The sequence below is a fragment of the Oryx dammah genome, unplaced genomic scaffold (assembly GCF_014754425.2).
Source record: "Oryx dammah isolate SB20612 unplaced genomic scaffold, SCBI_Odam_1.1 HiC_scaffold_3, whole genome shotgun sequence".
Lineage (NCBI taxonomy): Eukaryota > Metazoa > Chordata > Mammalia > Artiodactyla > Bovidae > Oryx > Oryx dammah.
This window is the reverse complement of record NW_024070187.1, coordinates 62,786,740-62,858,828: the sequence shown is the minus strand read 5'-3', so window position 1 is coordinate 62,858,828 and position 72,089 is coordinate 62,786,740. Positions and strand designations below refer to the sequence as shown.

General features: G+C 35.3%; 2 protein-coding genes across 12 annotated transcripts; one reads left to right on the top strand and one right to left on the bottom strand.

The window, feature by feature from the left end:
* The first annotated feature begins 13,115 nt into the window (after positions 1–13,115).
* On the top strand, positions 13,116–41,905 carry GNPDA2 (glucosamine-6-phosphate deaminase 2). Of its 4 annotated transcripts, XM_040238129.1 has the most exons (7): positions 13,116–13,271; positions 16,284–16,442; positions 20,732–20,833; positions 22,353–22,535; positions 28,552–28,736; positions 34,205–34,379; positions 40,200–41,905. In XM_040238129.1, exons 2-7 carry the CDS (start codon positions 16,319–16,321, stop codon positions 40,259–40,261), a joined length of 831 nt encoding a protein of 276 aa, XP_040094063.1. In that variant the 5' UTR covers positions 13,116–13,271; positions 16,284–16,318; the 3' UTR covers positions 40,262–41,905. The 4 variants fall into 4 exon arrangements, with proteins under 4 accessions (XP_040094063.1, XP_040094064.1, XP_040094065.1 ...); XM_040238130.1 differs by lacking the exon at positions 20,732–20,833 and having other exon boundaries at positions 13,127–13,271; XM_040238131.1 differs by lacking the exon at positions 16,284–16,442 and having other exon boundaries at positions 13,144–13,271.
* Positions 41,906–42,534: 629 nt separating this feature from the next.
* GUF1 (GTP binding elongation factor GUF1) lies at positions 42,535–67,077 on the bottom strand. 8 transcript variants are annotated; one of them, XR_005720691.1, is made up of 17 exons: positions 66,673–67,052; positions 64,661–64,772; positions 64,344–64,492; positions 63,977–64,057; positions 62,988–63,065; positions 61,224–61,307; positions 56,304–56,368; positions 55,387–55,590; positions 53,782–53,921; positions 52,539–52,662; positions 52,052–52,184; positions 51,116–51,259; positions 50,068–50,201; positions 47,581–47,682; positions 46,477–46,969; positions 45,469–45,505; positions 42,535–44,670 (listed from the first exon to the last, which is right to left on the bottom strand). XR_005720691.1 is itself a non-coding variant. In XM_040238122.1 (17 exons), the coding sequence occupies exons 1-17, from the start codon at positions 66,835–66,837 to the stop codon at positions 44,533–44,535; spliced, it is 2,010 nt and encodes a 669-aa protein (XP_040094056.1). In that variant the 5' UTR covers positions 66,838–67,077; the 3' UTR covers positions 44,495–44,532. The 8 variants fall into 8 exon arrangements, 6 of the variants coding, with proteins under 6 accessions (XP_040094056.1, XP_040094057.1, XP_040094058.1 ...); XM_040238122.1 differs by having other exon boundaries at positions 44,495–44,670; positions 46,477–46,596; positions 66,673–67,077; XM_040238123.1 differs by having other exon boundaries at positions 44,495–44,670; positions 45,437–45,505; positions 46,477–46,596; positions 66,673–67,050.
* Between the last annotated feature and the right edge of the window lie 5,012 nt (positions 67,078–72,089).

The following is a 72,089-nucleotide window of genomic DNA, read 5'->3' as shown; positions in this document are numbered from 1 at the left end:
ATGCAAATAAGCAGAAAAATATGAACCATAATAAGGAGAAAAATCAATCAATTGAAAGACAGCCAGAAATAACACAAATTAGAGGCTTAGTAGACAAGAACATTAAAAAGTTATCTATATTCTATATGCTCAAGATGTTAAAGGAAAGAATGAAGGTGTTAAGTAAAAACATATAACCAAAAAACGCCAATCAAATTTTTGGAGGTGAAAACTATAGTGTTGGAGATGGAATATATCCTGTATTTTTATTAGGTCACAAAATATATTTTAACAAATTTAAGAGGACTAAAATCACATCAAATATCATTTCTGACTGCATGGAATGAAACTAGAAGTTATAGCAGAAGGAAATTCACAAATACATAAAAATCAAACAATACTCCTAGATCAAAATTAGGTCAAACAATAAATAAAAAGGGAAATTATGAAATATATTGAAGCAAATATAAATGAAAATACAACATAACAAAGTTTAAAGGTTGGAAAAAAATCAGCTTTAAGAAGGAAGTTTATAATGATAAACGCTCTCATTATAAAAAGAAAAGAGCTCAAATAAACAACCTAACTTTACATCTCAAAGAACTAGACAAAGAAGAATAAACCAAGCCCAAAGTCAGCAGAAGAAAGAAATAATAAATATTAGAGTGCAAATAAACATAAGAGAAAACGAAAAAGTCCAGGTCAATATTCCTGATGAACTACATACAAGAAAAACCTCAACAAAATACTATTAAACTGAATTCAACAGCATATTAAAAATCATGTCATGACCAAGTGAATTTATCCTTGAGATTCAAGGATGGTGCAGCATATGCCAATTAATTAACATAATACACTATAGTAACAGAATAAAGGATAATAATCACATGATTATCATCGCAGATATAGAAAATACATTTAAGAAAATTCAACACCTTTTCATGATAAAAAATTCTGAACAAAAAAGGTATAGAAAGAATTTACCTGCTGAGTCATCAGAAAGCCAGAAATAATCTACCTCAATATAATAAAGACCATATATAACAAAACCCAAAGCTAATATACTAAATGGTGAAAAACTGATAGCTTTTTTCCTAAAATCATAAACAAAGCAAGGATGTCTACTCTCACCACTTCTAAACATAATATTAGAAGTTCCAGTGAGAGTAATTAGGTAAGAAAAATAAATAAAGATGCACTGAGAATATCAACAAAAAAGTAAATTACTGTTATTTGCTGATAATCTAGTCCTATATGCAATCTAAAGACTCTACAAACTGTTAGAATAAATGAATTCATTGCAATTGCAAGACATAAAATCAACATATAAAATTAAATCAAATCAACATACAAAAATCAGTTGCATTTCACTACACTAACAAAGACCTATCCTTATAGGGAAATTAAGAAAACAATCCCATTCACAATAGTACCAAAAAGGATAAAATACTGAAGAATAAACTTAACCAAGTAGATGAAAGATATAAACATTGAAAGCTACAAAACACAGATGAAAGAAATTAAAGAACATGCAAATAAATCCCATGTTAATGGATTGGAAACTTGTTAAAGCATCTATACTGCCCAAAACAATCTACAGATTTAATGTGATCCCCATCAAAATCTCAATGGTATTTTTAATAATATATAGAAAAAACAATCCTAAAATTCATATTAAGCCAGAGAGACCCCAAATAGCAAAAGCAATCTGGAGGAAAAACAACAAAGCTTGAGGCATCATACTTCTCAATTTCAAAATATAATGTGAAAACATAATAATTAAAACAGTATGGAACTGGCATAGACATACAGGCCAATGGAACAGAATAGACAGCCCAGAAATAAACCCAAGCCCAAGTAGTCAACTGATCTTTGACAAGGGAGTCAAGAGTACACAATGGAGAAAGAACTGTCTTTTCAATAAATGGTGTTAAGAAAGCCAATTTCCACATGTAAAATGATGAAATTGGACCCCAAAATCAATTCAAAATAGATTGAAGACTTGAACAAAGTACCTGAAATTGTAAAACTACTAGAAGAAACATATAGGAGAAGATTCTTGACGTTGCTTTAGCCATGATATCTTGAAGATAACACCAAAAGCAATCACAGGCAAAGGCAAAACAACAACAACAACAAAAATAAAAATAAGCAATTTGACATTAAAAGCAAGCTACAGAACGGGGGAAAATATTTGCAGACCATATACCTTTTAAGGGACTAATACCCAAAATATAATAAGAATACCTACAACTCAATACCAAAGTAACAAATAATGTAAGTAAATAACTGGTAAAGGACTTGAATAGATATTTATCCAAAGAAGAGATAAAAATGACCAAAATAAAAAGGTGCTCAACATCACTAATCAAGCATGCATGCTCAGTTGCTCAGTTGTGTCAGACTCTTTGTGACTCCATTGACTCTAAGTAGCCCACCAGGCTCCTCTGTCCATGGAATTCTCAAGGCAAGAATACTGGAGTGGGTTGCCATTTCCCTCTCCACTAAGCAAGAGGGAAATGCATAACAAAACCACAATGGATATTTGGTTGCACCAGTTAGGATGGCTATTATCCCCTTCAATTCCCCTCTAAAAGATAACAAATACTGGTAAGAATGTGGAGAAACTGGAAACCTTGGACATTGCTTGTATGAATATAAAATGGTGTAACCACTATGTAAAACAGTATCAAAAGTCCTCAAAAAATTAAAATATAACTACTGTATGAGCCAGCAATCTCTCACCTGGGTATATATCCAAAAGAACTGACAGGAGATCTCTAAGAAAAACCTGCACTCCCTTGTTCACTGAACCACTATTCACGATATCCAACATATGGAAACAATCCAAATGTTTATCAACAGATGAATGGATTTAAAAAATGTGCTATACACATACAGTAAAATATCACTGAACCTTAAAATAAAGGAAATGCTGCCAAATGAAACAACATGAATGAACCAGGAGCACATTATGCTAACTTGGATTAAGTCAGTCATAGAAGGACAAATAATGCATGATTCTACATATATGAGGCATCTAAAATTGCTGTCTAGTTGCTAAACCTTGTCCAACTCTTTGCAACCCCAGAGGCTATAGCCCACCAGGCTTCTCTGTCCATGAGATCTCCCAGGCAAGAATGCTGGAGTGGGTTGCCATTTCCTTTTCCAGGGGATCTTCCCGACCCCAGGGACTGAACCCACGACTCCTGCACTGGCAGGCAGAATCCCCTGAGCCACCAGGGAAGCCCAACGTATCTAAAATAGTCAAACTCATAGAAGCAGATAATAGACTGCTGGTTGCCAGAGGCAAGGGGCAGGGAAAAATGGGGATTTGCTATCAATGTATATGAAGTTAAGTTCCAGAGATTTACTATGTAACATGGTGCCTATTATATTAACAATACTGTACGTGCACTCAAAGTTTTTGTTAAGAGAATAGATCTCATGCTAACTAAAGGCAGGGGTAACATAGGGAAACTTTTGGAGGTGATAGGTATTTTTATTTCCTGGATTGTGATGATGGTTTCATAGGTGTATGCATATGCCCTAATTCATCAACTTGTACACATTAAATATATGCAATTTTTGTATATCAATCATGCACCAATAGATCTGCTTTCAAAAACAAAAACAACTTTAAGCATAAAAAACATGAATAAACTAAGAGGAAAATAATAGAAAATTATTCCATTTAAATGCAAATCAAAAATGTTCTAATGGTGATATCAATATCAAAGAAGACTGCAGAACAATGAATATTACTAAGGATAAAGAAGATCCTTTCATAATTATAAAATGATTAATTCATCATGAGTAGGAAACAAACCTAAATGTTTATGTACGTAATAGAGCACCAGAAGACATCAACCAAATATTGATAAAATGACAACAAAAATGCACAAAGCCACAATAATTGCCTAATTTCAACACTACTATCTCATTAATTTATAAAATAATTAACATAAAATCAGTAAAGATATGAGACTTGAATACCATCAACTAACTTTATCTAATAGACAATCTAGGCCAAAATAGAAATTCCATTTTTTTCAAGTGCACATAAATATATACCATATTTTGGGCCACAAACAAGTCTTAACATATTTAAAAAGAATCAAGTCATACAAAGGAAGGATGTTCTTTGATCTAAAAGGAAGTAAAATGGAAATAAAAAACAGAAAGCTTCTGAAAAATATGCAAATAAGAATATACTTATAAATAACCTATAGGCCAAAAAGAAACCAAAAAAAATTAGAAAGAATTTTCTGCTGAATTAAAATGAAAAAAGATATAAAAAATTGTGGGATGCCACTAAAGCAGTTTTAAGAAAGGAAATACATAGAACTACAAGTTTATATAAGAAAGTAACAAAGATTGCAAAACAGTGATCTCAGCTTCCACCTAAAGAAACTAGGGGGAAAAAGGTGGGGTGGGGGAGGGATTCAATCCTGAGTGAGTAGGCCTAGGGAAATTATAGAGATTAGATGGAAATAATAAAGATTAGAATAGAAATCAGTGATACAGAAACAAGAAAGCAATGCAAAACCCAATTAACCCGAAATTTGGTTCTTTGAAAAGATCAATTAAACTAATAAACATCTAACCACAGTGATTAGAAAGAAAAACAAATGAAGGTATAATTTACAGTATCAGATATGAGGGAGCTGAAATCACTATGGAATGCAGCGATAACAAGGTAATATTACAATCAATGCTATGCCAATAATTTTGGCAACATAAAATTTAAAATTCCTTGTAAGAGAAACTAACAGTGCTCACTCAAAAAGAAATCAACTGAGGATATCAGCAAAAATAGCAGGATAAATATATCGAAAACTCTGCTCCTCCATATAAGCAAAAAGAAAACTGACAAACCATCAAAACCAACTTTCTGAGAACTTTGGAAACTAGTGACAGACTTTCAGTAACATGGGGAGGGCTTTTTTTTATGAAAGGTAGCTGACTATCAGGAAGAACTGTCAGTTTTGCATGTTTTAATTTACCCTCATCCCATTCCCTGCTCTCAGATCAGTGACAGCCTTTGGAAAAACAAAAACAAAATCCTACATTCCCATTACTATATGGAGCAAAAATTGGACTGAACCACTTTTACATCTCATTCCCAAGGAACAGCCATTATTATTTAATCTATTTAAGGAAGGACTTCCCTGGTGGCTCAGAAGGTAAAGAATCTGCCTGCAATGCAGAAGACCTGAGTTCTATCCCTGAAACAAGATCCCCTGGAGAAGGTCATGGCAACCCATTCCAGTATTCTTGCCTGGAGAAGTCCATTGAAAGAGGAGACTGGAGGGCTACAGTCCATGGGATCCCAAAGAGTTGCACATGACTGAGAGACAAATGCTTTCACTTTCTGTTTAAGGTAGACGAACCTTGGAAGAAGCCTCTAAAAGCCTTGTTTTATTTTGTCCAACTCAGAGTTTTTACCTAGTGCTAAAGCCACCACAGGTCATGGTGGAGAGTTCAGCCCAAACGTGGTCCACTGGAGAAGGGAATGGCAAACCATTCAGTATTCTTGCCTTGAAAACCCCATGAACAGGGAGGTTCATGAAACCCCCTGGGTATGAACAGGGGGTATGAAAAGGCAAAAAGATAGGACACTGAAAGATGAACTCCCCAGGTTGGTAGGTGCCCAATATGCTACTGGAGATGAGTGGAGAAATAACTCCAGAAAGAATTAAGAGACAGAGTCAAAGCAACAACACCACCCAGTTGTAGATGTGACTGGTGACGGAAGTAAAGTCCAATGCTATAAAGAGCAATGTTGCATAGGAACCTGGAATGTCAGGTCCATGAATCAAGGCAAATTGGAAGTGGTCAAACAGGACATGGCAGAAGTGAACACTGATATTTTAGAAATCAGCAAACTAAAATGGACTAGAATGGGTGAATTTAACTCAGATGACCATTATATCTAATACTGTGGGCAAGAATCCCTTAGAAGAAATGGAGTAGCCATCACAGTCACCAAAAGAGTCCAAAATGCAGTGCTTGGATGCAATCTTAAAAACAATGGAATGATCTTTGTTTGTTTCCAAGGCAAACCATTCAATACCACAGTAATCCAAGTCTATGCCCCGACTAGTAATGCTGAAGAAGCTGAAGTTGAACAATTCAGTGAAGACCTACAAGACCTTCTTTAACTAACACCCAAAAAAGATATCCTTTTCATTATATAGGACTGGAAGGCAAAAGTAGGAAGTCAAGAAATACCTGGAGTAACAGGCAAATTTGGCCTTGGAGCACAGAATGAAGCAGGGCAAAGGCTAATAGAGGTTTGCTAAGAGAACGCACTGGTCATAGCAAACCTCCTCTTCCAACAACACAAGAGAAGACTCTACACATGAACATCACCAGATGGTCAATACCAAAATCAGATTGACTATATTCTTTGTAGCCAAAGATGGAGAAGCTCTATACAGTCAGCAAAAACAAGTCCAAGAGCTGACATGCTCAGATCATAAAATCCTTATTGCCAAATTCAGACTTAAATTGAAGAAGTAGGGAAAAAACCTCTAAGACATTCAGGTATGACCTAAATCAAATCCCTTATGATTATACAGTGGAAGTGACAAATAGATTCAAGGGATTAGATCTGATAGACAGAGTGCCTAAAGAACTATGGATGGAGGTTCGGGACATTTACAGGAGGCAGGAATCAAGACCATCCTCCAGAAAAACAAAGACAAAAGGCAAAATGATTATCTTAGGAGGCCTTACAAATTGCTGTGAAAAGAAGAGAAGCAAAAGGCAAAGAACAGGAAGGATATACCCATCTGAATGCAGAGTTCCAAAGAACAGCAAGAAGAGATAAGAAAGCCTTCCTCAGTGATCACTGCAAAGAAATAGAGGAAAACAATAGAATGGGAAAGACTGGAGATCTCTTCAAGAAAATTAGAGATACCAAGGAAACATTTTATGCAAAGATGGGCTCGATAAAGGACAGAAATGTTATGGACCTAACAGAAGTAGAAGATATTAAGAAGAGGTGGCAAGAATACACAGAAGAACTATGCAAAAAAGATCTTCACGATCACAATGGTGTGATTGCTCACCTATAGCCAGACATCTTGGAATGCAAACTCAAGTGGGCCGTAGAAAGCATCACTATGAACAAAGCTAGTGGAGGTGATGGAATTCCAGTTGAGCTATTTCAAATCCTAAAAGATGCTACTGTGAAACTGCTGCACTCAATATGCCAGCAAATCTGGAAAACTCAGCAGTGGCCACAGGACTGGAAAAGGTCAGTTTTCATTCCAATCCCAAAGAAAGGTGAAAAAATGCTCAAACTACTGCATAACTGCACTCATCTCACATGCTAGAAAAGTAATGCTCAAAATTCTCCAAGCCAGACAAACACATGAAAAGATGCTCAACATCACTCATTATTAGAGAAATGCAAATCAAGACCACAATGAGGTACCACTTCACACCAGTCAGAATGGCTGCGATCCAAAAGTCTGCAAGCAATAAATGCTGGAGAGGGTGTGGAGAAAAGGGAACCCTCTTGCACTGTTGGTGGGAATGCAAACTAGTACAGCCACTATGGAGAACAGTGTGGAGATTCCTTAAAAAATTGCAAATAGAACTGTCTTATGACCCAGCAATCCCACTGCTGGGCATACACACCGAGGAAACCAGAATTGAAAGAGACACATGTACCCCAATGTTCATCACAGCACTGTTTATAATAGCCAGGACATGGAAACAACCTAGATGTCCATCAGCAGATGAATGGATAAGAAAGCTGTGGTACATATACACAATGGAATATTACTCAGCCATTAAAAAGAATACATTTGAATCAGTTCTAATGAGATGGATGAAACTGGAGCCGATTATACAGAGTGAAGTAAGCCAGAAAGAAAAACACCAATACAGTATACTAACACATATATATGGAATTTAGAAAGATGGTAATGATGACCCTGTATGCGAGACAGCAAAAGAGACACAGATGGGTAGAGTGGACTTTTGGACTCTGAGGGAGAGGGAGAGGGTGGGATGATTTGGGAGAATGGCATTGAAACATGTATATTATCATGTAAGAAACGAATCGCAAGTCTATGTTCGATGCAGGATACAGGATGCTTGGGGCTGGTGCATGGGGATGATCCAGAGAGATGAAATGGGGTGGGAGGTGGGAGGGGGGTTCATGTTTGGGAACTCATGTACACCAATGGTGGATTCATGTCAATGTATGGCAAAACCAATACAGTATTGTAAAGTAAAATAAAGTAAAAATAAAAATTAAAAAAAATTAAAAAATAAAAATAAATGATACTGATGAACCTAATTATAAAATAGAAACAGACTCATAGACACAGAAAACGAACTCGTGATTGCTGCAGGGAAGGGATAGTTAAGGACTTTGGGAAGGTCGGGTACACACCGCTATATTTAAAACAGATAGCCAACAAAAACGTATTGTATAGAACATGTAACTCTGCTCAATGTTATGTGCTAGCTTGGATGGGAGGCGGGTTTGGGGGAGAATGGATACATGTATGTGTATGACTGAATCGGTTCGCTGTTCACCTAAAACTATCACAACATTGTTAATCAGCTATACCCCCAAAAAATGCATTTGATGTTAAAATTTTTTAATTAAACTTAAAAAATAAAAGAGGTTTGGAGCAAAAAAAAAAAAAATTCTGCAAGCCAGGCTTCAACAGAATGTGAACCATGAACTTCCAGATGTTCAAGCTGAATTTAGAAAACGCAGAGGAACCAAAGATCAAATTGTTGACATCACTGGATCACTGAAAAAGCAAGAGAGTTCCAGAAAAACATCTACTTCATCTTTATTGACTATGCCAAAGCCTTTGACTGTGTGGATCACAATAAACTGTGGAGAATTCTTCAAGAGATGGGAATACGAGACCACCTGACCTGCCTCTTGAGAAATCTGTATGCAGGTCAAGAAGCAACAGTTAGAACTAGACATCAAACAACAGACTAGTTCCAAATCAGGAAAGGAGTACGTCAGGGTTGCATACTGTCACCCTGCTTCTTTAACTTATATGCAGAGTACATCATGCAAAATGCAGGGCTGGATGAAGCACAAGCTGAAATCAAGATTGCTGGGAGAAATACCAATAACCTCAGATATGCAGATGACACCACCCTTATCACAGAAAGAGAAGAAGAACTAAAGAGCCTCTTGATGAAAGTGAAAGAGGAGAGTGGAAAAGGCTTAAAACTAAGAAAACTAAGATCATGGTATCTGGGCCCATCACTTCATGGCAAATAGATGGGGAAACAATGGAAACAGGGTCAGACTTTATTTTTCTGGGCTCCAAAATCATGGCAGATGAGACTGCATGAAATTAAAGATGCTTGCTCCTTGGAAGAAAAGTTATGACCAACCTAGATAGCATATTAAAAAGCAGAGACATTACTTTGCCAACAAAGGTGCGTCTAGTCAAAGCTATGGTTTTTCCAGTAGTCATGTTTGGATGTGAGAGTTGGACTATAATGAAAGCTGAGCCCCGAAGAATTGGTGCTTTTGAACTGTGGTGTTGGAGAAGACTCTTGAGAGTCCCTTGGACTGCAAGGAGTTCCAACTAGTCCATCCTAAAGGAAGTCCTGAATATTCATTGGAAGGACTGACGCTGAAGCTGAAACTCCAATACTTTGGCCACCTGATGCAAAGAACTGACTCATTTGAAAAGACCCTGATGCTGAGAAAAATTGAAGGCAGGAGGAGAAGGGGATTACAGAGGATAAGATGGTTGGATGGCATCGACTTAATGGACATGAGTTTGAGTAAACCCCAGGAGTTGATGTGGTCTGGTGTACTAAAGTCTATGGGGTCTCACAGAGTCAGACAGGACTGAGCAACTGACCTTTCGTAGGGAAAGAAGCATTTGTTAAAACAATCTTTACAGCTAAAAATTTAGTTGCTTCCATAACCATGACCAAGAAAAACCATGCCTGGTCAAGTTTATCTCAGCAATGCATAGTATATTTAACATTAAAAAAATCAATCACCATAATTCACTAGCCGAGTAAACTGGTAAACCAAACTGTCATTTTAATAGATTCAGGTAGTGTTTGGCAAGTATTATATTCTTGATAAAATAGCAAAACAAACTAAAACTAAAAATTATCGGTCATTAGTGAAATGCCTAGTACCAGTGCTGGGGCAAAGAAAATACAAAATGAGCCTAGAGTCTTTTTTGTATCTGGATTTTTATGACTAAAATAGAATCCCCACCCATTCTACTTCCTTCTTCCTAACACACAATATTCTAGTCTCCTGTTACATTTCATAAAGCTTAAGTTGTTCTCCACTGCTTACAATACGAAGTCCAATTTCCATGCATAGCCTACAGGGTACTTCATTTGTCCTCCATCTCTCTTTCCGGATTCATTTTTCTCTCATGTTTGAAATACATCCTACTCTCAGCTACATAGAAGTTATTCAGAATTCCATATGCATGCCTTTTACTTTCCTGCCTGAAGACCTTTGTACAAATTATTTTCTGAGATTATAGGGTCCTTTTCTGTATGCTTCCTGGAAAAATCCAGATTTCGCTGATCTATTTCTGACCCAACTTCAATCTGTTCTTTACAGGCATACAGGGTGACTGCTGTTTTACATACAAATCTGATCAGGGTACACATTGCTAAAACATTCCTTAGAATATAAAAAATTTCATAGGCCATAAATTCCAATGTGCCATTTCTTATTTTTCTGTGATATATCTATATAATATACAGTTTCAAAGTGTTAAATAACTTTTACCTTAAACTTTCCCTCAGTCCCATTCTCATGAGACCAGGCAACTTAAAAGTTATTTTCAGGTTCATTTAATTGTTTTAGTGTTTCCTTGTTTAGATATTTTAAGTGTAAATTCTATCACTTTGGAATATCCATCTTCCCCACCTTTGACTCAAGATGACATCTAAGGTGGGGAGACTCCTGGTGTCTACGTCCATAAATGCATCTGTTCTGGGGCTATTTTCTCTTCTCTGACACCAACTGCAATGGATAGGCATCTCTTCCTGTGTGTTTTTGTCTAAAGTATATATCCCAATTGGTGTCTGCCAAAACAGCTTTTGTCCATTGCCCTCCATTGGTACATGTTGAATCCCTATTTCAGGTCCATGTCAGCTACTCACGACCACAAGATGACTGCTGTCTGATGCGTCTTTCTGTAACCTGGAGTAGACCAGGGCTGTCATCAGGCATTTTTTCCTGTCACCCACATAGTCACCTTTATAGTCTGCTCCTATGCCACTGTTAAGTCTGTCACTTTTGCTGAGTGACAACCTGTGAGAACTTTCCTACCAAACTTTTCATCCTAAACCTTGGTTCAGGGTACCTTTCTATTGTCATTGTCTGGGGCTTTATTTGGAGGACAAGGCACAGGTCCTTTCTGTGACCAAGTTGTCCCCAAACACAAAGGAACGTCTCCATTAAAGTCCCATGGCTACTCAGTACTCTCAGACTAGTTTCCCTTATTAGGATTTGCTGGGTGATGTCTGTATCCCCACAAGGCTCTTAGTTCACAAAAAGCAAGGACTGTATGTCTGTCTCTCATGCTGGTGTCTGGCACAAAACCACATAATCAGTAAATATTTATTGAATGGACAAATGTTCCTGTCTTTGCCAAAACAATTTCTCTGTTTAGTTTTACATATTTTGCTTTTAATGGCAGTAACATTGTTTTAATCTTATACAATAAAATCGCATATGCCTTGCAAGAGGTGAGAAACACGTACTTGAAAAGGAAGACAGGATATGATTGTGCAATCAAAGCAGAAGTAATGATTGTCAAGCACTAATAGCAGAGACAGAACTTTTTTCTAGTGTTAGAAAGCATGAAGAAGTAAAACCACTGAGAAAGAATAAATTTCACAATTACTCGTTTATGCTCCAATAATATTTTCTGCAAGACTCTTTTTATTATTTGCAGGTCTTTTTTTTTTTTTTTTTTACTACACTGGCTACAAATTGATTTTTGTTAGATGATAAATTATAATATTGGGGAGGTGTTAACAACAGCTTTTGTAAGCTAACTCAAGACTATAGTGCTAAAAATCCTTGTCCCTTAGTATATGTTTGTGAGGAATTTTGCTATTTGAAGTTATATCTGAGAACAGAACAATCTACTCTTTGCCCTGGTGGCTCAGTAGGGAAACAATCCACCTGCAATGGAGGAGACCCAAGTTCAATCCCTGAGAGAAGATCCCCTGAAGCAGTAAATCACAACCTGCTCCAGCATTCGTGTCTGGAAAAATTGCTTGGACAGAGGAGCCTGGCAGGCAACAGTCCATGGAATCGCAGAGAGCTGGACAGGACTTAGAGACTAAACCACCACCACCACTCTTGCCTTAAAAATGTGAGCCAGAGGGATTCATTTGACCCAGAGGTGCAGGTTGGATTCACAGCTCAGGTGCAGAAGTTCAGAAAAGGAATCTGGGAACATTTGTCTTAACTTTGCAGCGTTCAAGGAAACTTGAGTCTGCCTGTCACCCCATGCTGATAATGGTAATCAGATTTTAGTTCCTAACACAACTCTAAGCACTGTTTCCAATGGGTCCTAGTGAAGCCACAGGACCTTTCTTTTGAGTGTTGCTTTCTTAACAATAACTTTCCCAGCCCCGCTTCCTTCCATTCCCCTTATGAACAAAGATCTACGATAATGAGCTCAAATCAGATTCTGCTTCCTCTACCCCTTTACTAGAAACTTAACACAAGTTTGTACTTCATCAGTCTCCTTTGGAAGTTTAGGCGTACTGAGCCGCTCCAAGGCTTGCCTTTCTGCAGCATATCCAATTTAACTTTGATGAGCTTATTGATAACAAGCGCTTAGATGTCACTGTGCTTGTAGAGTACACACTCAATAGCCTGGGGTAAGAGAGACATGAATTCATACTGCTATTTACTATAAATGCTTATGCATGAGCACTGCAGTCCTATGTGCTAAATCTCATAAACCCAAAGAACCTACTGCCAGTCAACCCTTGAAAGGTGAAATAAATGAGCACCGTCTAAGCGATGCTGCAGGAACTGGAGACTCACGTAAGCAAAGGCTTCCTGTCTGGCGCAACTCACAAGGACCTCTATTCGGCACATCCCTAGCAAGCCTGAGGCGCGCGCATGCGCAGGATTCGCGGGACGCGCCGCGGTCTCCTGTGCGCTTGGGTTTACATCCGGGTCCTGAGGCTCCGCGCTACACGCGCCGGCTGGGGTCGCTCCGGGTTGCTGGGTGTTGGTTGTTCTAGCTGTTCCAGCGTCGGAAGAGCCAGTGGGTCAGCAGGTGAAACCACGGGGAAGGACCAAGAAGGGAGTCGGGCGGGGACCTGCCTGGTCGTTGCCTCCACCGGTGGGCTGTATGCGGAGACGGGGACGCCGGGCGGATGGGGTTCCCGGGAGCCTCGAGGCGAGGGCCGTAGTGTTCCTTAGCCTTGTCTCCCTCTAACTTATGGTTGTCCTCTTCGGAACTGAGCCTCCGGGAGGGGGCCTCCCTGGGGGCCTTCTCCTGACACTTGTTACAATTGCGCGATAGTCATCCTCATTTGCATTCATTATGGTTTGCGGAGTGATGGGCCCAGCAGCCGGGCAGGTGAGGTTGGGTTTACAGCCTTCGCCTTCCGGGGCGGAGACCACAGCCTTCGCTGCTTTTTCTGGCCCCTCGTCGGGACTGGACCCCCCGATCCCAGAGGGCCTCCTTCCAAGCCGGGCGGGCTTCAGAGGTTCTCTGAGGTCAGGTGTAGTGTGTGGTAGAGGAAAAACGCATAGCAGGGATTCTGGAAGCTTAGATTCCAGATTCTAGTATAGATACTAATAAAATAGCTGTGTAACCCAAGTTGTGCAGGAGTTCCCACCCAGTATTAAAGTTCTGAGGTTTGTGTTTGTCAGCTCTTTGTCGAAGGGATGCACACCCAAAGTGAATCAGCACCTGAGAAAGATGAGGACAGAGGGGGTGCTGTGTCATTTTCTGAGTGCTGTAGAGTCAAGATGCTAGAGGATGGTCGAGGACCGCATCCGTTTGGATCTCTGAGGATTGGCGAAAACTGGGGAAAGACACATTTAAAAATCTGAACACATGTGGCAAAAACATTCAACTTTTCTCAGGTGATTCATTTGGGACTTTTGGAAGTGAACTTTGGGCACACGGAAGAGTTTAAGGAAACAATGTACTTGGTCTGAAGGGCTTACTTGAACCTCTGTACAATGAAGTCATCGTGTATGATGTTCTTTTCCAAATTTATCCTGATTGTGAGAATCACCTGTGATATTTGTGTAAGTGCAGATTCCCTGGATCCCGTTCCAGATCTTTTGCAACACTATGTCCAGGGAAAGGTCCTGGGAATCTTTCTAACAGGGATCCTAAGTGATTCTTCCTTATAAGACACTTGCAGAGCACGTGTCTTTCAGTCGGATAGACCCTCCACCACTTAATAGCTTTATAACTTCAGTAATAAACTTCTGAGTTGCAGTTTTCTATATCTGAAGAATGAGAATGATAAGTTCTTATAATACACCAGAGACTATTAAGTGAGTCTAAGCCCTTTGATAGTAGGATCTTTATCTTAGTCATTTATGTGTCTACAGAGCTTAGTGCTTAGTATTTAATAGGCCCTCCCTCACAAGTGTGTTGAACTGAGAAAAGAAATAGAATGCCCCCAAAACTCTCATGACGTTTCCTCCTCCTCACCTTATAGGTTGTTTTTTTCTCTTTTTATCAGTAGTCATTTTGCTGAATATTCTTCCTAGAAATAATTTTATTTCTTGATGGTGAAAACAGCTTGGAAATGTTTCTGATTCCTTGGTGTAACTTTGAAGTAGTTTCTGCCACTAGGTTATTAATGAGTTTAAATAGAGGCCAAGTCCATTTCCTGGACTGAATTAAGTCCATTTGTTGGACTTACTGTGTGAATTATTGTTTGTAAATGTTGTTTATCTCGTTACTGTGCCAGAATTCTAGATCATGGCGATCGTAAGTTTTTGTTATGCCAGATTTCTCAATCCTATGTTCCTAAGGACATATTTAGATTCAGTGTATTCATTATTATAAGACCTCCTATTCCCATCAATGTAAAGAATTTGATTTACTACTGTATATAAAGTTTGAATTCAGAATTCAGGACTGCTGAAGCAGTTTGTGAAAGAATTGGTGTAACATCCATTTAAATACAAAACTAAGACTTAAAATCTGGATATTATGGTTGTAAAGCACAGTGTAAATGTTATAAGTCTAGACAATATAAAAATAACCCATCTTACAGAAATCAGGGGGTGGGCAGAAGTAGAAGAAAGCAATTTTCACGTATTTCATGGTAGCAGGTCAAGCTATGTTGTCCAAAATGGAATCATACAGTTTTAAAGTGACTCCTCTCTCTTAATATTTGTATAATATTTTTTCTTAACCTTATAATATTCTTTTAGGAACTGAAATTGCTTTTTGTGAAGAATTATTTTGCCTGGAGATCTGCAGTTTTTTTAGTTCACTTTATTTTGTTTTGCTTTTGTTGAAGGCAGAAAATTAAGTGCTTTTTGTTAAAAATAGAATGTCTAGTATGATACCATGGTTAGAAATTTCTATACATTCCATTTGTATATGTGCATTATATAGATGTATGGAATGATGTATACCTAATAGTAATGAACTTTATTTCGACATGGCAGGATTTGGGTCTTTTTTTTTTTTTTTTTGTCAAATTCTTTGTACCTTTCTATATTGATTGAAATATTTTAAAGTGCAGGTGTTACTTTTATAAAAACATTATTTACCAGAAGAGAGGTTTGGTTATTACATCATTCATAGGGAGAGTTCTGGATTTTAGTAAGTAACGCATAAGGTGCCGAGTAATCATTACTGCCATTAACTTGCAATCAATAAATGAGTGCTGCTTTGTTTGCCTTTAGATTTGTTTTATGTTGCTTTATATAGTATCCCTCTGGAGACAATGCAGTGTGATGTCTTTATAGTAAATTTGCCTTGATAAAAATTTTGACTTTGTCACGTAACAAGTATGTGAACTTAAATTGTGTCAGTCCCTTTACTCATCTGAAACTGGACATTGTATTTACCTTAGAAGCTTGTCGTAAGGATTAATATTTGTACTTAATTGACTTAGCCCACTGCCCAGCACCTGAAGTCTGTTCAGTAGAGAGCAGCTATTACTGCTGTTTTAAAAGTACAGATTGTATTTGTATACATGCATGTCTTTCTTAAGTAATATCCTTTTTAGAGCCATCAGTGTATTATGCTTCTGTTTGACTATCTGCTAATTACTTAAAGTGCTCTACAATGAAATTTTCTCAGGTTTGAACTTGTCCTGGAAGCTGTGCGTCACCATAATGAGGCTTGTAATTCTTGATAACTATGACTTGGCTAGTGAATGGGCAGCCAAATACATCTGTAATCGGATCATTCAGTTCAGACCTGGACAAGACAGATATTTTACACTGGGTTTGCCAACAGGTAATATACCATTTTTTCCATGTTAGATACTCAAGGTTCTGAGATTGAAGGATTTTCCTTGGTTTCCTTTTTATTTCTTGTCATATCACTGATTTAACATATTAGCATATAAAGTCAAATATATAGATATAGATTCTCCATATCTAGTATCTAAATTCCATTACTATTTTCTTGGTTAAAATTCTGACTCATCTACCACTCCAGAATGCAAAAGGAAATACAGAAATATAGCTCAAGTAAGGGTCATGATATTTTTTTGTCCCTTTTTCCTAGTAGTTGTTTGTTTGTATTTAGAGGGGTTGCTTTCACAATTCGGGAAATTTCTTGGGAGATTAGCTTTCTCATTGATCATTAAGGGGTACCTAAAGTATGTACTGTTGCCTCTTAATTTTACCTCGTATCATCTTATTGTGTATGTGTGTGTGTTAGTTGCTTAATCTGTCCGTTGCAACCCCATAGACTGTAGCCCACCAGGCCCCTCTGTTCATGGGATTCTCCAGGCAGGGACACTGGAGTGGGTTGCCATTTCCTTCTCCAAAAGGGAACTATGGAAGAAAGAAAGTGAAGTCCCTCAGTCGTGTCCGACTCTTTGCGACCCCGTGGACTGTAGCCTACCAGGCTCCCCCATCCATGGAATTTTCCAGGCAGGAGTACTGGAGTGGATTGCCATTTCCTTCTCCATATCATCTTATTAGCTCTTTGCTATTTCTGTGATTCTTTTCTTTTTTTTTTAATAAAAATATAAGTGAAAAATTGAAGACTGATGTGTGTCTTCATGACAGAAGGAACATAAGCATTAATTATATATTTTGCTGGATTTAGTTTTCTGTTAAGGTTTTTTCTTTAAAAATAACCAAGTAGTGTCACTGATACCATGGTACTTTTATTTGATGTTTTGACTTCCATAGAAAAGAGTATTGGTTCTGGGATGAGAGCTGTTATTGTTTTGATGACTGCAGGGCATTTATTCTACACCCTAATTTTTGTTTTCCTTACCTAACGAAAGTAAGGAAATTAATAGCTTACAGTGTTGTTTTTCAGCTCATATGAGAGCAAGTCCTTTATATACTGTAAACACTATATAACTTTAAGATTTTCTTAAATGTGTTTTATTTAAACAGTATTTTCTCCTTTTTCTCCTTCCCCCATACATATCAACCCATAAAAGCTACAATCATAATTTTTTTCACTTGCATAATTTCCATGAAAGGTACTCTGACTCACCAAGTTGTTATTTTTGTTTGTTATTTTGTTTTTTGGTCCATGGAAGTAGTTCTTGGTGAAAATGGCAAAGAGCGATTTTTTTGTGTGTGTACGCTGGAAGTGGGCCCTTTAACACCCACAGTTTTGATATGTGAGCTGCAGTGAACAAGACCTCTGTATCAGTTTGCCTTGTATGTACCTAGGCCATGCTCAGACTAGCTGCCTTAATCACTCTGTGTTAATTGTGAAGCAATAAACAGTAATTTGAGTGTGGGGACAGAAAGACTTCAGAGTCATAAACACTAGCAATGCTAAACATTTTTTGTGTGTATTTAAATATACAACCCTTTTGCTTTATTTTGGAGAGGGTAACTGCTTAGTAATATACCTGCCAAGGGTTGATCTCTGAAAAACTTCTGTTGACATTTTTCTCTTTTCTCCTTCATTGACCATTGACGGTGTTAATCATGCCCCATCCTCACTCCTGTGCTTTTGAAATGTGAACATACATTTCTGTAATTGTAAATAACATGCTATATTATAATTATGCTGCACCAAGCACAATTCTGGGGCTTCCCAGGTGGCACAGGGGTAAAGAATCTCTGTCTGCCAATGCAAGAGACACAGAAGACTCGGATTTGATTCCTTGGTGGAGAAGATCCCCTGGAGTAGGAAATGGCAGCCCACTCCAGTATTCTTGCCTGGAAAATGCCATGGACAGAGCAGCCTGGCAGCCTACAACCCATGGGGTCACAGAGTCGGGCACAACTGTGCATGCACACCCATACAAGTACAGTCAAGCACAGTTCTGGGGACTATCTCTTCAATACGTATTTATTGAAGTGATGTTGACGAGCATGACATTTAAGGGCCTGCATGCTGTGGGTCTGAGCTGCCTCCCAGATTTAACTCCCACCATTCCCTTACACTGAATCATGGCAGGCAAGTTAGACTGCTTGTAGTTGCAAGAACAGGCCTGTCTTGCTGGCTTTCCTTTCACTAGTGTTGCTAATGTGCTGTGTAATAAAAACTTTGTGAGCTCCAGAACCAGGCAGAATCTCTTAAATCTCTGACTTCACTACCATGTGTGTGATATTTCACACATTCCTTCATTTTTTTGACTCAGTTCTTTCACTTTCAAAATGGGAAGCATGATGCCAGTTTCCCAGACTTGTGAGACTTACATTAGCTCACATGTGAAACACCAGCATAGCATCTAGCACATGGTAGGCATACAGATGTCATCTCTGAACCTTCTCCCCCAGCTTTTTTCTGTTTTCAGTCAAGACTTACCCTGTTCTTTGTGGGAATTTCACCTCTTCTTCAAAGACTCCGTTGAAATGCCGTTTTTGATCCTCCTTTCAACAACCAAGACTGTAGTCTTTCCTCCTTTGATTTGTTATGCTTCTCCAGATCTCTTATAGTTTATTTTATAATATTTTTCCTTCTGTTATGGTTATTTAGTACTTGTCTATCCATATCTTGTGAGTTCTTCTATGGTAGAAAGAGTCCTAATCTTTGTTTTATCTGAAACATAGTAAACACTTACTGAAATAATTATGTTAGTAAATGAGTATTGCAAAGCAAATATATTAAAATCAAGTTTATTTTGCCAGTTTACCCTGTATCATATCTTTCATTGTTTTTTTCTATTCAGCCACTTTGATTAAAAAGTAGAAAATGAATGTATTTTTGTCATCACTATTGTGACAACTTCTTACATTTTTCTTCATATGCTCTTAAATTATGGAGGGAGTCCTATAACTCTTCTCTTGACATCAAAAGATAGACACAGAAAATTTGTTATATTCCTAGAAAGGAAGAAAGAGAAGTATACTTGTCCATCTTTTATCCTGGTCTCATGTTAGTGGGCTGTAGTCCTTTGATAAGGAATTAGAAAGTTGACAACATAAATTTTAAATCATTAATGACAATTTAAAACAATTTGTTGTTTTAACTTTAAGAAAACCTATTAGTCTTCTGTTCTCTGAACCTGTCTGTGTGATATTTAGCTACTTCTATTATCCTATCATCTTAAGTGAGAGGCAGTTTTTTTTACTACTCCAGATTTCTTCTGTATTTGTGGTGGTGGTTGTTGTTTTTTGGTTGTTTGTTTTGTTTTGCCAGATGCTGTTCAGTTCTGCCATACTTCTCCCTGCTTCTTGAATAGAAACTTTATGTGTCTGTGTTTTATTTTGTGATGGTAGGTAGCTTAAAAATCCAGTACTCTGACCAGGATTGTGTGGGCCAGGTTGTTTGTTGTAAGAATGTTATAAGAATGCAGTCAATTTAGTCTTCGAATTTGTAGTTTAAAAAAATGAAGCAATTTTGAAAAACATGCGCAAGGTGCTGAATTCACTTATCTTTATTGTGTCATTTCATGGAGCTCTTGTCAATCAGATCTTAATTTTGTAAAACATAAGAAAGAATCACATTTATAAAACAATAACATTAAGAGCTCAGATGAAGTATCCAAAGCCAAGATCCCATTTCCTAGAAACCATTTTACTTTATACATTTTAGCTGATATTTGTTGACAGTAACACAAAATGAGAAGCAGGAATTCTAGTTAAAAAAGGATAAGGTTCCTCACTCAATCCTTGCCACTTTCTATTTTGAAAGTAGAGGCAATATTTAAACTCAGCTCTGTTTTCCCCTTTGATTTCATTAAATGGTCAACACTTGACCTATTTACATATCATTTGTGCTATAAATCCCTCCCTAGATAAAGATTTTTTCTCTATCAGTGGGATGTTTATTTTTCTTTTAATTCAAATGTGTGCTTTCTAGAAGTTTCTAGTCTTGAAATATACACCATTAATTCCAGATAGCCAACAATATAAGAATTTTCCAAGCTGTAATTTAAGCTGACAGGTTCTCAGCTTTATTCAGCAAATTCTGATTTCCTAAAATTTTAGGGTATCTTGTAAAGAGACTAGTTCAACATATATTCATTAATTGAATATGTATTTAAATTAATAATCATTTGCCTAATATGTATAAAATACCATTAAGATGAGAATAAAGTTAATATACACTTTTTTAAAAATTAGACTGTTAGAAAATGGAATCTTTATCTGTTTTAGGGAGTACACCTTTAGGATGTTATAAAAAACTTATAGAATATCACAAGAATGGAGACCTTTCTTTTAAATATGTGAAGACCTTTAACATGGATGAATATGTAGGTAAGCTATATTGTTTGAATATATTGTTTGGACATGTTGTATTTTAAATTGAATATATTTTGAGAATATTAACATATTATTTAAAATTGTTTTGAATGAATATATTTCTAGAGTGTAATGTATCACCTTGTAGTGGGGTTGGAAGCTTATGTAAAAATGTCTATATTTATGTAATGACAGCATGACACAGTTGAAGGACTGTGGGACTGGAAATTAGAAGCTCTTCCCTCATCTTCAGCTGCTACTTACCAGTCCTGGCTCCATCAACTTTGAGCCGATTCATTGACGTTTCTCATTCTTTTTCTTTTTCCCTCAAAACAAAGTTAAAACCAGTGTGGGGATAAAGTAATTAATATATATGTAAAGTAATTAGTAAAATTTTTTCAAATATAAGGCTATTTATATTTGTAGCCTTGAAGCTTTTATAATTTATTGATTGCTAACTTGCTTGTGCTTCCTTGATGGCTCAGCAGGTAAAGAATCTGCCAACAGTGCAGGAGACACAGGAGATGATGGTTTGATCCCTGGGTTGGGAAGATCCCCTGGAGAAGGAAATAGCAACCCACTCCAGTATTCTTGCCTGAAGAATCCCATAGAGAAGGAGCCTGGCAGGCTACAGTTCATGGGGTCACAAAAAGTCGGACATGACTGAGCAACTAAGCACAACTTGCTGAACTGGAAACATATGAACTCTGTGTTAACATTTACATTTTATAGGTGTTTATTTTTAACAGTAGCATGATTGCCAAAGAACCGTCGTAGTTAAGTATACCTTGCAGGCAAATAGAAATAACAGAAGAGAAAATGGACAAAGATTTCAGTTGTGTAGCCACTTAATTTGGAGAAGGAAATGGCAAGTCACTCCAGTATTCTTCCCTGGGGAATCCTGTGGACGTAGGAGCCTGGTGGGCTGCTGTCCGTAGTGTCACATAGAGTCGGACATGACTGAAGCAACTTAGCATGCATGTATGCATTGGAGAAGGAAATGGCAACCCACTCCAGCATTCTTGCCTGGAGAATCCCAGAGACGGAGGAACCTAACGGACTGCCGTCTAAGGGATCGCAGAGTCGGACAGGACCGCAGCGACTTAACAGCAGCAGCTACTTAATTTATATTGAATTTAAGACATAAATCAGTCTTACTAGTTAAATTTTATATTTGAGAAGTGGAATATAGTGATTAAATGCACACGAACTAGACTTCTATGTTCCAGCCCCTCCATGAGCTCCCTCACCCTGGGAGAGTGACTTAGCTTTTCAGTGTTTCTGTTCATCTATAAAGTGAGATTGATAGTAGTATTTCCACAGATGTTGTAAACATTGATTGAGTTAATACATACATTTACAGTGGTTAAAATAATGCCTGACATAATATGCATTTATTCCATATAAAAATGCTTTTAAATTGAATATGGCATAGAAAGATTATATAAATAGCATTTGTGGCTTAATCAGAAAAGTCAACTTTAGATTTATTTCTGAAAATAGTTATATTTTTATTCATTAACTTTGTGTTTAGGACTTCCCAGAAATCATCCTGAAAGCTACCATTCTTATATGTGGAATAACTTTTTTAAGCATATTGATATAGATCCTAATAATGCTCATATCCTTGATGGGAATGCTACAGATTTGCAAGCAGAATGTGATGCATTTGAAAAGAAAATAAAAGAAGCTGGAGGAATTGATCTTTTTGTTGGAGGTACGTAAAACATTTTGTCATTAGTCATTTGTTAGAACTTGGATTAGGTGGTTTAAATTAAAAAAAAAACTTAACCTTGTGTAATGTAAAGAACATCTGTGGCTGCCTGTAATACCCATTTGTTTAGCTATTGATTTCTGTTTTACTTTATATTCATCAAAAAATAATCTTAATGTTGCAGGGGGGAATTGTTTAAATTGTGGCTTGAGAAATAGCTCCTAATCCCTGCTGAAGTCTTATAATTACCTCTTTAGAACTGACACTTTACCACATCTTAGAGAAGGGGTGATGTGTTTCTTCTCCTAAATGACACTCTTATTCTTTTACTGTTTCTTTAAAATTCCAACCCAGGTTTCTTATCAAATTACAGCATTAAATCTCTAAAAGTTTGCATATGGTACAGGTGGATTTTAACATTTTTCTACTGACCATTAAATTGCTTTATTTCACCAAGAAATGTGTCAAGAATGTCAGATTTTATCATCAGCCTTTAGCTAGTATGAATTGAGCTTTATAATTGTCTTAATAAGATCTAAATAAATGTTTAATTAAGTTCCACTTAAAATTTCTATGTACACATTTGCACACACAGCCACGTATACATATGTGTGTGTATATTGTGTCTGCCTGATCTACCATTGAAGAGAGGTGAAAGAGTCTCTACCTTTGTAATGACAATATAATTTTCTGTCATCACAGTGAAGCATCTGAATAGTACAATACCATGTAAACTGAAACCAAAATTGTTTTTTTGCCAGATTCTTTAGTATTCACTTAGACATACTAAAAGCTCTAAATTAACACTGGATATCTAGAGGTAGACATATCTGTTAGATCTAGATATGTCTTATGATTTATTCAAAGATGCTCAAAATTGTATGAATTAGACCTGTATTGAGGTTAACTCATGGTTGAGGTGGTCAAGTATTTTGGGGGTGTTTGGTTGCCTTTGAGGAAAATTGGATTTTATAGTTAGACAAAAACTAGCATCCAGTTTTGGCCACCTACTATCTGTAAGATCTTGGGAAATTTATTGACTTCAGTAAATTAGTTCAGTATGCTAATTAAGTATAATTCATCCTTTGTAAAATAGGATTAATATTAACCATTTCAAAATTGATGAGAATTAACCATTTTATAATGTGTAAAATGCCTAGTGAAGTGCTTGGTATATAGTTGGCATTCCATTAAGTGTTACGCTACTCTTTGTCTCTGAAGTATAGTTTGTAAAGTAATTTTTTCTTAATGTATTGAATGTCCTGCTGTTTTACTGATTTACCTCTAAGGCTATCTGGCAAGAATGAAGTTTTTCTCTTTGAAGAAATTGTTGTCTACCCAGCAGAACTAATATCAATTACTGCCTTAAATATAGGGGATGGTTTTTATTTGAGCAAGAATTCAAGTTAGACTCTTACTTTTCAAAATAGAAAATATTTATGTTTTAAATAAAACTTACTAATATTACTTCACTATTCCTGGAAAATATTTGCATTCTAGTTTTGTCCATATGGCTCATTCTGGGATAATTGTCATTTGAACCTACCAATACCAAGGCAAGGCAGTAGACATTTGAAATGTTTGTGTGTACTACTGATGTATTCTTTAGATTTTATAAACTTTATGCCAAAATAAGGTAAAATTACTGTAAAATAATATACCTATCTTGTTCAGTTATGTCAAGAAGCATTTTCACCCATTTACCATTATATGAGAAGAGAATAGCTACCCACTCCAGTATTCTTACCTGGAGAATTCTGTGGACTGTATAGTCCATAGGGTCACAAAGAGTTGGACATGACTGAGTGACTTTCACTCATACCGTTACACAGAAAGATACAGCAGTTATTAAAACTTCAGTATTAAAAAATGACTACATGGATAACATAAATAGTATTTTTTTTTTACTTAATAGAGGGCTTATTTTTTCCTGTTAATTTATTGATCTTACATAACGCTTCTGGTGACAAATCCTTTAGGATCTTAATGCCAGGAAATAAAATTTACTGGGGGGAGAAAACTTGATAAAAACTCTTTAACTCCATTTTTTCCCTTTGCCTACTTTCCAGAAAATATTTTAGTTTAATGTAATGTTTAACGTTTAGTCTTGCTTTTCAGATACTTCTAGTAGAACTTTCTTTTTTCCTCATAGCTTTAAGTCACTTCTTGTTTCTTTTTAGCTAAATTTTTTGGTGCATTTCCTCAAATAACCCACCTTAGTTCTCCCTTTGAAACTAATAGCACATAATCATAATTATTCATGTTCATTAATGACTCTTACTACTAGAAATGACTTAATATTTTGTTTTTTAAACAGTTTTTGTCTTAAACTTCCCGTAGTTCTCCCCTTGCAAAAAAAACCAAAAATCTAAGATTTCGTTTCCTCTTCCATTAACACCTTCACTGTAGTCATGGGCCAATCCAGGGTCTGACAGTTCATATTTATCATCCAAGGGGCATATAACAGTATGTAGAGAATGAAGGGTTGGCTTATTACATGTTCTTTGGACTTTTCCCTGTTTGGAATACCCCATTATTGGATGTGTCTCATGAAAGAATCTCATTTGATTCTTTGCCTTTGTTGATCTAGGTTGTTATCATTGGATTTTCAAGATGAGGCTTGGTATCTGGGTCTTACCACTTACCCTTCTTTTGTTCCAGGGTTTGGTTAATAAAAACACTAAGAACTGAGCCAAATGGGATCAAAATATCAGCCTTATTGAAGGTAAAGTTGAATTAGAGATGGCAGGTTGGGCTTGAGGCTAGAATGGTGTTGCCTACTTCTCCCCTCTGAATTGGAAATAGTAAGACCAGAGAAGAGCTCCAGAGTAGCCCACCATTGCTCACTCCTAGGAAATGGAGCAAGAGTTCCTATCCCTCTATAGATAGGAGAAAGGAGGAAATACATTCCCAGAAATTCTTCCTCTGATGAGAGAGGGTTGGGAGAAAGAATAAGGAGTATCATGCAATTTCTGATCCAACAATAAAATACACGAACATGGAAATCTATAAATAGATTCTAAATGCATTATTAACTTTAAAATGATCTTAAGATAATTTGTGTTTAAAAGGTAAAAATAAAAGACAATGGAAGATTGTAACCCTCTACTTTGGTTACATGATTAGATTCTTTGATTTGGAAGTAACTGTAATCTACTAATGGGACCAAAAGTGAATTTATTAGGATGATTATGGAGTAATTCACAGAATTGATATTAGAGTTGAAAAAAATACATCTTTAGAAGAACAAGAACCACGAGCTTCAGATCACTGAAGCAGGGACTCACCTGAGCCTCTCCTGGAGTGCTATCATCAAATGCCTCAGCTCTAGATGACTTCTTTCTTTTTGTATCCCTTCGTCAAATTTCAGATTTCTAGAGAGAAATTCTGATTGTTTCAGCTTAGCACAAGTACTTATCACTAGACCACAACAGTTCTGCCTAAAAGAGATGAGATATAGGGTGTTATAATTGATCTAGGCCCTGTTGTAAGGGGATCAGAGCAGGGAGGGAGGAGGGAAAAACTGTACTGAACATACCAAAGAATACCAACCTCCTTTCATTTATTCATCTGTTTTATTGAGGGCCTCCTATGTGTCATGTGTTCTAACTATCAGGATATAGTACTGAAAAAAAAGTCTTTACTTTCATGAAGTTTACCTTCTAGCCCACAGAACTATAGACACAGGGAAGACACACAACCCGGACTCAGAGGTTTTAGGGATGTTTCATAAGGCTGTTGATATCTTAGTACAGACTCAAAGATTGAATAAAAATTAAGCATGGTTTTTAGAGTTGATGATTATTTTAAAGAAAATTTGATAAAGCTTTAAAAAAAATCTGAACATTTGAAAAATACAGTTTTATATCCAGAAGTTCAATTTTTGGTAATTACTCATGGTCAGTAAGGGAATATATTGACCCCTCTCCATCAGGAGCCTTTGTAGTTAACTTCAGCTTTGCTATACACTACACTTCTGTATGACTCAAATCACCAGTGAGACCACTAGAATTGATCTTGGAGGACTTCCTGTTTTCTCTAGAACTCTTTGTTTTCCTGTTTCTATCCTTTCCTCTATAGAGAAAAATAAATAAAAGTATCTGGGCAGATTTATACTGAAGAGGAAAGGCAGAACAGTTTTACAAATCTAGAGAGAGACATATCTATGGTTTAAAATTCCCAAGCACATACATACTTAATAGTGGAAACAAAGCATGCATATTAACCACATATAGGTCTGGCCTTTATGTACTATATTAAAAGTTAATCCTGTATTATTAAAGATTTCCTTAGATTAAGGGCTTTGCAGCTGGTGCTAGTGGTAAAACACCTTCCTGCCAATGCAGGAGACATAAGAGGTCCAGGTTCGATCCCTGGGTCGGGAAGATCCCCTGCAGGAGGAAACAGCAAACCACTCCAGTATTCTTGCCTGGAGAATCCCATGGACAGAGAAGCCTGGCAGGCTGCAGTCTATGGGTTTGCAAACAGTCAGATACGACTGAAGCAACTTAGCACACATTGTGCTTTGGTAGTTCATGTCTTGGGCTTCCCTGGTAGTTCAGTAGTAAAAAACCTGCCTGCCAGTGCAGAAGATGTGGGTTCCATCCCTGGATTGGGAAGATTCCCTGGGGAAGGAATTGGCAACCCTTTCCAGTATTCTTGCCTGGGAAATCCCACAGAGAGAAGATCCTGGCTTGTTGCAGTCCATGGGGTTGCAAAGAGCTGGACATGACTTTGCAACTAAATAAATTGATACCTGCTTCCTAAGGTTTTCGTTTCTTTCTTCCTTCAAAACCAGGTTACTCTTTGTCATATTTTACCTGTTACAGCCTGGGGAAGTTTTTAGAATTATGTATTAAGAATCAATAAGATATACCTATGTATCATTAAATATGCAGAATATGACAGATATTTTGACCTGGAGAACTTGTGGGTTTATTTTTTGATTGAAGTTGCCAGAAATCTGACTAGCAAGTTGGGTCCATATATGTAAAACTTGATTTAGTAATAACTACACAGGAAGATTCTTGATTTTATAAAAAGATTTACCTCCAATTTCCTTCAAATAAGAAATGTCATATTCTTACCTATATTTTAGAGACAGTCTTGAGTATTAGAGCTGGTAGTAGATCTCCTCAAAGTAGTGTTTTCAAATTGGTTGTCACACATTATTAGCTTATGAAATCAGTATGGTGAGTCACATTCAGCATTTCCCTTTTGTAAATGAAATGAAATGGAATCAAAAGTAGCTTGAATGACTCCTAGTAAGTATTATTTCATGCGGTTATTTTAATTGTATTTTTATGTGTACTAGATTGTAATGTCAAATGTATTTCTTGCTATAGGTTACATTATAAAAAAGTTTGAAGAAAACTATTGCCTTAGATAATAACTTGTCCAATGTAGACATTTTTATAAGTGAGGAAACTACTACAGAGAGGTCCAGTAGTTAACTGCCCTATCTAGACTAAGAAGCAAGCAAGTTAAACTGTGACTATAAAGACTACTAGGTTAGGAATCAGAAGATTTAGACTGAATTTTGTCTTAGTTATTTACTAAATTATTACCTTGAACAAGTCATATATTATTCTTGAGCATCAGTTTCCTTTGAGTTTAAAAAATAGGTGGGGGAGATGAGGTAAATAGATATGCCTAATCTGACTGTATTACAAGATTGTTAAATATGTCTGATGTTGAGATGATGTATGTGAAAAATGCTTTATACACTATAAAGTATTATTCTAATATAAAGTGATACTTAATTTTGCTGCTATTAGAATCATGCTAGCTCAATGCTAAGCATATGGAAAACATTGAAATACTTGTTGAATCAAATATAGGAACAAATATCTTACTGCAGCATTAGAAATTCAGCTGTCAGATAAAACAAGGTAAGTGTTTTATGACTATTTCTTTGGTCTTAAAATCATGTTTAAGTTAGAGAAAACTTATTTACTTTATGTGAGAAGCCTTATTTACTTATGTATATATGTGTGTGTGTATGTATTTCTTTTGAAAGGAATTGGTCCAGATGGTCATATTGCTTTCAATGAGCCAGGATCCAGTTTAGTATCAAGGACAAGATTAAAGACTCTAGCAATGGACACCATTTTGGCAAATGCTAAATATTTTGACGGAGATTTATCAAAAGTGCCAACTATGGCTCTAACAGTTGGTGTGGGGACAGTGATGGATGCTAGAGAAGTAAGAATTAAATGTTCTTTGATATTTTTCCTTTGATGTTTGTAGATTTTGGAGAAATTATAGTATCAAATAAGTGATGTTTTGATTTAATCATATTTGCAATATAAATTGTTGTCTAGCTTTCAGTAATTGCTGTCAGACTCATTGCCATGTTTAGAATTCAAGTAAATTAAGTCTTTGGAGCTGGAAATTAAAAATCAGGCACCACCTCTTTTGAGGTACTGCTTCACTTGCCTCTTCCTGTTTCACAATTTGAGGTCCTAACATCACACTTATATATAGTTTTGGGAAAGGACTTGTTACAGCAAAGATGCAGTTCTAATTAACATTAAACTGCTTTTGGAGGCTGAAGGTAATTTAGTGTCATGTGCTTCTTGACTGTAGAAGCATAGCTTAGTTGGTTTCCAGTGGATAAAGAACCCCTCTAAGATGTGATCTGTTCTAAATTTGGTATGTTTAAGAAGGTAAGAGTTCTGAACAGTAGACTCTTAGATTTTTTAGTTTTTAACTCATCTTTTATTTCCCGCCCTGAGAATAACAGACGAAATTATAGTCAGCTCATGATTATAAATAGTTAAATTATATGGAAACCCCAAAACTCCATCCCTTAGCAGCAGGACTGGATAGGTTCAGGGGAAAGAGTATAGACGACATATGGTAAATAAGTAACTGATCTTGATATAAATACATCTAGGCTTGAATACATAAACAGAACTGTCATTCAGAATGTAGGAGTTTTTCATGTGAAAATAATAATTGGTTTATGAAAAAGACCTTTTTCATAGCAAATAAATTGAAAATAATTCAGAGCAATCTTAGTTCTAAAATACAAAACTCAAAGTTATGGAAAAAGATTCTTACACTTAGCAAGATTTAAGTTATAATGCAATTCTTACACTAATTCTTAGAAGAGAGTTATTTCAGACATTTGATTTTTTTCTTTTGTTCAGGTTTTCCAACAAAATTACATGACATCATTCACTTCATAGTATTTATTCCCAGCATGTTATAGAGAAAATTATGACAAAACTACTAGGGCTTCATCATTTTCCTAAGGGCTTTAATGCTTTATCATTGTATCATTCGTTTTTTTTTTAATTGAAGTATAGTTGACCTACACTAATTGTACTAGTTTCCAGTGTACAGCAAAGTGATTCAGTTACATATATATTTTTTTTTTCAGATCATTTCCATATAGAGTAAGTCCTTGTTACTTAACTGTTTTACATAGTTTGTGTCTTTTAATTTCATATTTCTAATTTATCCCCCTTTCCCTTTGGTAGCCACAAATTTGTTTTCTGTGTCTGTGAATCTGTTTCTGTTTTATATAGATTCACTTGTATTATTTTGTAGGTGCCACATATGAATGCTATATTTGTCTTCTCTGTATGACTTACTTCAGTTAGTATGATATTCTTCTCTAGGTTCATCCATGTTACTGCAAATGGCACCATTTCATTTTTTTTTAATAGCTGAGTAATATTTGTGTGTGTACACTCAAGCCACATCTTCTTACACCAACCCTCTGCTGATGCACACTTGGGTTGTTCCTGTTGTCTTGGCTATTGTAAATAATGCTGCTAGATTTTTCATAACATTCTTTTGAAAGAAGTATCACATGATTATACTTAATGATTTGCTTATCTTCAATTTTAATGGGCTTAATGCGTACAGATTTTCGTCTGCTAGTAGTTTTAACTCTGATGTGAGTTATTCTTCAATGTCATTTCCAATAACTGTAAGTACATGTAAAATTTGGATCCATGTGTGGGGCAGATGAGTCTGTTGAGTGGAAAGTAGGTTTGACTGGGAGATTGAGTCTTCAGTGGATCAGTGAGTATCTTCACATTTGGGCAGCTCAGATAATGAGGACCTTCCGTACACATGTTGGAAGTGGCACCTGTAAGTTTATTATAGATTTCTTAAGACTTAGGAATTATCTACTAGATCGTGAACCACACAGGTCACTGCCCGCAATTTTCACTCCTTTCTTGCCGTGAGGCCTTACACTGATGTTAATTGTGAAATGTTATACTTTTTCTAGTCCTTGCTTAGCTAAAATAGCACCATTCACTTTTCAGCGTTCAGAGCTCCCTCTTCTGACCATAATCCTCATAATCAAAATTACTCTTTTATTCTGTTTTACTGTACTGTTCTTTCTCTTTATAGCATCTTTGCAGTTTATAATTGTTTTTTGTGTTTAGTTGTTTAATATCTTTTCCTCACTAATTTATAATCTCTAAGCGTTATTGGATTATGTATATCTAACACAGTACACTGCCTGTCACATATAAATATTCAGTTACTGTTAGAAACAGTTTAAATGAGTTATTTTTTCCCATAATTCATTTTAGACAGGTTGGTTCTATCCACAGCTTGGCTATCTCCCTAACCTATCAGATCTGATTTTTACTAACTTTTGGCTGTTTGACGAAAGCCAAATTTACCCTCAAAGCATTAAAATTTATTTTTAGTGAGATATATTTAAAGATAATGCTTATATTTTTAAGGTAATTTCAAAAGAAAAGACACAAAATTGTTTTTAACTGTTGTAGCATCTTTAAAATAGTTACATTTAGTAATTTGAATATTTATTTTTGTGATGACCATTAAAACTTAAAAATCCACTTTTTATTTTGTTGACTTACTGAATATGAGATGTCACCAATGATTTCTTAACTGTTAAAACCATCCTCCTTTTACAAGTCTTATCCTATTGGGCCTCTTTTTCATCATCTATTCCTATTTCTTCTGTCATAAAACTACTACTCTTCTTCCTTCCTGACCATTCTTTCTCAGTCAGTCCTCCATCTGCCTTGGGTTCTCATCCTAGCACTGTATATCCATAATGCACACTTTTAGGCAAGCTTCTCAGTGACCTCTTTGTGTGCATGTTTTTGTTTGTTTGTTTAATTAACACATCAACAGCAGTCTTCACTTTGTATTACTCTTCTCAGTAGATTTAGTACTATTCCAGAAAGATCAGCTATCCTCAATACAGTGATAACTACCAATCTTTAGCCAGTTCTTTTTCTGAAGCTGCAGAATTCATATTTTCAAGTGACTCCCTTAATTGTTCAAAATTCATCTTTCTACCAAAATTGTCTTTGCCTCCTTTGGTGAATAGCAGCACTCTCCATGAAAATTATCTGAGCTTGAAACTTTTGTCATTTAGGCTTCTTTACATCTTATCAGTCACCACATTCCACCATTTAACTTAGAGGTAAGTGACCAGCTCTCATCAGAACTGCCTTACTTCTGGTCTATATCAGTTTTTATTTTTGAGGATTATTGCAAACCCATCCTAAACTTCATGCCTATTTCCTTCCTTTACCTATCCCGTTCTCTATATTACAGCCCATTAAAAAAAAAAAAAAACATAATTCAGTTATTACTTGTGTATGTAATGAGTCTCTGATTCCCTGCTACTTCATCACAAGATGATATCCAGCCCCTTTGTTTGGCATGAAAAGGCTCATATATCAAAATTCAGTCAGTTTTTAGCCACTTCCATTCATTACCCTATGATTCAGCCTTACCAAATTTCCAGCTTTTTATTGACCACCCATAATTGTCTGAAATGCCCCCTTTTCTGCTTATCCTTAAAGACTTGGTTTCAGACAGGAGCTACTCTTAAATCTTGTTCACATTTATTCTCTTATTCCTTGAAAAGTAGTGGAACAGATAGAGTAATGATCACATTAGCAACATCAAATTACATTATGAGAACAATGTTTTTCAATTCCTGATTCTCCAGATATGTCTTCATAATTCTCAATTAAAGGTTATATATGTCTTATTGTAGTTGTTAAGGATGTGGTTGCTGGAATCAGACCTTTTGTTGATACAGTAGCCTTACCAAGACCTTCAGCAAGGTACCGAATATCTGTGCCTCAGTTTATCTATAAAATAGGAAAATAAGAATAGTATTTATCTCATGCTGTTATTTTGAGGAGTTAGATGATTCATAGAAAGTGCTCAGTTCAGTGTTTAACTTTGAAACCACCAAATCATCTTAAAACTGCTGAAATAAATTAATGTCCATTTCAGTAAATATCATGCAGTTATCACTACATAATCCCATTTAATGGTGTTAGAGTTGCTTTAAAGAGACTTTTCAAATGATAGTATAAGGATTTATGCCGGATTGCGTAATAGTCACTTAACGGCCCCTGATTCTAATTCCAAAGATTCTGAATAGAAGACAGAGCAAAGAACTTGAATATTTTGTTGTTGTTTTAACTCCTGTGTCTTTAATTTCCAGTAAGGAAAACTAATTAATAAAGCCACTAATCAGTGTTGTGCTTACCTTATTATATCAAGCATTGTTAATGTTTAAAAGAATGCTTTTAATCATAGGTGCTTTTAATTTAAAAATGCCTTTAATTATAGGCATATTAATTCTTCACTGAACTGAGATTTCTGTACTTAAGAACAAGAAGTATCAATAAAAACAGTACAATTCATACACATTGTAAATGCATTTTTGGGCTTTGATATTTCTCAAGATAGAGCTCCAAAATGGAAAGTAGTGAATCTTGATAAATACAATATCTGGTATATTAATCTTTAATTTCCTCCATGTTTTAGAAGGTCTGGCAATAAAATATGAAATATAGAATTTTTACATTGTTATAGATATTTTAGAATTAAAACCACCTTAACATTCATTTTTTAGTTAACAATTGTAATGAGAAAAAATGTTTAAAGGTTTATTTCATAAACTTTTAACTTGTAAAATAGGATTGAGTTACTGCTAAAGATGTTAAAGAAATGATTCTTTCAGACATCTATACACTTACTCACTTTTGTACATGTTCTTTGAATTATCTCATAGGCTATTAGGGATTTGCGACCAAGAGCTTGGGTTTTCTGTACCTAAGGATGGGTCTCAATTATGTAACACATATGAGTCTTAAGAGAAAAAAAAGGATAGTTCCTATATTTAAGTAGATTCTGAATCCTTCTTTCAATCTAGTTTTGTTCCAAAATAGCTTTATATAGAACCTATTCAGTGAACAGTCTTCAGACTCTAGATTACTTTTAAAATATCTATTGTTTTAGAGTCCTTTGCTTTTCCAAAGTAATATCTATTACTTATCTGGACTAGAGCAATTTGGTAAATCATTCCTAGTTATGTAACTTATGTAACTCTGCTTTTACAAAACAATCTGTTTCTTTTTCTTTATTCTCCCAGGTCTCTTCTGCACATCACTATTATATGTGTTAAATATCATAGGCATTATGGTATATTTACTAATGCTCCATTACAAGATACTATATTACTTTGTTTACTTTATGCTTGCCTATTACCTTAAAGAGTAGAAATAAATATCTTGGACTGTGAAGAAATATGGAGCTATTTAATTTCAATCCTCAGAAAAATATTGGTGCTTAATTCTTTGTTTTAAAAAATAGAGCTTCTAGGTCATTTGAACGTGTTTTAAGAATTGTTCATGATTTTTCAGGTAATGATCCTCATTACAGGCGCACACAAGGCATTTGCTCTCTACAAAGCAATAGAAGAAGGAGTCAATCACATGTGGACTGTTTCAGCTTTTCAGCAGCATCCCCGAACTATTTTTGTATGTGATGAAGATGCTACTTTAGAATTAAGAGTTAAAACTGTGAAATACTTTAAAGGTGAGCATTGAAGTTTCAAAAGTAGACTGGGCGAATGTTCCATTGTAGATAACAATTTAAACTTAATGTGACTGAATATGATGTAATTAGTAATTCACAAAGTATGCAGTTAGTGTACTGGTGATATTATATGAATGAAAATATATTTTTAATCTTTTTACTCTAATAACTAGGTGTTTAATATATATTAGAAAAAATATATACTGAACCAACCAAACTTGTATTTCATGGATATCATTGCTTTGACAAGGTTAAAGAGGTTACTGTATTTTATTAGCTCTAAGATACTGCTTTTTTCACATTTATCTAATTTGAAATTGGGATGTTTAAAGTTGACTTCATATAGTTTATCTGGTAGCAAGTTTTCCTTAGTGGTACATAAAATAATAGCATGTCTTATACTTTTTCAGCATCTCATATTCATGAAATATAGTAATAACTTGAAAATTCAATTTAAAGGAAATCAGTAACTCATGGTTCATGGGAGTGTGTGAATGTCAAAAAATCTTGACTGTAATACAAATGAAGTTTGGCAAACAGAAAATAGTCTCATTTTTAACATGAAATTTTGATCATAGATATAGAGCTTTGTATTTGCACTTAACCTGTTATGAGAATTTTGTTTTACTAAATATTCTTCAAAAGTATTTTTAATGGCTATATGATGTCATAGTTTACTTAAATGTTTCCCTTATTGTTAAACACTTAGATTACTTTAAGTCATTTATATTTTTATCAGTTAAATTACCAGCTTTTTACCAAGTCACAAATATACCGAACTAAACTGAAAATTGTAATTAGTAATTTGACAGGTAAAAACAGAGAATAGCTCAGTTATGGGTTATGAATGAGACAGAGCTCTTGATGGCATTTTACCCATATATTTTCATGTAGTCCAGGTTTCATCACAACTATTAGATTCCTTGACAAAGTTAACAGAAGCAGTCTTCAATATCCACATACTTTAATGCCAGTTTAGAGGAGATTCATTTAACATTGCCATTTTCTAGCACGAGTAATTCCCAGATAAACCCCCTATACTTGTCTGATCAGTCTGGTTTTTATCAGAAAATAATAACAGCCAATACTTATATTACCAGGCACTGTTTTAAACATAATATACTTAGTGATTTACTTTATTCTCAAAATTCTATGACATGGCTACTCTTATAATCCCATTTATAGGTGAATTAACAGGCTTAGTAGGGATGTTAAGTCATTTACAAATTATGAAGCTGAACATATTTCTGAAGAGATTCAGGACATCAGCCTCTGTCAGGATGCCTCCTTCAATATGGAGAAAAATGGATTTGAGATATTGTTCTGGGTTATATATAGACCTCATTTTACAGTAAGGGATTTTGATACAAGGTAGAATGTTGACTTCATAAATTTATACGTTATAAATGTAATTTTATATATTTGTCATGTCCTCATTATTCTATTATTGCTAGATATACTAGAGTAAACGAACCGCATAGTTATCTTTAATTCTTCAAATACCATTCATACCATTATTCTTTCTTCTACCATCCCTTTAAAAGTGTCAACAGGAATCTTAAAGGGTTCTAATTATTAGCTCCTAAAGAAATCTTAACTACATCTAAATCAATAAAATTCATTAGCAAATGGAAGTTTATTTCAGTATATATCTTTTGAAAGATATAAGTAGATCACAGGAAAACATTTTAATAATTTGTTTTATTCCAGTTTTTTTTTTTAAATAAAACCTATGTGTTATGTCCTTGAAGTAATATATTTTCAAGACATTATCATCATGGTGAACATTTTGTTTTGTTTTATCCTTTTTAAGCCCTACTCTAATAGCTTGATAGACCTTGAATGAGTTCAGATTGAACCAAACCATAAAAATCTATATTTAGCTTTTCTTCTTCAGGCAACATGTCAGAAGTCTATACATTTTCATCATTCTCATTAGAATTTACTTATTTCTATTTATGATTTAAGTGGCAGTTATTTATTTTTAACACATTCTTGTATAGGAAGTTGCTTTATCTTATGTACAAGTTGCTTTATCTTAATGTTTAGTTAAAAAAAAAAACACTTTATGAGTTGGCTTTATAATGTTTATCCTGATGTTTTACATTGTGCATTTCTAAGCTCTGATGTATTCTTATGATGGTCAAAGCTTTAAGCAAATGGTAGGTGAATTATATCAAGTAGAATGGTCCTCTAAGAGCTGATACTCTAGAAGACGTGTATCTTCTAAACTACATGGTTGAGATTACCATTGTCTCTGTTGTCTCCTCTCAGATCTCTCCAGTCTCCACTTTGCTGCTTTTTACATACTGTTTGTAAACTTTTCAGTTAAATCTTGTTTTAAATAAGATTGGTTCTATTTAGAGATAATTATCTGGTAAATTTTTTTCATGAGCAGATAACTTTTGCAGTCTAAAAAAATTACCCTTTAATGTTCATTTTTGGGAAATGTAAATTATATTTTCCAGTTAATGTCATCAGCCAGGAAATATGAGTTCAAACAGTGCCTTCAAATATATTGTCTCCTGTGGTATTACTCAAAAGAAGTATAAGTTTCCCTGCCTGAAGGTAGTTGGCATTCTTCATAAAAACTGGCTCATTAAGTGATTTGAGAAAATATCAATAAAATGTAGCTCCATAAAGGTAGGACTTTAGTTTTGGTTCACTGCATTAGTTCAGCATCTCAAAGAATACCTAGTACATTGGAGACACTTGGTAAATTCTAGGAAGTTGGGCAGGTAGATGGATAAACACGTGACACTGATACCACTTCAGTTTAAGACCTAAATTATGTCATTCACTGTGAAATCCAAGGTACATTAAGAAGGAGATTTTTATATTTATATAGTACTTAAAGAAAACTTTAATTGAGCTGATGGGACTGAGAGCTGTTGAAGATGCCTAGCATTTAGCTTTCAAGAAAATGGCATAATCAACAGCACAGGTGCAAGGATGAACTAACACAGTAGCAGAAAAAGTTCCTCTTAGTAGAATAGAAAACAAAGTATATTGTTTTAAAAGTACAAGCTAAAATGGGGCTTGCTTATACTTTAAAATTTTAGTGAAAAGGTAAATGAGGGCTCACATGTCAGTGACCTTTCAAAAGAATATTGGAGGAGTTATTAGCCCTGAGAAAAATATTCTTATGTTTTGAGCAAATAACACATGCCAGTAAATAAGTAATTTAAAATCTAGCTTCAGAGATAGTTTGCATGAAATAGTCAAATGAATGAAGTATTTGTTGGTTTGTCCACATTCTCATGGATTTTATCATAGGCTTTTTATCTTCAAAGCACTGGTAAGTGTGGAAGGGAAAGTTAAATAACTTGTGTCACTATAGAAACATTCAAGTATTAGAGATTACATTATCTAAGACATAGAAACCAAACATCATTATAGGACTTTTATGCACTATGCTAAGTACCTTGCTTTCTATTTTGAACTTCTGAGCAGAGGTTACTTCATTTTATATATAAAGCCAGATAGCTAAATAGCTGTCATATTCCTGAGGTGAAGGCAGAACCAATCAAGTGCCTTTGCTTAGTTTAGTTCTTTTTATACATAATTCTTTCATTTCTTGGGTTAATTGTGCTCCTTGCTTTAATGTCTTCAAACTCTTCCCATTACTCACTTTAACCTTTTGACCCTTCTCTCTCTCCAGCTGCATGGAACACTTTAACTTCGGTCCTTCCAGTCTTACCTCCAAGATTCTAAATTTATCGTTAATGATTAAGCATCCTTCCTTGTCTAGCCATTCTGCCACTGCTCTTGATACTTTTCAGTCTTAAGGACCTTGAGTTACAGAATCTTGGTCTCCACTCTCTCCCTTTCTCCTTGTTAACAATATATGTTCTAAATTCATTTTGTTTATATTAAAAAAAAAGCTTCCCAGAAGCCATCTCACTGAACCTTCACAGATTTTTTTAAAGTAAATGTTTACTGAGTTTCCACCATGTATCCATCATCTTTATAGACCCAGAATTTAGAGCAGTAAATGTAAGGTCCTGAACCTGTTTATTTTCTGAGTGCAAATTGTTCTAAAGTTGAGACCCAATAAGCCTAAAGGAGAAAAATCATGCTTTGCTCAGGGAGAGCATTCCCAGCTAAATGAGACAGCAAATATAAAGACCGGGCACTGTGACCAAGTTTAGCCTTTCTGAGGTATTAGCAGCAAAGCCAGGGTTGAGTGTAACATAAAAGGGGGAAAGTGGAAGGACATGATATCAGAAGGATAAACAAAGACAATAGATTAAAATCTAAATTATTTTCTAAATGACCATAGCAATAAGAGAATTTTAAGTAGGGGAATGGTATAATCTAGTTTTGTTTTTTTTTTCCTTTAATTAGACAAGGGAAAAGTATGCAAATAGGGTGTTGAGCTGGTCGTAAAATTAGAGAGGAAAGTGGCTTCAACCAGCTGTGGAGATGATGAAATATAGCTACTTTGCAATGTATTTTGAAAGGAATGTCAACCAGTCTTGCTCCTGAGTTTAAAAGAAAAAACATCACCTGTGAATTTCAGTTGTTTGGCGTTAGCAGCTCAGCAAAGGATAGATAATACCATATACTAATATTTTTAAAGAAATGGTATAGAAGGGGAAAATGGATCTGGACTTCGTTAACAAGTCTGAGGTGCTCATGAGACACTGAAGTAAGCTGTTGAGTAATTAACATTCTTTCAACTGCACTAGTGAATATTTCTCTCAGGACTGTTCCACTCCTAATTTTTCTCCTACTACATGTAGTAGGACCTTAGTGTTCTTTACATGTCCCTTTACTTAGCTCTTAAAAATGGGTCTTCACAGTTTGAATTTGAGTGATTCTGTAGTCTTTTGATAAAGAACACTTTTTTACTAGCAAGAACCCTGTGTCCTCAATCCAGTAATTCCATTTCTTAAGAAAACCACATTAGTCCCTTTGCCCAGTCTCCAGTCCTTTCCCCAGTTCTTAACAGTGTGGTAAATTTAACTGATTTCTCTGACCTCCAAATAAAATCTTTAGTTGATTAATTGGGACCATTTACTTCCCCAAAGACATGAGTAACTGGAAGATTTCCCCAAGAAGCTTTAATAATTAAGGAGAGTGTACAAGCATGCCAATTATAAGATGAAATTTAAATTTACTTGGAAATTAATAGGTTATCTTCTACATTGTTTTAGTAAACGTGTCTGAGTGACTTGTCATCAACCCCTATTGTAAACACCCATGTAAAAATAGTGAAAAATAATTTGCCAGATGAGTGGATAGGTAATATATTGGAGAACTAATGTAACAACAGTTCTGAGCTCCTCAGTAGAGTGTGACTAGAGTTTGACTGAGCTTCTCAGAGTCAAACTCAATAGACTTTAGATGTAATTAGTGTTCAAATCTGTTATTTTGTCATACTGAAATTCTAAAGCCAAAACTGCTCTTACTTTTGGTTACTTACAAAGAACCTGTACCCCATTCTAGATCTACGATTTCATAACCATAAATTGATACTTGCTAGGTAGTTTGAACATTCCAAAACATTTCCATTTGCATCTTTCCAATAAATACAACCATTTTGTACTGGGGGCTTCCCTGGTGTCTCAGGCAGTAAAGAATCTGCCTACAGTATGGGAGACCCAGGTTCGATTCCTGGGTCCAGAAGATCCTCTAGAGAAGGGAAAACGAAACAGTCTGAAACATTTTTGTTTGCATCTTTCCAATAAATGCAACTATTTTGTATTAGGTGGGAGCTAACATACGTTGTATTTTATTAAATCTTTCTTTTTCTAAAGTAAGTGAGATACAGTTCAAATTAGAAATAAAACTAGAAATGTGCTTTTTTTCTTTAAGGTTTAATGCATGTGCACAATAAACTTGTGGATCCACTGTACAGTATGAAAGAAGGAAATTGAAGGAGATTGGATCAAAATTCTGCTTGAATGAACAGAACACTTTTATACATATATGAATTTTCAGCTATGCAATATGATTAAAACTTGGGGGATTTTTGAATATTGTCATTTTTGAAGTCTAATATCTATATTAAACATTCCATATTTACAATGTGTCCACTTTATACTAGGGTTTAGGAGAAATAATGGTTGATCAGCTACTTGTTACAGAAGCCACATTGTCAATGTACCACCACAGAAATGTCTGCCTATTTACAATTTTTAAATCATTTTAAAGGTGACTTCTGTACATCAAGTATCATTCATATGACTCCAGTGGCATTATTAGACTTTAACTTTTTAATAACAGGACGACACTCCAAGCCTTTCAGGTATCATACAGCTATCATTGCAAGCCTTTACTTCCGAATGCTGTCTTTGTTTTCTCTGCATTACATACAAGCTTTCTGCACGTGGTTGCCTTGGTCATCTTTCTGCAGTAGCATCTGGACATCAAAAGTCCTGTTAGATATTGTTGGTACAGAAAATTTGAAGAGATGGCAGTGCCTAAAACTACAGTTTATGGAAAGTGTGTATTAAGTGCATGTTTTTTGTGCACCATCTTCTTTAGCACTTTTCTTTTTTTACAAATGTGACCTTAGTTTTATTTAATGACTTGGGTTCATGCACTTAATATACGTATTTTGGCAATTATGAGCTTTATACCTAGAAACACACTGAAGGAAATTTTTTTTAAGGAAAATTATTAAACCTCTTAAACAATTAGCTTTATTCCTTACATATATATACTGTATAAAAGGATATGATGAAATACAAAAGGAATTACTGTAAACTATTTTAGATTGCATAACAATTTACATCATTAAATTGCAAATAAAAGTATGTTTTCTATCTTTAACTCAAATAAAGCTTGTAATAAATATTAAGTTATCTAAATTTTATTTCCAGAAGTAAAATTGAACACATGCATCTGAAATATTCTAACATTTAATAGTAGCTATGAGATTGCATTTATTAATACTTTTTGTTGTCATCATGCAATTAGATTTAAGAGACAATGCCTCTGCCTATACAAATACTGCTTCTTAGGGAGTAAAAAATACTTCTTTTCACTTTGCATATTTTGCTTTTTATAAGCCCACCTAGTAGAAGCATCACTTATATACCTGCTTAATTGCCTATGTGATTAAAATATAGTCTTAAAAATATTTAAATAGAAAATTAAAAAATAAAAATAAATAAGACTGTTAGGATAAAATATGCTGCTTTAATTCTAGATAATAAAGTTTTAATATGCTGCTTTAATTCTAGATAATGAAGTTTTAATAGACTTGAGTATTATAAATGGTTTTTGTGTAATTGGTGAAATCAGTAGTATCTCCCAGTCCCATATCTGGTAATTAAAGTCTATTGAAGATATTTCCACAAGAGGCAATAAAGCATGGTAGCTAAGCATTGTGATCTGAAGAAAGAAACCACTGTTTTGATGCTGTTGGGGAATACATAAGTCTGAGTTTCTTCCCCTATGAAATAGGGTAATAGTGCCTGTACCCCCATTGTTGTGTAGATTGAATGAGGGATTGTCTATAGAGCTCAGCACAGTGGCTGTCAACATACTAAACTCAATAAATGGTGGCTATTATACTACTAATGGTTTATGATATTTTAATGTACAGAGACATCTTAGTAATATAATTAAGGTCTTTTGGGGCAGTGTCCTCAACTTCTGAGATCTAATGCCTGATGACGTGAGGTAGAGCTGATGTAATAATAGAGAGTGCACAATAAATGAGGGCTTCCCTGGTGGTTCAGTGGTAGAGTCTGCCTGCCAGTGCAGAAGAGACAGATACAACCCCTGATGTAGGAAGATCAACATGCTGCAGAGCCCAGGTGCCACAACTATTGAGCCTACAGTCTAGAGCCCAGGAGCCACAACTACTGAACCCCTGGAGCCTGCATGCTAGAACAAGAGAAGACACTGAAATGAGAAGCCTGCACACTGCAACTAGAGAAAAGCCCATGCAGCAACGAAGAGCCAACACAGCCAAAAAATAATAATAAAAATAAAATTTTATTAAAAATGTAATGCACCTGAATCATCCCTAAGTCACCCCCCAGCAGTGGAAAAATCTTCCAGGAAACCTGTCCCTGGTGCCGAAAAGGTTGGGGACTGCTACTCTGGGGGAATACACAACTCTAAATCATGTTTTATCAAAGTGACCAGGGAGAAAAAGAGTATGCTAAAAAAAAAAATCTGAAAAATACTTTTTGTACTACTACTAAAAGTAAAACTGTTTCCTAAAAAGTCAGAGGTTAAAGGGAAAAGAAAGTATCAAGCTGTACGAATACTTTTGTTGTTCAGTTGCTCAGCTGTGTCTGACTCTGCAACTCCATGGACTGTAGCACGCCAGGCTTCCCTGTCCTTTATTATCTCCCAGAGTTTGCTCAAACTCATGTCCATTGAGATAATGATGCCATGCAGCCATCTCATCCTGTCTTTCCCAGCATCAAGGTCTTTTACAGTAAGCACACAAGTAAGGCACAAATATTAAACAGCAGACACACAGTACATGCTATGTGCCAGGTACCAACTTCTAACTTTCCCCTGGCCATAATGGTATGACAGAACATCTCAGAAATTACATTAAAATAATACTGTCATTAGATCTCATAATCCATCTGATCTACCAGAGCTAGAAGAAATGAAGAAGATGGTTGGTTATGTAACTAGGACTAAGCCACATGTTACTTAACCTCTAGTCACAATTTTAAGTAAGTTGCCACTATCTCATAACAACCTTATATAAAATTTATTACTGATAGTCTTATCCTCATTCAATTCATTCAAGGTAAAGGACAAAAATCAGTGGCTAAATTATCTTGCTATAATACAATATGCCCTCTTGTTTATTTACTAAGAAGACATGCTTTGAAGTAAGACAGCCATTTACTTTGTGACCTTAACTAAGTTATTTAAAGCTTCAGTCTCAATTAGTCTCAGTTATGAAATCTAGACAATTATTACTGTCATTAATGGCAGTAGCTATTAATATGCTATTAATATCAAACCTCTATCCCTTTACATAAATGCATTTTAATTCTCAAAGCAGCTCATATCCTTAATTTATATGTAAACTATCTGGTTTCCAAATAACATTTGTAAAAATTTTATGAAAAACTAGATCACAGGTCTAAATACTGTTATTTAACTTTAATAACAGATTCATATATATCACCTAAATATATCCATCTAACAACCTTATTGTGGGATTGGAACAAGATCAAGTCTTTAAGTATGAGGCCATTTAGTATAAATATGCTTGAAAACTAGTAAGAATCACTTAACATTGACTATGTGTCATTTAGCCTTCTGAACATTTTAAACATAGTATTTAATACAGCCTATGAATAGTATAATTCTAATTTTACGAAAGAGTAAATAAAGAAAGGGTAAGTTGGTCAAGGTCACCTTGCCTAGTCAGTGGTAGAACAGAAATGTGAAATCAGGCAATATGGTTTCAGAATCTAAGTTCTTATCCACCCATTACTGTCTTTCAAAGAAAAGCCAAGAGCTTATTTAAAATTGAAAACCTTGAAGGTAACAAGCAAATTTTATAATTTTCATTCTGTTGTGTTCAACGTATTATAATTACTAAGGAAAATTAACATGAAATTAAAAGACACTCCTTGGAAGAAAAGTTATGACCAACCTAGACAGCATATTAAAAAGCAGAGACATTACTTTGCCAACAAAGGTCCATCTAGTCAAGGCTATGGTTTTTCCAGTGGTCATGTGTGGATGTGCGAGTTGGACTGTGAAGAAAGCTGAGCGCCGAAGAATTGATGCTTTTGAACTGTGGTGCTGGAAAAGACTCTTGAGAGTCCCTTGGACTGCAAGGAGATCCAACCAGTCCATTCTGAACGAAATCAGCCCTGGGATTTCTTTGGAAGGAATGATGCTAAGGCTGAAACCAGTACTTTGGCCACCTCATGTGAAGAGCTGCCTCACTGGAAAAGACTCTGATGCTGGGAGGGACTGGGTGCAGGAGGAGAAGGGGACAACAGAGGATGAGATGGCTGGATGGCATCACTGACTCAATGGACGTGACTCTGAGTGAACTCCGGGAGTTGGTGATGGACAGGGAGGCCTGGCGTGCTGCAATTCATGGGGTCTCAGAGTCGGACATGACTCGGTGACTGAACTGAACTGAAGGAAAATTAAAAGATACACAATTTTTAATTTATGAAAATTCCTTATATTTTCCCACCAATTATTTATCAGATTGTGTTTTCAGAACTTTTATAAAAGCATCTTTTGGAACTTCAACATTGCCAACTTTCCTGAGTTTTTTCTTTCCTTCTGCTTGTCTCTTCAAAAGCTTCATTTTTCGGGTAATATCACCACCATACTGAAAAACATTTTAAGAAATTGAAGTCCAAATCACTCCATAGAAATATAATCCTACAATTAATTAGAGATATCAATTAATTACAATTACAACTTTATAGTTATTATCCATGAAGCAGACACTTGGAAAGTTACCTCTAATTCCCTTCCTAGCAGATCCTAAATTTACTATTACTATCTTCTCAAAGAATGATAAGTGCTTTATTTGTTTTTGAAGGAGATGAAGATTCTCAAGGAAGCCCAATATTATATTATGCAAGTCAAGAAAAGCTATCAATCTCCTTACTGATTCAAGGCCTTGAAATTTTGGATTATATAGCTGTAGTCTAATACAGAAACTTGCATAGGCTTAAATGTGTCAGTCCCAATGTTAAAGATTTAGAAAAAGCATTTATCATTTAATTCTCATAATAACTAAGAATCTTTTTTAACAGAAGAAACAGCTAACTTCGCAAATTAATGTAGGAGAGATGGATTTCAATTTTAACTCCCATTGTAAGACAGTCATTGTTTTCAAATTCTTCCTTAAAAATCAAAACATCCTGATCATAACTGTTATGAAAACATTCTTAGGTAGTTGCATATAAGGAAATTTTAAAAAATAAGATAGGAAAATACTTAAGAATGTGAACAAAATGAATATGCAATCATTAAAGTCAAGCTGACATTTACCTATTTAAAAAGAAAACACAGATGAGATAAAAAGTACTATAAAAACCAACAGTGGAAACCCAAGGTATTTATACCCTCTCTGATTTTAAACTTACAAAATAGATAAAGAACACACGTAGATACATACACATTTTGCCAAAACATTTTTCCTATAGGCTTTCACACTGTAAAAGAGAAAATTTTCCTTAAGTACACAATGATAAAAGTACTTATTTTCAAAAACAATCCCCCCTTTACTAAAGTTACTAAGATTGGGTCATACTTATGTAAAATTGCCAAAAGACAATCATTAGATAGCTTACGTGCTCTTGTATTTCATGTATTTGGAATAAAACAGACAATTCAAAATGAATACCAACACAGATTTTATTAATTAAAAAAAACTTTGGGGATAGTCTCGAAGAGGCCAAAATAAAGACTGGTGTGACCTTGATGATGAAAATTTATATAAAGGCATTTCTAGTTCAATTTAAAAATATACTTTCAAAAATACTAAAATGGTTATTATCTCACTGCTGCTGCTGCTGCTGCTAAGTCGGTTCAGTCATGTCCGACTGTGCGACCCCATAGACAGCAGCCCGCCAGGCTCCCCCGTCCCTGGGATTCTCCCGGCAAGAATACTGCCTGCAGTGGGTTGCCATTTGCTCCAATGCATGAAAGTGAAAAGTGGAAGTGAAGTCGCTCAGTCGTGTCCAACTCTTAGCGACCTCATGGACTGCAGCCTACCAGGCTCCTGCCAATGGGATTTTCCAAGCAAGAGTACTGGAGTGGGTTGCCATTGTCTTCTCCAATTATCTCACCGCTGACTATTAAATGTGATAAAACAAACCATAAAAACTACAGAAATTCTGTAACCAGAAAATTGAGTGGGGTCACTGAATAAAATGAATGGAAATAAAATTCCTTAAACCATATACATTAGAGAAGTAACTGCAAATAATTATCACCCAAAAGTGTCATATAATTAATTCAAAGTAACAGTCATCACTTAAGTTAGTGGAATTAACAGATTAACATTTCTATAAGTAGGAATAAAGTTTAGGGCAATGTTAAGTTAAATTTTTTAATATTCTTTCATTTTTTATGTTTATCATTGCTAAAACCAACCAAGGAACAAAAATGAATTTCAACTCACGTTTCTCTTGCAATGATTTTACTTCCAAGGGCAGCTTGAATTGCTATCTCAAACAGCTGCCTAGGAAGAGAATCCTTCAGACGTTCACATATGGTTTTGCCAACAGAGTATGCTTTGTCTCTGAGACAGAAAAAAATGCAGCTATTCATATATCCTAAATAAAAGTAGTTTTCTAGTTAATATGCATAATCAATGTAAAGGTTATTAAGGAGGTACAAATAGAACTTGTTTATCATGTTGTTGTTTAATAGCTAAATTGTGTCCAATTCTGCGATCCCATGAACTGTAGCCCACCAGGCTCCTCTGTCCACGGAACTTCCCAGGCAAGAATACTGGAGTGGGTTCCCATTTCCTTCTCCAGAGGATCTTCCTGACCCAGGGATTGAACCCACATTTCCTGCATTGGCAGGTGGATTCTTTAATAAACACGACTTAATCTCTGAATCATATGTGACCTCTGACAGCAAAAATAACATGATCTCTTACAGAAAATCTAGAAAAACAGAGGATAAAAACCATTCTTAATGCCCTTCCCACCCACAGAATACCACTGTTAACATTCTAGAATATTTTTTAAACATATATCCATACTTATAGTTATTTTTCTGAATACATATATTTTTTACAGTTTCGATCACAGTGTTTGTGATATATTCTACCTTTTTACTTAATAGACATTTTTACACCACTAAATATTGCTCTACAATATACTTTTAATGGCTTAAAATAATAGGTTATTATATGGGTGTTCCATAATTTATTTTATCCAACCACTATTTCTTGAAATGGAAATTTTAAAAAAAATTTTTATTTCTCAATTCTAAGTCTACCATAGTTTAGAAAACATTTACTTTGTTGTATATGGTAAAGAAAACATGTCTTTCCATGCCACTATCCTTTTTGGCTATTTTAATTCTATTCTCTTGTCAACAGTTTGGTAAGAGAAGCATGAAAAAAGAAGGAAAAACTAGTACATGGAAATTAATTACACCTTTTAATTTTCAAAATACAGCTGTCAAATAAAAATGAGCAACCAATAATAAATGAAAAAGTAAAAAGAAATAGCAACTTTCACATTCTGTAATTAGTTACTATTCAACTTACTTGTGTACTACAGTTACTAGCTCTTCTACAATATTTCCATTCAGTAGAATATCCATTTTTACAAGTTCTGCAGTCTGGTAGCCTGCATCTTCGTAATCAAAACTAACAAAGAAAGATATCCAAGTTATACATAAACACTATATTTCCCAAGAGATTACATTTGTTTTTCTTTTCAAAATATCTTTTTCTACCTCCTCTGGTATCACTCCCCAAAAATCTAACTTTCAAATGAATTACATATAAATTTGAGATAAATGGGCTGATCTGATCACAGAAAGAACAAACTTCTGTATCTTTTTACATTTATGAAAACAGGTACAAAAATCAACATGCTCCACTGAGGGAAGGGAAAAAAACTGTTAAACCAGGCTAAGAAAGTACATCATTGAAAGAAATGTCACCTTCCCAAAGTTCCTTCCTAGAAGCTGGCTGGCTGTAGACAATGTATATACTAGTGAATGTATATAGAGTCTCAGACTCATGAGTTGGGTTTCTGTTAAGTTTTCTATTACCAGTTAAATAAATGCTAGGGCAGTGCTAAGTAGCCATTAATAAATGAGACTTCTGAATTTCATATATGGCTCTTTAGTATAAACCTTCACAGAGCATTTTTGATGATGAGTTAATACATATACCTAGAACATAAAAAGTGTTAAGAACAGAGCCTACCTAAGCACAATAAGCATTTAATAAGTGTCAACTATTTCTAACAATATGGTCAAAGCTTACAGTAATAATCAAAACAGACAGGTTTTACAAAACTAATGTCTGATGAGAAAGAAAATTTCAATTTTGCTCTCGAGTCTTTGCAGTTATGTATGAGAACATGTGTATTCCTACTGCCGTAATTCTAAAACAAACCAGTACCTATAGTTGCAAATGTTTAGCTTCGAAAGGTTTTCAGCAGGAACGTCACAAGGTGACACTGCTGCTGCTGCTGTCACCTCAGTCGTGTCCGACTCTGTGCGACCCCATAGATGGCAGCCCGCCAGGCTCCCTGTCCCTGGGAGTCTCCAGGCAAGAACACTGGAGTGGGTTGCCATTTCCTTCTCCAATGCATGAAAGTGAAAAGTGAAAGGGAAGTCACTCAGTCGTGTCTGATTCTTCGTGACCCCATGGACTGCAGCCTACCAGGCTCCTCCGTCCATGGGATTTTCCAGGCAAGAGTACTGGAGTGGGGCGCCACTGCCTTCTCTGAAGGTGACACTAATAGTCTCTTAAACCTGACTACTGTCTAAAGTGTTCCCCAAATCCTTTCTTTTTTCAATAAACATTAATCATATACTACACAAAGGTACCATGTTAAGTACTATGCAAAATATAAAGAGACAAGACAAAGACATAATCCTGAGATTTTCACTATGTTTACAGATTTAAATTTTTCTGTGCTTCCAAATTTTATAATTTCAATTTTTTTAGAATATGAAAAAATATCTTCATGTATTCCTGAACATAAGGGCTACTTAATTTTGGCAGTTGGAATTATTTTTAAATAGTTCAAAATAAGCCATGTTCTCTCAATGTGAAAGTTGTTTCCCAGCTAAAAGATTTTAAGACCACTTAACTCAGAAAGTGGTACCCAAATGCAAGCTAGAATTCACAGACTGTTGTTAACTATTATAAACTCTTAGTAATTATCCTTTTAATTATAGTAACTGTTTAACAGCATGCGGCCTCAATTCATTTTAAATTACATCGCTACCTATTTGCTCAAGGTCTTGTCTGAAAGAAGACATAAAAAAAAATTAGGTGACCAATTAGAAAAAATAACTGTATCATGAGTTATGCTGACTCGCTTCATCAAAAAGCTCATTTCACAAAGTGAACGTCCAGGTCACTGCAGCATGTTCTTCAAAATGCTGGGATTTTTCTTTGAATTTTAAGTATGCATGCACATTCATGTATGCATGTGTTTTACCAGATGTGAACATTCACTTTTCTGTCAACTTCCCCATTATATATTTCCTTTATATCCTAGTATATGCTATCCAGTAATGTAAGATTTTAGGACACTAGGGGCATCTAGTTATTTGCCCTAACAAAAAAAAAAAACACCCCCACAATGCTATACTCTTCCTTTAATTCTAACAGGCTATTCCTCCATGTACTTCTATGGGATAAGATAACAGGTTTCATGATGCAGACTACTTACTCCTAGGAAGACCAAGTTATTGAAGTGTTTACAAATATAGGGGCACACCTACCATTTCTCTAAACAAGCACTTCTATTTTCCAAATGTACACAGATACTCCTAGGATTATTTAACATTCAAATACATTTTAAAAGTGCCACTTAGGTCATAGTAGCTTTTTCAAATAACATGCAATTTTTAATCAACTTACAAGAGTACATTTCTTATGAAGAGGGCATGAAAATTTCTGTCACTATATCACCAAGATTAAGTAAGTGGAATACTAGTAAACACCTGCTGGTCAATACTGAAAAAAAAACTGTCCAGATATTTGAGTTTCCCATTAAATTTTTACCTAGCATATCCTGAAGACAGAGATTTCAAAGAATCATAAAAATCCACCACAATTTCATTCAAAGGGAAGAGATATTTAAGCATTACTCTATTTTGATCAATATACATCATATTCTTCTGAACTGCTCTTCGAGCCTGAAAAGGCAAGGAAAATGGCTTGAATGATAACTTATTCACATAATGATTTATTTAATAAATATAGACAGATGTCAATTATCAACTTTAAAGAGTGGGTAAAATGAAGGAATATTTCTTTAATGGTCCAATAAAAACAGCTGACAAATATTTATAATACAGGGAGAACCATTTTGTATTTCAATTATAATATACTTCCTACCAAAACTTTTAACGTTTTGTTTTTAATCAAATAAGTCTCTTCTTAAATTATACAATATTTCACTTAACAATAAATCAAATTAGCTACAGGTGGAGTCAAGTTCTGATTTCTTATTTTACAAATAAAAGAAATTTAGATCCACAGAAATTAAGCGACTAAAGTTACATCTTTTTTGGGACAAGACAATAAAAATTCAAGTCCACTAGTCATCACTTGAGAGTTCTTTCCAATATGTCAGGATATTTTAAATATGTACTTTCTCATGACTATATCAAATTTATGGATTAAATCATTTATTACAATGTGGCAAGAACTAAAGCAAAATGAGGAATACCTTTCAATCAAGTCTCTAAAGTGTTGTAATTATCTTTCAAATAATACCCAATTTCAAATAGTCAAAAAAGGTGAAAGGAAACTATATTTTTAGCTACTCAAGATGAAAAAAAGCATCAAATTTCTCTGCTTTAAGCTAAAATATAAATTCAAGATGATCAAAAATTCTGGCTCTGTTTTCTTATTTAAAAGTCAAAAGTACTGTAATTATATGTATGTATATCTAAACAGATAAAATATATGAAGATCTTTATGAAAATTTCTTTTGTTCAATTCAAAAACAGGCTCTGTAGAGACAAATCATTCAAAACCTAAGCTGGGTACCACTATTTGAGAAGACTAAAATGTACTTTTATATCAAACTGTATTACATTTATACCTGGCAAAGCATCATTATTTTCCCAGTATATTCATCTGGTGTGATAATGGTGCCCAAAACAACTGGCTCCAAATATTCTGTTACTTTTGACTTATCAGGGAACTGTGCAGGATTGATGATTGTAATCTCCTTTTCTCTGTATTCCTAAAAAATAAGAAAAGTCACCAATAGTTAAAAAGAAATCTTAGTAGTTACCATGTTTTTAAATTTGCTACTAACATAGGTTAGAATTTTTGTTATTAAATGTGTTGGAATTAATAAAAACCAAGAGAATTCCTAAAGGTTAGAATATTATCTTAACACACTTTAGATTAAAAAGAGAAAAACTCCCCAAAATATATTCTGATTATTGATATTTACTAAAATCATTTTATACACCACTTAGAAAAAATATGATATAAGAATACATTTCAATCTGTCCCATGTACGTCACTGTAATTAGTTTCCTAAGTTAATCTGTTGGAAAATATTTACAGATGCTAAAGTTAACATTTGTTTAAAACAAATATATTGTAACTTACATTGAATACAATATTGTTTCTACTGTTAACCTGAAATCTAAAACTTCCCACAACCGTATAGGAAAGAATGCTTTACTAATCATAAGATGAATTACTTATGCCCAAAATCACACTCTTATTTTTTGTGCTGAATTTAGAACAGTATTTTCAGAACTAATTATACTTTTTACTCTTAGTAACAGACTAGTGTTGATAATGTGGAGATTTCATCAGGTTAAGAAAAATATGCATAATTAGTTCTGAAGAAACTTGTCTATCATAAGTTAATTGAACTTTTATTACTATTAATCAAGAAATACTTAGTTTTAATAGCTAGTCAGCTACTGGTATACTAAAATGTGTCTCATATTCTGCATATACATACACACACATGTATTTATTTAGTTTTCTTATGTATGCTAGGTCACAACAGTACCTTTATCAATTTTGCTGATGAAAGAACAGCCTTATATGGAACAGTAGGGGTTGTCAAAATAACAGAGGCATTATATTCTTGTTCTAGTCGCTGGTTGAAAACTTCCATATGCAAAAGTCCAAGAAATCCTAACCTGAGGGAGAAAAAGCCAAACTCCAAAATGTTTATGTCCCATGGGCTCTATTTTCTTTGATTTGAATTACTATTTTGTGGGGGAAGGGTGGAATCAAGTCATTCAATCAATTCACATCATTATTAAAACCTAGCATAAATTCATTAAAAAAGATAAAATCTTCCATTGGGATTCTATTTAAAGTAGCTATAAAACTAATCCATACAATAAGCATCCACAGTGAGAAACAGGCAGACATGTTTTAGTTCATTTTACACTAATATGAACTGATCTTCAAAAATGGTCAAAACCAGTAAGCCATTTAAACTTTATTTTTCAATAAAAATGGAATCCTACAACATAATTGAAGCTTACCTCCAGCCAGCACCTAGAGCAAGGCTACTATCCCGATGAACCATCACACTGGAATCATTTAGTGTCAGTTTTTCTATAGCACTCTTCAGGTTATTATATTCAGACTGGTCTACAGGGTACATTCCTGGGGACACAGTGATTTCTAATTATTACCTGTGACACTCTGCCCAGAAAACCTAATATGCATTGCTGCAAAGTTCAAAATTAATCAGTTAGCTTTTAAATTACTTTCTGTATTTCACTGACCAAAATATTGGTTTGCTAAGAAAACTATGACTATTAAATTAAATTGGCTTCAAAGTATTTTGCAAGTTTTATAAACTTTGAATTTACCACTAGATTCATATTCAAAGTGATGTTTCTGCTTTTGCAAAAAGTATAGGAAAAACAAAAAAGAACAATGGGAATTACACCTAAAAAGAAAATACATCATCTTTATTTTCAAAACAAAAGTGCAAGATATCCCACAACCACAAAGAAAATCCCATTAGCAGATAAATAACAGGAAGAAATGGAAACAAAAACTGATTCATCAGTGTCTCTTTCACATCAAACCCAAGTCCTCACACCACTTAAGTCCTTCAAACGCTAAATGACTGACTGACTTTGTCTTAACAGGGGCATTAATATTAATTACAAATTAATATTTATAATTCCCAATGATATACAAAAGGGAGAAAACAAGGACTGGATACACAGCACAGAGTAATCTGATAACCTTCAGTCAGGTCTTCCTTTTTCAAATGCCTGTAATATCACACAGAAGTAACAGGTTCTGAAGTTAGGTATACATGAGGTGACACTCTTCTTTGCTATGCTGACACTAGCACAACAGTACAGTATTAAAGAAAGGCCAGCTAAGGGGAAGGTACTCAGAAAATGACTGATAATTAGTCATGAAAACACCCTATGCAGAAGAGTATTTCAAATATAACGACCTACTCCCTAGTGAAACAAGAAATAAATGCATATTACTGTGCTCCTCTAATTTATCAGAGGGCTTGTTTCAAACAGCTATTTTTTTTAAGTCCTTAAATTTAGGAGGAAATGATCTCCCATATAAAGCTGTATCATACATATATAATTAACTGGTATCTAAATATCATACCCACAAAAAAATTTTTAAAAACAGAGTAGCAGTTATTTAAACAGAAATTGATTATTTAAAGTGAGTATTCCTAATAATTATTATTTCTGCTTAGAATAAATTGGCCCTTATCCTTTGAATATGTGAGCTCCTCACCTGCAAATACCATTGGCTTCGCTGATTTAAACCCAGGCAAGGGTTCCACTGGTTGTTTATGTAAATATAATGTATCTCCTATTTGTGCTTCAGTGACATCTTTCATCCCAGCAATCAGATAGCCCACCTGTCCTGCATATCTAAATAAAATTATTACATGGAAATATTTACTATTTTAGTGTTTCATGTGCATACTCACAATTAGCTCTACTTCTCCAAGAAATGATTGCACTTTCCAAACAAAACCTCACCAAGCTGAAACTAGGTGCTGCATTCTAGTTAACTGTCTAATTCTCAGCTCTAAGAACTGTCAGCAAAAGAACATCCCAAGTCTTACAATCCATGACCAAGGACCTCTGCAACACAAGCCTAGGGATCTTCTTCATGACTCTGCCCATCTCTGCATATAAAACAATAGTGAAACTGATAGATACAGAAACATAAAACACTCCTTGTGATATTTAGTAGTGAATTATATTGCAAATGTCCTTTAAAAAAGGAAGAAAAAGCAAAAACAATGTTTTTAACCTAGCAAATAAAAATGTGAACTCTCTACAAATCTGATACCTATTTGATGTGCCTCTTACAGGAAAAGAGCAAATCCAAAGATTTCAGAGTTTTAGCTTTTGTTTTTTTAAAGCAAATTTCCTATATGATAATTTATATTTAGGATGAAATACAAAAATTATACTGAAGATGCAATAATGATCAATATATGTGACAGAATATAGACAGCCTTTGTACAGCACAGGGAATTATAGCTATTATCTGTAATAACTTTTGATGATGTATAATCTGTGAAAATACTGAATCACAATGCTGTATACCTGAAATTAACATGATACTGTAATGATCAACTATACTTAAGTAAATAAGAATACAGACAAACTGTAGAAATAGTTGAGTAAAATTACAATAAACCTTATGACTTTCAATTACATTAAAAAATGACAAAATAGTGGTAGTTTTAGACATACAACATTAAGTTATCAAGTAAGACCTGGTTCAATCTTAAATTTGACAAATGAAGAAATAAAGACCTTAGAAAACTATTTTGCCCAAGGTAATCGATGTTATTAGTATCTATAGAGTACTGATGGAAGAGGCACTCAATAAATACTTTATAAGTGAACTCAGAACTCAGTTTTATAAGGTACACTGCTATGCTAATCTCATGTCATAAATTCTAGTTAATCAAAGTTTTACCATGAATTCCACACTAAACAAAATAATTATCAAGTTTTCTTCACTATTCTATGCTGAAAATCTAACTACATCAAAAGATTGATACCAAGTATGGATATGCATGAGAGAACTATCTCTTTCACTGTCAAATCAAATATATCAATGTTGGACCCAGTCGCAACTAAAAAATAAAATCAGTTATGGCCAAAAAGAATAAAAAACACATCAAATTCCTACTGTCCCTCACCCATGAGATTCTGAAAGAGCATTCACTACATAGCTGCATTAAACAATCAAGTTTTGTTTTTTGTTTTTTTCCTAAATTACCAAATTAGGATCATCCTAAACACACCAAATTAAGAAAATCAGCAACAAAAACACATACCGAGTGTCTTTTAATTACTAATGCAGATTACTTACAGTTTATGAGTTGGCTGCTCATTAGGATTCAGAACTCCTACTTCATTAACTTCATATGTCTTTTGAGTGTGTGCAGATACAATTTTATCTCCTTTCGAAACCATTCCATCAAATAATGCTACATTGGCAATCACACCCCTATACTGGTCAAAGGTGGAGTCAAATACCAAAGCTCTCAGGGGATTTCTGCAGTGCGCTTTAGGGCTATTAAAAATAAGTAAAGAACAAATACTAATAATTTAAAATTAAATAATAAATAAAAATCTTAACAAAATGCCTAACTCAAATATTATGTTTAATTTACTCTATCTAGTACTTGACAGCCCAAATAAAAGGACCTTTCTGTAAGGTATAATGCCTATATTTATATTCATTTTAATTCACTCTTGAGCTTTAAGTACATTTTGTTAGTTGCTCAGTTATGTCCAACTCTGCAACCCCATGGACTATAGCCCATCAGGCTCCTCTGTCCATTGAATTCTCCAGCAAGAATACTGGAGTGGGTAGCCACTTCCTTCTCCTGGGGATCTTCCTGACCCAGGAATGGAAGCCAGCTCTCCTGCACTGCAGGCAGATTCTTTACCACCTGAGCCACCAGGAAAACCCTAAATACATTTTAAATAACCATTTTTAAACTATTTATGAAATGGATGAAATATATTTGTTCAGGATTAAAACAAAAACAATAATTACCAATGTATTCAAGTCTGTTACAATAATTAAGAGATCCCTATTATCTTTTTTTTTCTATCTGTATTTGCCTTCTATGTGTTACTAGATATAAATTTAAAATGTATTCTCACTGACCACCAAGAGTATATTTGTCATAACAACTAAGTTAAAATAACAGATCAAACTGATGGACTTTTACTATTAAAGATAAACAAATAGTATACACAGAGCAGCAGAATACTTACAAGGGTATCCTTTTGATGACTGCATCAAGAACACTTTCAACATTCGTTCCAAGTTTAGCAGAAATCTGAAAATATGTATGTGAAACAAACACTTAAGACTACTTTTCTATCCTGTGACTGTATGATTAGAAAAAAGAAACAACTCTAAAAGTCATCAATTTGCTTGAAAACCTTGGTAAAAGGAAGCACACACCATATTATCTATTGACAACTGCCCTTCCATTACAGTTAGGTGGATTCTCTAGATTTCTCTACAAAAGCATTCTGACTGTGGTACTGAAAGAGCACTGGACTAAGAGTTCAAAATATCTGGGTTATAATTATGACTCTACTTGTAATACATGACTTTAGCCAATACATGTTTTCTTCAAGCTTCAAGTTCTTCATCGACAAAGTGATTATTCATATTTTACATAAACCTCAAGGCTGCTGTGTGAATAAACAATATATGTGGATGGCATACAGCTAAGGCTAACTGTAAGGTATAGTACCACTCTTGTTCTTACACTGTAAAGGCAGCCAAAACACTCAAAACATGCTCATCTGACTCACCTTTGCCATTACCAGTAATTGAACTATCTCTGAAATCTTTATTCAAACTCAGTTCCCTGAATTCTTCCTCTTGCCCTTCAAAGTCCCTCTAGATCAGAGTTTCTCAACTCAGCACTAAGGACACTTTGACCTGGATAACTCTTTGTTTGGGGGGCTGTTCTATGCGCTCACTGCAAGATGCATAACAGCATCCATGGATTCTCAGCCGCTCACTATTCCCCAGCGTGACAACAGAAAAGGTCTTCATACATTGCCAAATGTTTCCTGAGAGGCAAAACTACTTCCTAATAAGAATGATGCTTTAGACTCTAGTACACTCTTTGCAACAATCCTTTAAGATCACAATTTCTAATTTATTGAATGGACTTTTTTTTCATTATCTATGTTGCCCCCCTGCCTCTCTTCCCAGCTGAGACTCCAAGGGCCCACTATTTGTAATCATTCCATTCAACTACTTTCTATTCTCTATCATAAGCATTTGGTATTAATAAAAACTTAACTGCAACTGCATCCAACTATGTGCCTTTTCTATGCTTATAATCAGAGCAGCTCAACATTACTGGAGAACAGTCAAGTAACTGGTCTGGTTGGTTTCTGTAAGTTCATGACACAGATCTCAATGTGCAGTTAAGATTTGCTGGCTGTCCAAGGACACATCCTTTACTAAATTCACATTAACACTAATTAAGATAATTCACACCACCTTCCTTTTCAATCTATACACTTTCCCTGTGGCCAATTCACTCTCATTTGATAACATCGCCTCTTACTTCATTCAAGGAAACAGAAGATATCAAAAACTCCTTTATTCAAATATACAAATCCATCTGCACTATATACATAACCTCTTTGCCTTCTCTCCTGCTACAATTTGTTTTCCCACCTTTCTGAAAACCCAATCCTCACACCCTTATCTTCTGAATCCTACTCTAATCCTTCTCAAATTCTTACTAATTACACTCTACAAATGTAGAATGGTTTCTAGGATCTCTTTTCTACTTATATTTTCTCCCTAGGAAATGGCATCCATTCCCATGGCCTCAATGCCACATACACACTATGACTTAAATATCTGACTCTACCCTCTCCACAAATGCCAAAATTGTGTAGATTTAAAGCTGGTTTTAGAAAAGGCAGAGGAACCAGAGATCAAATTGCCAACATCCACTGGATCATGGAAAAAGCAAGAGAGTTCCAGAAAAACATCTATTTCTGCTTTATTGACTATGCCAAAGCCTTTGACTGTGTGGATCACAATAAACTGTGGGAAACTCTGAAAGAGATGGGAATACCAGACCACCTGACCTGCCCCTTGTGAAACCTATATGCAGGTCAGGAAGAAACAGTTAGAACTGGACATGGAACAACAGACTGGTTCCAAATAGGAAACGGAGTACGTCAAGGCTATATATTGTCACCCTGCTTATTTAATTTCTATGCAGAGTACATCATGAGAAAAGCTGGGCTGGAGGAAGCACAAGCTGGAATCAAGGTTGCCAGGAGAAATATCAATAACCTCAGATATGCAAATGACACCACTCTTATGGCAGAAAGTGAAGAGAACTAAAGAGCCTCTTGATGAAAGTGAAAGAGGAGAGTGAAAAAGCTGCCTTAAAGCTCACCATTCAGAAAACTAAGATCATGGCATCTGGGCCCATCACTTCACGGCAAATAAATGGAGAAACAGTGGAAACAGTGTCAGACTTTATTTTGGGGGGCTCCAAAATCACTGCAGATGGTGACTGCAGACATGAAATTAAAAGACACTTGCTCCTTTGAAAAGTTATGACCAACCTAGACAGCATATTAAAAAGCAGACATTAATCACTTTGCCAACAGAGGTCCATCTAGTCAAGGCTATGGTTTTTCCAGTAGTCATATATGGGTGTGAGAGTTGGACTATAAAGAAAGCTGAGTCTCAAAGAATTGATGCTTTTGAACTGTGGTGTTGAAGACTCTTGAGAATCCCTTGGACTGCAAGGAGATCCAACCAGTCCATCCTAAAGGAGATCAGTCCTGGGTGTTCATTGGAAGGACTGATGTTGAAGCTGAAACTCTAATACTTTGGCCATCTGATGCAAAAAAATTGACTCATTGGAAAAGATCCTGATGCTGGAAAGGATTGGAGGCAGGAGGAGGGGACGACAGAGGATGAGATGGTTGGATGGCATCACCAACTCAATGGACATGAGTTTGGGTAAACTCCGGGAGTTGGTGATGAACATGGAGGCCTGGCGTGCTGCAGTCCATGGGGTCCCATAGAGTCAGACAGGAGTGAACGACTGAACTGAACACATAACACACCAGCAAAATCTACCATATCCACAAAACACACATCAAATTTGGCCACTTATTAAAATATTGGCATCACATACTTAGCCACCACCATTTTGCCCCTGGACTACTACTGCAAACTGGTTGCCCTGTATCTTTTCTTACCCTTTTCTAATCCATTCTCTGAATGATCAGTTTTCCTCTCTTGCTTTATAATCCTTTCATTATCTTAAAAGTTTTCAAACTCTTTAGCACAGCAAGAATCCCAGAATAACTTGACCCCTGCCTCTCCCTACAAAGCCATCTCATCTAACTTGCCTTCTTTCTGTTCCTTAAACATGTCAAATCTTCACAAACATTCCAAGCCTTTACACTTGCTCTTTGCTCTTTCAGAAATTATTTCTCCCCATTCTTTTTTTCCTTCAAGTCTCAATTCATCAAAGAAAAATTCCCTAAGTTACTCTGCATCATAGCTCTTCTCTAAGAAGAAGACTTTTTCATTGTTAGGTATGGTAATTCTACCTGGAACAATACAGTCTGTTGAATGTTCCTTGAAAACATTGGTCTCATTCACTAATTACTATACTTCCTTCTTTTTTTATTTAATGAGTGCCTCCCCAAGTAGAATATAAAAACAACGAGACAGATGTCTTGCCTGTACTGTTCACTGCTTCATCCCTAGCTGGCACACACCAAATTAAGTGTATGAATGAATTTTCAGCTAAATATACTTTAACATAATTCCAGTCATGATACCATAATTTCAGGACTGCCTTACAGAGGTCCCTCTTAATAAAAAACATTAAATTCTATGTATGTATCCAAGGAAAAAAAATTATTGCTTTTTCCAAGTTGTATATAACCAACCAATGTGTTAAAGCTTAAAAAACAAGCAAAAAATCCACTTCATCAGCTGAAACTTGCTTTTTTAAAAGTTAAACAAGCCTGAAAATAAAAGCTAAACATTATTACACTGATATACTTACTACACAAGCATGTAGAATAGCACAGTTTAGCTATGGCTATTTAACAATCACTGCAGATACTGACCGCAGCCATGAAATTAAACGACACTTGCTCCTTGGAAGAAAAGCTATGACCAACCTAGACAGCATATTAAAAAGCAGAGACATTACTTTGCCGACAAAGGGCTGTCTAATCAAAGTTATGGTTTTTCCAATAGTCAAGTATGTATGTGAGAGTTGAACTATAAAGAAAGCTGAGCACCAAAGAATTGATATTTTGAACTGTAGTGTTAGAGAAGACTCTTGGGAGTCCCTTGGGCTGCAAAGAAATCATACCAGTCAATCCTAAAGGAAAGAAGTACTGAATATTCACTGGAAGGACTGATGCTGAAGCTGAAACTCCAATACTTTGGCCACATGATGCGAAGAACTGATTTATTGGAAAAGACCCTTATGCTGGGAAAGATTGAAGGCAGGAGGACAAGGGGACGACAGAGGATAAGATGGCTGGATGGCATCAGCGACTCGATGGATGTGAGTTGGAGTAAGCTCTGGGAGTTGGTGATGGACAGGGAAGGCTGATGTGCTGCAGTCCATGGGGTTGCAAAGAGTCAGACACAACTGAGTGACTGAGCTGAACTAATTTAACACTCAACTATCATTTAAAAGGTAGATTTAAAAATCTTAATTTAAAATATTATCAACTTTGATTTACATTATAGTTCTAAGAATGATATCTACGATGCCTTGAAATTAGTCTGACCCTACTCTTCAAGGAAAATATTTCCATAGAGGCAAATGGCATATAAGAAATAATATTACAAAGAGTTGCAAAAGACCTACATTTTAGTCCTGGCACATTAGCTAATTAGATCTATAAAGTGATAAAATCTTTCAGTTTTCATCCTTTCAACTGTATCATAAGAGAAATTTCTATCTGTCCTAACCATGTAGTAAGGATTTTTGGCAAAGATCAAGCGAAATATCAGTGAAAAGGACTTTGTAAAACTATAATATTATAATTACACAATATAATAATGATATGCTATCAAATACTATGAAGTTTTACTTAAGCCAATTACCTGAGAGTTTGGAAAGTAAAATCAAGTCTTCTAAAAAAAAAATTTACCTTAATACATTCATCACCTGGAATATCAAACACCTTTTCAATTTGTTTTTCAACCCTTTCAGGATCAGCATTCTTCAAATCTATCTTAAAAGAAAAAAATCACTACGTCTTAATATAATGTAATTAAAATGTATTACATATTAATATTTGGAGACAGACGCATACTTGCTTTTGAACTAACTGACCTCTTAACAATTTTATTTTCAAAAGTATTGAAAGAAAAATAATGACAAAAAGGTAATAAAATTTTAACACTCATGGCCACTGAAATTAGAAGGCAGACAGCAAAGCAAGCAAGAAATTGAGGTCATTAGCTACTCAGAGCCGAAGAGATCAATAACAACATCATGTACACTGATTTTATGTGTTATATATAACTTATAACAACAAACTGCCTTTCTTTGCTCCCTTTAAACCTATCTTCAATATCAAAAAATAAAACTGAATGCAAAGCAGATTTTTAATTAAGATTCTTGATTTATTAATTTTAAAATATAAAAGTTAAGCTTTATCAACACTGTTCTCAGTTTAGCACTTAACTGTTAAGCGTCCTGTGTTACACTGTTTCATCCTACTTCATAATGTCCTTTTCTTTTCCTCTACAGTTTAGTTTAACAGACTATTTGGCCTGCCCTGCCCTTTCCTACAGAAACAGCCCCCCCATCACTCCACGTAATTCAGGGAGACTATCTTCTCAACTACATGTCAGGGTAGAGGAGTTAAGAGTTGCAATTTTATCATATGCAATTCAAAGAAATCCCAATATACAACTGACCTTGAATAATAAAGAGTTTCAACTGCATGGGCCCACTTATCTGCAGATTTTTTTCAATAAATATGTAAAACTACACTTGTAGAATATCAGGTGCAAGACTTGTATTGAGGTGGATAGCTTATTCCTAACAAAGGCATAAGTGATATTTAACATAAAATTAATAATGTGCTGGCTTTCAGTTTTATAACTTTGTTTTCAAAGAATTACATTACCATTCAGTATGTCTCTCATAATTAGAGAAACTCAATATCAGCCTATAATTACAGATAAACATTTTTTACTGTAACAATGTTTCCAATACTGTTATGAACGTGACTATAATATTGTATACTATAAAAACTTTAATGAATCTTTCCTTAGTGTATACACTAGGTTACCATGAAGCAATCACATAATGTCATAGCATAAAGCAATATTTCCGCTTCATTGTTATCAATGCATCAATCATTTACCTGTAAATAAATGTGAAGTTCCTTTTCACGTTATCTTTTAATTGTTGACGTTTAGTGTCAGTAATACATATAACATCTATGGTGTTTTGTTATCACATAAGACAATACTGATGTGAGTATTGAGGGATGATTCACCTTATAAAAGATGATGTAAACTCAGGGTATTGATAAACAGAGTACTGTAAATGTATTTTTTCCCCTTTATGATTTGATTAGCATTTTCTCTACCTTATTGTAAGAACACTATATACAATACATATAATATACAAAGTATGTGTTAACAGCCTGTTTAAGTTATTGGTAAGATTGTAGTCAATAAGAGGATATTAGTAGTTAAGTCTGTGTGAAGTCAAAAGTTACATGCAGATTTTTGACTGCACAGGGGTTTTGCGTCAAACTCCATGATGTTCAATAGTCAATTCCATTTAATAAATACCTGAAGATTTTCATATAAAAAATAGTACAAGTGATACTCAAACACTAAATTTACTTTTAGAAAGTAAAATAATAAATGGCACTGTTGTGCTACCAAATTACCTTGTTTATAACTGGAATTATTGATAGCTGTGCTTCAAAGGCAAGAAAAAAATTCGCTACCGTTTGGGCTTGAATACCCTATGAAGAACAGCAGACAAGAAGACACAAAACACTAAGATAATCATTCTATTATCTATCACAAAAGCTGAAATTTAAGACCATTCCACACATCTTCATCAAAAGCAAAAGTACAAGGCAAACTATGGTATCTATACTTCTATGCATCTGGATCATTCGCTATGAAAATTCCTTTCAGTTCTAGAAACATTTTTTAGAGGGTACTGTGTTAAGCTTTGGAAACAAAGCAGTAATACATGGATCCTTAAGGACCTCAAAGCCTCCTAAAGGACTATGAGACATATTTTATAAAGCCAAGTATATGTATATTAAGGTAGAGATTGACTGTCCTTGACAGGATTAGGGAGGATTTAACACAACAAAAAAATCCTTGGGTTTTGAATGAAGAGTCCATGAAAATTGAAGTATATCAAAAGCTTACTATAAATAGTATATCATGGCTCTTATACTTTCACCTCAGTATGTTTTCATGGTTATGTTCACAACAGAGAACTTGGTAATGTTATTGACATGTTTCTTTAAATGTAGCATTTCTCAAATTATTACCTTAAAAACACCCAAAATGACATCAAAGATAGACTTTCTAGTTCTGCTAAAACTGAAACCACAGATTAAGAAGTGCTTAAAACTGGGGGGGTTTTTTTGGTAGGATGCATATATGACATACTTCAAAAATCTTTTGAACCATTCCTCTGATCAGCTTAAAAATTTTAAAGGATGAATTAGTCAATTTCACAGGCCATTTTAGTGTAATAAAACTTAAAATTAACAAGACTAAATTGTAATTTTGGTTAAATAATAAAGTAATTCTTACTTTCTTCAAACACAAAAATTCTATTTCAAAACATCTTAAGAAAAATCTTGGAACAACAAAATAGCATATCACATCATATAAAATTAAATGTACCTACCTCATTTGCATCAACCACAAGTAAAACACCTTGGCAAGCAGAGAGTGACCTGGATACTTCATAACTAAAATCAACATGACCCTGAGAAACAAAAAATATTAAAACCTCTAAATGTTAAAGAGTTTAAATGTTTCTTAGGGAGAGGCATTTTGGCAAATCTACTGACTCCACTGAATAAAAAGTTATTAAGCTTCTTTTTAGCCTGTTCTTGTGAAATAATTTCACTAATCTAAGAACACAGAGGGAAAAAAAAAAAGCAAAGTGAAGTGTTTAATGTTCAGTTTAAAAACTGAAAAAGAGGATTTGCTTATACTATTAATACAAAGCTGACTTTAACAAAAGAGACAAAATTGATATTAAAACTTACTGGTGTATCGATAAGATTTAAAAGATACTGCTTTCCTTCGTAGTTATAGAAGAGAGATGCTGTCTGTGCTTTAACAGTGATTCCTCTTTCTCGTTCCACTTGCAATTTATCAAGAACTTGTTTATTATTTTCTGTTTTATCAATTGCCCCTAAAAATAGAAATGTGTATTGATATTTCTATAAGCATTTAAAAATAGACAATGCTGCATATAAACTTAAAACCAAAATTTTAAAAAACATAGTAAAAGTATGCTAGTAAAAGTAACTATCAATTACTCATTGCCATTAATTAGGTGTAGACTATAAAACGAAAATACCTGTTAGTTCCAGGAGCCTGTCTGCTAAAGTACTTTTGCCATGATCCACATGTGCAATGATACTGAAATTTCTAATGTTTTCAACAGGAAAGCAAGACATATCAATTTTTTCCTAAAAAAGGGGAAGGAAATATTACATTTATGAGTATAAATTGTCTACAATATGAAACAAGTACACTAAATAAAAGGCTACTCTTTTAGTCTTCTTAAAACAACTTTATTTATAGCATTCATATTGTTTATATTATTTCTCTGACAGTAAAGAGATGTATGGTTAGTCATATTACAAGCCATGGATTACAACAGGGCCCATCAAATACATTAGTTTTACTGACAAAGGCTATATGACCATATACAGACCATATGGCTAAATAAAAGTCCCTTATAATATTTTCACCATTTCAAAGGCCACTGAGGAGCTGAATGTATTTTCACAAATGGAGAACACAAGATACTTAGAACTCCTCTACAGCCTTAGAGCACCTGGTCTAACAAAATTTCTTGAAATAAAAAAAGCTACAGAGAAGCTGAAAGAAAAAAAAATTTTTTTTGGCCCCCATCACATATTTAATCAACAGAGTCAGGTCTACTTAGAAATTTTTGCTTCTAACAGAGCCTTCAAAAGTTAATTTAGATGACTTTGTTACTTAACAACTTCTCTGGAGAGAGAAGGGGAAAAAATTATATTATCAGGAAAAAAAGGCTCACTTTTCACTTAAATTTTTAAAGTACCTTAAAAAGTTAATTTGTGATTGGAAAAATTATATTATCTGGAAAAAAAGGCTCACTTTCCACTTAAATTTTTAAAGTACTTTAAAAAGTTAATTTGTGATTTTCAGTTGCACATAGAATATGTCATTTTTTTGGACCCAGAAACTTTCACTTTTCCAATCAAATTTATATCGCATGAGAAAAAAAAAAGTGAAATTACAACGAAATACAGAATTTTCATGAGGTTGTTTCCTTTTTTTATTCCAGTAAGCGCTTCAATACAAGTGCAACTATACCTGAAAGATATTCTGCAAAAATCTAAACCTGAATTGTCTGCCCTGTGATTTTTCCATCCATCATTCAAAAGGTACTGCACAGTTTTTAGTCTTACAATTGCAACATAAATCCATTCTACAGGCATTTTAGAAAAGAGTAAAACTGAATAATGATAGTCTTTTTCTTTCTCCAGTTACTCATAACTTTCATTCAAGTACTTAGCTGCCTAAACTGTTTCTCTTCACAATTGTAACGAAGTATAGTTTTAGGGTCGCTGAAGCTTCCCAGGTGGCGCCAGTGGTAAAGAATCCTGCCAGCGTAAGAAACACAAGAAACGCGGTTTCCATGCCTTGTTCAGCAAGATCCCATGGAGTAGGAAATGGCAACCTACTGCAGGATTCTTGCCAGGAAAATTCTGTGGACAGAAAAGGTGGCGGGCTCCGTGGGACCGCAGAGTCGGTCGTGACTGAGGGGCAAAAAGCCCCACCTCCTCCAACCACGGGGACAGAATGAGCACGCGTCTGCTGAGTTAAGAGGAAATAATAAAGAGAAGCTAAGGCATACCCAGCACCTCTTAGATTCTAGGTATTGAACTAAAAGTTCTATGCCTCAGTTCGCGCAAGTCTCACAGCCACTCAACGTTTTTTTATAAGCATCTCATTCAACAAACGAAGAAACAGAGAAAGGTCAGGTAACTTGCCTAGGTCACGTGGCTAAAAAGTGGCAAGAAAATGGAACTAGAAGCTTCCTCAATACGCTTTTAAAACTAAATACATGCTGAGAACAATCCCTCGCATAAACAAAGATCCTGATATTACCAATGAGGACACGACTTGTCCAAGGTCACACTGCTGAGCGCTGTGGTCCGAAACGGAAGCGCACCCCCGCGCTCCGAGCCCCGCCTCCCTCACAACAGTGCAACCTGCATTCACAAGTAGTCAGTACTAGGAAGCCCTCACAAATTGACCAGGAGCACCCTCCTTAGGTTTAAAACGTGAATGACAAGAGAGACTCAAGGCGGTCACCTTGCGGTCTGCAGAGCTGTAGCACCGGTCCGGAGCCCTGGACTCGGCTGCAGTCCCCCGGGCCGGCGCGAGGTGAGGCCAGAGAAGCCCCTTACGCGCCGCCTCGGTGACCCAGGCCGCGAGCGCGCGTCCGCGCCACCAACCCTGACCTGCAAGCGTCCACATTCCCCTGCGCAGCGGAGGCGTCAGGAGAAGGTCCCGGGACGCAATGGCGCCATCACCCCAGCCTCCGGTTTCTTCAAAACTGCCCCCTCGCTAAGAGCTGGCGGACAGGATTCAAACACACTTCGGCCACCCGCGGAAAAAATGTGAGGAGCCAACACTCCACATCTAGCTGCAGGGACCAGACGACCGAGAACAGCGCCGCTCGCCGACGTTTGCACGACGCATTACGTCGTGACGTCTGCATACGTCAGCGTGAAGCTGGAAGAAGTCACTTGAGCGAAGGCAATGGCAACCTACTCCAGTACTCTTGCCTGGAAAATCCCACGGATGGAGGAGTCTGGTAGGCTGCAGTACATGGGGTCGCTAAGAGTCAGACATGACTGATCGACTTCACTTTAGCGCGGTGCGAGCTATCCTCTTACCAGAAGGTTGCTTTTTAACCAACTGCCAGATGGCAAAATACTAGAGTAATTTTTAAAATTACTGCTGCATTCCCCATGTTGCCTGCAACATTGCTAATGTTGAAGTGCATCTGAATGGAAACGGGCAGTAAAATTGATAGCAATAATATATCCCAGGGCTTCCCTGGTAGTTCACTGGAGACTCTGCCGGCTAATGCATCGGAGGCGTGTTCCATCCCTGTGTTGGGAAGCTTCCCCAGAGAAGGAAATGGTAACCCACTCCATTATTCATGCCTGGGAAATCCGTTGGACAGAGGAGCCTGGTGGGCTACAGTCCATGGGTTCACAAAAGAGTCAGACATGACTTAGCAACTAAACAACAATGTATCCTAGGAAAAATTGGGCCGGAAGTGAAGGTGGAAAAAAGTTGCATCCTGAAAGTCCTGGAGTTTTCGTGACCTTTGGGTTAACCAATTAAACAATGTTTACCTTGCAGGGGAGAGCGTTCTGGCTAAGGATAAAGATAAGAGATAAGACGACAGTATCTAGTGTCGCCCAGCGCCACCCCCCCCACCCCCCGCCCCATGTTCTTTTTTTTTGCAATATTCAGGGTAAAAAGCGGCAACTGTTGAGTTCACCATTATATTGTTTCTAGTTCATTTAGAGGACTGCTGTATATATTAAAACAGTAACTGTACATGACAATTTGCTACTCTCTTTGTTAGAGAGTGAACTTAAGAACCACCTTGAAATGTATTGAGCACAATCATTCCTAATATAGTTCATATAAGTTAGTTGCCTGAAACTTCAATAAGTTGCTTATTATCCTTAGTGATTTTCACCATGTCCTCACACCTCTATTATATCCATAACATTTTTCTTTAAATCAATTTACCTCTTACACTTGAATGGGTTTCTTTTAAAAGAAGGGGAAAAAATGTATTATTTTCTGTAAGTGGAAAAAGAGCTGTTAGCTGTCACAAATTTAAAAGTAAAAATAAGTATAATTAATAAAAAATGTGATTCAGTTTCAATAGATGTTACCTGACAAAGGCTCAGAATCTTTCTTGATTAAAACTGGAAATTAACAAACATTAAGGAATTTGAAAACACAGCACCAAAATGAGAGTTTTCTTCTTGACATAATCAGAAGTATTGAAATAAAATTGAAAGAATTTTCTCTGTATGGTTCAGTGTCCTTAGTGTCAGTCTGTGTCTCACCAGAATTATCTTGGTACCTTCACTACTCCCACACTTTGGGAATACTGCAGTATGTTAGGTAGTTGACATTATACTCCTAGATCCACAGATGAAACATATATTTACTAAAAAAAAAAAATACTGAACATCACTGTGTCATGTAACGTGCTAGATGTGGAAACTCAGACAAATTAGACAAATTGTCTGAAATTGTATAATAGGTAAATGGAAAAAAATTTATGTTTGAATCCAGATTATTAAAAATCAAAGCTCAAACCTCTATAATACCTTTGATAACACAAAATGATTTAGCATTGAACCTAGGAATAAAGAGGAAGTGGAATCATTGAAGTTTCAGAGTTGAGGTTTCATTTTTTTTCCCCTGGGCCTTGAAGGTTATAAAGTTTTTCTGAAAGAGATAACTGGAGCCTAATCAAGCAGAGTGATCATTTCCAGCATAATTGCACATACTATATATACACTTTGTATATATCAACTCATTTAATCCTTATAGAGATCGCTAATGCAGGTACTCTTATGATTCTTTCTGTAGTACACATATCTGAGGAAAAAATATGGCGCTAGCTTTTTAAGTAACTGCCTGTCGTACATTTAGTTACTGGCCTCCGCATCAACACCCTTAACATGCCCCAAAAGCTCTGCTGAGTGAGCATAAATGAGTAAAAAGGTATGACATATTGAGTTAATACTGAGAAAAGGAACACGGCCAGAATTTGGAACAGTGGCATTTTACTTGAGGCAAGGATTTCTGAAGAGCACACATAATTAAAAACTCACATAAGCCAAGGCTTATTTCCCCATACAATGAATGTTTAATAGGGAAGCTACAGTCTTGCATAGTACACTAAACCACAGCTGTTTTGTTTATGCTTTTAAAGGCATTTAAAGGGTCTATTTGTTTGCTAAGTCTATAATAACAAAGCACTGTAGACTGGGTGGCATAAACAAATTTATTTTCTCACAATTCTGGAGGCTACAAGTTCAAGATCAATGTGTCAGCAGTGTTAGTTTCTTCTGAGGCCTCCCTCCTTTGCTTATGAATGAGCATCCTCTTTCTGTGTCTTCACATGGTCTTTTCTCAATACCTGTCCTTTCTTTATCTCTTCTGATAGGGGTATCAGTTGTACTAGATTTGGGCCCACTCTAATGACCATTTTTTAACTTAATTACCTGTTTAAAGACTTTATTATTTTTTAATGAAAATAAATTTGCAGGAGACTTGGAAAATACAGAACAAAGTTACATATAGTTCCACTGTATATTACAATTATTTCTTAAGCAGATAAATTAAGATTTTTAGTTGGAGTTTTAATATCAAACTCTCTAAAATTAATATAATGAAAATACAGAAAAGTAGAAAGATACAGTAAACCCAAAAATACTATGAATGAATTAAACATAAAGATTTATACAGTTTTCACACAACAGTAGGATACAAATTCTATTTAAGTTCCCATAGACTGTAAACTAGGAGACACTGGAACATATCCAGGGATGTAAAACCAGGCACAAATATTTGATTGTCTAAAGTTATTGAGATCATACAGAATCTGTTCTCATATCACTTGGTATTATTTTAGAGCTCAATATCAAAAAATATTTTAAAATAACCCACATATTTTCAAGTGCAGTGTGACTTTTACCAAGAGAAATCTTTAACTAAGCTATTGAAATCTCAATAAAGTTAGAAGACTGAAAAAACAGAGAGTGTGATTGCAGAGAAGGAAACCATTTAAATGAGAAATTAATATCAAAATGAGAAATTAATATCAAAAATACTTTAAAAATCCCGTGTATTTGGAAATTATGTCCACTTTTAAATGATAGCTGTGTCTAAGATGCCACAAGGAAATAGAAAATATTTGTAATAGAATGAAAATGTAAAAAGAGTTTACCAAATTTTTTTGCATACAGCTGAAGCTGCTCAATGCAATTAAATGCACTGTGGAGTCTTGAATAAGGTATGAAAACAAATAATGGACACTAGCATAAAATTTTTTGAAATTTGAACAAAATCTGTACTTTAGTTAATAGTACTCTATCACATTAATTTCTAGCTTTTTTTTTTTGTTTGCAACATGGTATTTCTTTATATTCTCAGAATTTGGTTGGAAGTTTTAAGCCTCATTCAAAAAATTTTTTAAATCACTTAAGATAAACTTTCTAGACGTCTAGCAGTAATGCTGCTGCTGCTGCTGCTAAGTCGCTTCAGTCGTGTTCGACTCTGTGTGACCCCATAGACGGCAGCCCACTAGGCTCCTCTGTCCCTGGGATTCTCCAGGCAAGAACACTGGAGTGGGTTGCCATGTCCTTCTCCAATGCATGAAAGTGAACAGTGAAAGTGAAGTCGCTCAGTCGTGTCCGACTCTTTACCACCCCATGAATCGCAGCACTCCAGGTCTCCCTGTCCATCACCAACTCCCAGAGTTCACTCAAACTCATGACCATCGAGTCAGTGATGCCATCCAGCCATCTCATCCTCTGTTGTCCCCTTCTCCTCCTGCCCCCAATCCCTCCCAGCATCAGTCTTTTCCAATGAGTCAACTCTTTGCATGAGGTGGCCAGAGTATTGGAGGTTCAGCTTCAGCATTAGTCCTTCTGAAGAACACTCAGGACTGATCTCCTTTAGAATGGACTGGTTGGATCTCCTTGCAGTCCAAGGGACTCTCAAGAGTCTTCTCCAACACCACAGTTCAAAAGCATCAATTCTGTTTCCCCATCTATTTCCCATGAAGTGACGGGACCAGATGCCATGATCTTCGTTTTCTGAATGTTCAGCTTTAAGCCAAATTTCTCACTCTCCTCTTTCACTTTCATCAAGAGGCTTTTTAGTTCCTCTTCACTTTCTGCCATAAGGGTGGTGTCTTCTGCATATCTGAGGTTATTGATATTTCTCCGGGAAATCTTGATTCAAGCTTGTGCTTCTTCCAACCCCACGTTTCTCATGATATACTTTGCATATAAGTTAAATAAGCAGGGTGACAATATACAGCCTTGACATACTCCGTTTCCTATTTGAAACCAGTCTGTTGTTGCATGTCCAGTTCTAACTGTTGCTTCCTGACCTGCATATAGGTTTCTCAAGAGGCCGGTCAGGTGGTCTGGTAGTCCCATCTCTTTCAGAATGTTCCACGTTTATTGTGATCCACACAGTCAAAGGCTTTGGCATAGTCAATAAAGCAGAAATAGAGGTTTTTCTGGAACTCTTGCTTTTTCCATGATCCAGTGGATGTTGGCAATTTGATCTCTGGTTCCTCTGCCTTTTCTAACAGCAGCTTGAACATCTGGAAGTTCATGGTTCATGTGTTGCTGAAGCCTGGCTTGGAGAATTTTGAGTTTACTAGTGTGTGAGATGAGTGCAATTGTGCAGTAGTTTGAGCATTCTTTGGTATTGCCTTTCTTTGGAATTGGAATGAAAATTGACTTTTTCCAGTCCTGTGGCCACTGCTGAGTTTTCCAAATTTGCTAGCACATTGATTGCAGCACTTTTACAGCATCATCTTTCAGGATTTGAAATAGCTCCACTGGAATTCCATCACCTCCACTAGCTTGTTCATAGTGATGCTTTCTAAGGCCCACTTGACTTCACATTCCAGGATATCTGGCTCTAGGTGAGTGATCACACCATCA

Coding starts and splice junctions, on each gene's coding strand:
- GNPDA2 (XM_040238129.1), top strand. CDS start 16,319: ATGAGGCTTGTAATTCTTGATAACTATGACTTGGCTAGTGAATGGGCA. Junction 22,536..28,551: donor AATTGATCTTTTTGTTGGAG/GTACGTAAAACA, acceptor TTCTTTTGAAAG/GAATTGGTCCAGATGGTCAT. Junction 28,737..34,204: donor CAGTGATGGATGCTAGAGAA/GTAAGAATTAAA, acceptor ATGATTTTTCAG/GTAATGATCCTCATTACAGG.
- GUF1 (XM_040238122.1), bottom strand. CDS start 66,837: ATGTGGACGCTTGCAGGTCAGGGTTGGTGGCGCGGACGCGCGCTCGCG. Junction 63,066..63,976: donor TTGTGGTTGATGCAAATGAG/GTAGGTACATTT, acceptor TGTTCTTCATAG/GGTATTCAAGCCCAAACGGT. Junction 44,671..45,468: donor AAAATGTTTTGGCAAAATGT/GTATGTATCTAC, acceptor AATGTTTTTCAG/TATGGTGGTGATATTACCCG.